Here is a 66,147-nt window from a genome sequence, read left to right on the forward strand (position 1 = left end):
TGTGGACCACTCAGCGTAGTGCATCCCCTGCTGGAGGGCAGCTCAGACAGTCGCTACTCCATGGAGTGGATTCCTGAATCAGTAAGCGAGCGAACAGGTGTCTTCTCCATTGACGTCACTTTCAGTGTTTAATTATGTTGGTGTTTATGACTGTGTCTGCATACATCAGTACATATTTGTAGGTGTGTGTATATGTGTACATCTGTTCACAGATATACCTGTGGGTTGTGTCTGGCATGTGCAGGCATGTGGGTAAGTGGGCTTGTCCCTCTGTGGGCCTTAGTGTGTACAGGTTTCTATGGAGGATACTGGTTTGTGTGTGAGTGTGGCTTATCTTAGGCCACTCTGTGCAGGGGTATGAGTGTGCCCATGGTGAGTGTGTGTGTGTGTGTCTGTGAGGTGTATGTATGTTTACCCACAGATGGAGGGACTCTAGTATGAAGGCTTTCGTTGAGGAAAACTCTTTGAGAGGCCTGAACCGGGTCACAGGCTAAATTCCCACCATCAGTGCAAGGTGCCTTTCTCAGATGGAATGAGATCTATCACCATGGGATTTCAAATTTACCACATGAATAGCAACCCTGAGACCGTCAGCCCAGCCTCAACATCCATCTCAGCAGCAGTCACAATCCAAACCAAGGTGAGGAGGATGTGCCTATATCAACATCATTTGTTCATTCACTCATTCATTCCACAAATACTTCTTAAGGGCTCATGATGTGGCAGATGCTGTCCTTGATGAACAGGACAAACAGGGTTCTGCCTTCATGAAAGGTTCAATCCATCAGAGGAGACAGATACTAAACAAGTGAACACAGAAGTAAACAAATAACAACAGAGTGTAAAAAGTGCCACAAAATATTCAGGAGGCTGCAATAGAGTTAACGGGGTGACCCATCATTAGATGGGGTGGTCAGGGTTGGCTCCTCTGTGCAGGTCACATTTGAGCCTCCGGATGAGGAGCCAGCCCTATGGAAAGAGAACAGTGCATGCAGAGGCCCGGGGGCATATCCTAGGTCCTGTCAGGAGAGAAGTCGGTGGAGAGGCGGGAGAGGAGGGTGGGGCCAGCACGCCTGGGTCTCTGAAACCAGAGTGAGGTGTTTAGGTTTTGTTTTCAGTGAGCTGTGGGGCCACTGGAGTGCTGAACCAAGAGACTGATACGATCATGTCCACATTTTTAAAAGAAATTGGAGGTATTGAGAATACAGCAGGAAACCTTTCAGGAGGTTCTGGTGTCAGCTTCAGGCCCAGGGTCCCTGTCCTCCCAGCACCACCAGCAGCCCCCCACACACATCATTAATACCAGCAGCAGCAGCACCAGCACCAGCTGGTACTCCATCGAGTCACCCCAGGCAGCATCTTGGGGCCTTAGGTTCCCTGTCCACACTCTCCCCCAGTCCTTCTGCTCCCACCCGCACTTCCATCCACCTCCCTCTCCATCCTATGGGGTCTCCTGGAAATGCTCATTTTCCAAGACCACCCGAGTCTTCCCAGCCCCGCTCTCTTCCGAAGAACCAGTCCTGAGCAAGCTAAGAGCTCCTATGAGGATAGGCGTGGAGGAGGGAGCTCACAGTGGTAGTGACACGCCCGGTCTAGGAAAGACCTTCTGTGCCCAGAGCAGCTCCAATTCTGAAGGGTGAGGCACAGCTCCCAGGGCAGCCCACTCGATTGTGGGAAGTCCTAACACCACCCCCTATCTGCAAGTGTCCCCACGGGGTCCTAGCATGTTGTAAAGCAGGGGGCTCACCTCCCAGTCCGTCTGCCCCCAGGCTGTGAGCTGCCGGAGAGACGAATGCCAGGTGTCCCATTCACCACTAGCACAGCACTGGCATGTGGAGGCCCCTGGGAAACATGAGTGGAGGGGAAGGATTTGCAACAAGTCCCAGGGTGGGGGCGGCAGGGCTGGGTGACCTGACTCCACCCCCAGACTCAGCACCACCCCCTCCTGCCCTGGTGCCTAGAGCCCCCTCCACAGGCAGGCTCCCTGTTGGTGGCAACTTTTGTATCTGGAGGAGGCAGGAAGAGGAGGCTGAGGCCTCTCTGGGGCCGCTTCTCTCTCCCTCTCTGCTTCAGTCTCTTCTCTTCTGCTCACTCGCCTTCTCTCTCAATCTCTCTTCGTGTCTCTCTGCTCCTTTCTCTCCCTCCTTCCCTGCCTCTCTCTCTCTGAGTCATTTGCGGAGCGGAGATGGCCTAGCCCATCTGGGAGCGAGAGCGCGGCCGGTGACGGAGGCGCAGGTAATAGCCGAGTGAAGGAGAGAGACGAGACGTAGAAATTTATGACATTGAAAATGACTGAGAGAGAGTGTGTGTGTGAGTGTGGGAGAGGAGAGAGCAGGGGGAGGCAGGAAGGGAGAGGGAGGGAGCTCGTGGGCTCTCTCTCAAATACACACACACTCCAGCCCCTACCCCTCCCTCCAACCTGGCAGAGAGGAGAGGACATGGGGGAGGGGGCTGCCAACCCAGAGAGAGACAGACAGACAGACAGTCAGTCAGTCGGGAGGACAGAGAGGGCAGACAGAAGGAGAGGAAGGAGCAGAGCAGGTGAGACAGGAGACAGAGCAAGGCTGAGAACACTGGGAGAAATGCCCAGAGTGTCTGGCTGTGCTGCCTGCTGGTCTCTGGCCTGGTCCCCACTTCAGGAGCTCTGGTCTGAGGGGAGGGGTGTCCCCATGGCACATGGTAGCAAGGAGTCTGGAGTCTGGGCTGGAGATTTTCTAAGGGATGAGGCTCAGAAAGGGCCAGAACATGCTCCAGGTTGCACAGCAGGTCTCCTTCCTAGCATGGCTGTGTCCCCACAGGTGCTGAAGTGTGAGGAGCCGGGAAGCAGATGGACTAGATATTGTAACCACCCACAACAGCTCCTCCCTCTGGACCTTGGGAGGCAAAAGGATGGCCAGAATAACCTGCCCGTATCCTCTTGAAGTCAGAGGAGAATCTGTTTCCTTGGGGTGTTAAGGCTATAATCCCCTCTGCCCTAGCCACCCCTAGACCACCCAGGATGGCTTTGCTGGAGACAGGAGTAATTAGACATCCTTCAGAGAGCTGGGCCCCCACCCCGACCCCACCGAGGCCACCCCAGATCCAGCAGGCTGTGCTCCACCTCCCTGCTCAGCGCCACTCTGCCACCTCTTGGCTCTAATGCTGCTGAGCGCCCTGCCAGTCACCATTCCTTAACCCAGCGCTCAGTTCTTTGATCAGATTCCTCCCCTCTCTGGGCCTAAGTTTCCTCATCTGTAAAATGGGGAGAGTAACACCCACCTATGCCCATCCTCCTTGGGCCAGAGAAGCAATGCCAGGGCTCAGGGTGGCCCTTGGTCTACCTAAGTCTGGAGATTCTCCTCCACTGGAGAGTGTGGGTCATCTTAACTCCAGGGGAGCTCTCAGCAGTTCTGACTGACTTTGTGGGTGAAGGAGAGGGGACAGGATTCCCAGGCATCCCACATACACAGAGCCACCTCCCAAGGAAGCTGACGTATCAGGTACTCAAAGGCCAGAACCCTCCATTCCCGGGTACAGGCACGAGGCTGAGGCCTAGAGAAGGCTGGGGCCTCACCTCAATCTCACAGCGGAGAAGAGCTGAGCCAAGCCCTGTCCACTAGCCCAGGCCATGTACCAGGCCCCTTGTCCTGCCAGACGTGGGCAGGACAGGTACCTTAGCGCTCTTAGAGACCTTGCTCCCCATCCCCAGCAGCATGGGGCCTGACTCTGAACAGGTGTGCAAGTTTCCTCAAACGGAAAGAAAAAGAGCTCACCCCCCACTCCACAACCCTGCCCCCTCTCCCTGCCAGCCTTCTGCCACAGAGGCCCCGCCCCCCCATCTCCCCCTGCCCTTTAGCCCTCTCTTCTGGAACTTTCTTGGATTAACCCCTCCTAGTCCAGGGCATCTGGAGAGGTGGTAGGATGCAATGGTTGAAAGCACAAGCTTTTGGGCCAGAAAGGCCCCAAATCACAGCTCTGCCCCTTGGCTAGGTGACTTTGGCCTCTTCATTTAATGTCCCGGAGCCTTATTTCCTCATCTGGCAAATGGAACTATAAATGTCTGGCTCTGGGATTGTGGGGAGGGCCACATGAGATCATGGGTATAAAGTGACTACACAGAAGAGTTGCTGAGCAAATGCCAGTTGGCATCTGGCCCCCTGGCGCCACGTTTAACTGTTTAACTGTGTCGTAGCTCTCTGCTGTGCTTAGAGGGACAAAGGTGAGAGCTGAGGGTGGGGAGAGGAGGAAGAGGAGCAGCTTGAGAAGACTCCTGCTTGCTTAGAAGAGATGAAGCCAGAGCTACAGTGAGAGAGACTCAGGTTAGCTCTAAGAGGGACTTCCCTATTCTGAGACGCAGGAGGAAGCCACATTTCAAAGGGCCCACCTGGTCCAGTCTGTTCCGTGGCCCACATCCTCATCCTAGAGGAAGCTGAGGTGGCAGCGGCTGCTCTGTGTGGGGAACAGTGGGGGAGGTGAAGAGTTCACTGGGCCCACAGGCTGCGCAGGCTGCCGGCCTCCCACCCAGCCCCCGTGCCCTGGCCCAGCCAGTTGTGGCCGCATAAAAGGTGACGGATGGTTAATGGGGGAGATAACGGGATTCATAAGGGAAATTTATCGGTCACTCTGGTGGTATAAACATGTTTATAGCGAACCAAGGGGAAATGAAGAAGCCCCAATAAATCACTGTGAAGCCACCAGCCACTAATAGGCGAGCGGCCTCGGGAACCCCAGCATTGGCGCTTGCAGACACCCCCTCTGGCTGCCTGCTAATGGCATGGAGGGGCTGCAGATCTGTCAGGCTGATGCCCGGCTCACATCGTGGTGGGAACAAGACCCCAGGGGCTGCCTCTGCTGGACCTGAGCTGTCGTGCCCACTGTGTAGCCACCCCCTCGGTAGATCCCGGCTCAGCCAGACTGGAAGGGCTGAGGGAACGGGGTAGGGGGAGACACCGGCCAAGTCTGGGAGGCCCCGCAATGCAGGTGCAGGCGTTAAGGAGGCTCCGGAGTCAGACCTGGCTTTAAAACATGATGCTGCACTTCCCAATCCTTGCCCGGTTAGGTTCCCTTGTCTGCAGAGCGACTTCAACCCTCGGAAAGCTGTCGGGGGAAGAGAGAGAGAATCCACTAGTCACAGCGCTTGGCACACTGTAAACCTCAGTGAACAGTAGCTGCTCTTATTCTTGCTTTCTGCAGGGTCTTTCCCTCTTGGGGAAAGTGCTCTGCAGATGTGAGAACAGTCACATAAAAGTGGACAGCATTGTCCCCATTTTATAGATAAGGAACCTGAGGCTGAGAAGTTGAGAGGCTTGCCGGAAGTCACACAGCCAGAAGAGGAAGGCTCTGATTCCCAAGCCCAGCCTCTTCCCTCCATGCCATTTCCACCCTGCTCTTCCCTCACAGTTCCTGGGGGTTCCCTGTCCCCACCCCCCAGAGAAGAGGCCTAGGATTCCAGGGGCCCTGAAGCACAGGGCAGAGCCCCGGGGGCCCTGGCAGCAACTTGCTGGTGCTGGTGAGCTAGGCCTCAGCTCCCTGCACTCCTACCCTCCCTGCCCTGCTGTTCCCCCCTCTGCCCCGCCCCCTGCATAGCAAGGGCTGTCCTCAGTCACTGTGACCTGATCCAAGCACTGAGCGTCTTGAAGCCTTCCGTGTGATCTGCACGGAGCGCTTCACACCCGACCTTTCCCTCCAAACTCTGGGCCTTGATCACAGCCTCAGTCCAGGCCGAGGTCGCTTCTAGCCCAGCTCACTCCTTCCTTCCTTCCTTCATTCAGCAAATACTTATGTAGCTCCCTCTGGAGGGCACAATACTGACCCAGCCAGCTCTGGCCCTGTGGTACTCACTGGCGGAGGAGTCAGGCCTGGATCATGGAATAGAATAGGGTGTCCGCTGAGGCTAAGGTAGGCACAGCAGCTGGAGAGGCCCCAAGTCAAAGAATGAGTAGGAGCCCAGCAGGAAAAGCATTTCTGTTGGAGGAAACAGCTTGGGTGAGAGCCTGGGGGCAGACAGGGCTTCCCCAGCCCACTGGGGTCGGTTTTAGCACTTCTCTCTCAGTGTGAGGGACTGCCCAGACACCCCACATCAGGCTCTATCCTCACTTTATGCGTGTTCCTCACCCCCACCTCCCTCTTCTCAAGGTCATGCTGCCCAGCTCACCTCACACTGGACAATGCTGCAGCCAGCTCCCGGGTTTCCAGCCAGGACAGGCGCCTCCCCCCCTTGTCTCTCCCTGAGCCCCGCATCTATTCCCCAGTGCCCCAGCCAGCAGTCCAGCCTCCCCCACGCTGGGGGAGGGGAACAGGGCCTTTGAGGTCCTGGGGGCTCCAAGTCTCCCCCCTGCCCTGGGGAGAAGAGGGACCCGAGCTACCTTTGCCTCGTCTGAGTCGCTGCGTGTCTCTCTCTGTCTCTCCTTCCTATCCAGTTTCTGTCTCTCCCAGTCTCTGCGGATCTCTGGCTCTCTTGCTCCCAGTCTCTCTCCCCACGGCTCTCTCCCTCCCGGTCTCGGGCTCCGTCTCTCCCCATCTCTCTCCCTCCCGAGGCCGGGCGGGGGAAACCGCTCCGTAAATAGGCGGATGGCCCCGGGCGCTCCGGGCGCAGACACTCGTTTTTAGAGCCGGTAATTGACTCCTTTCAGTTGATAATTCATGGCTTGCATATGCGCTTTAATGCGGGCGCCCGGGGAGACGCGGCGGGCGGGGTGGCCCGAGCGCGGCGCGAGCTGCTGAGCAGCCGGGGAGGGAGCCGGACTCTGGGCTGGTGGCGTCCGGGGCCGTCTGTCCGTCAGTGCCTGGGAGCGGAGGGGGCGCCACCGCCGGGGTCTGTCTGTCTCGCCCACTGGAGACCTGGCGGGGTGACGACATTCGAGTGCGGCGGGTAGGGTGAGGCCGGGACAGTTCCTGGGCCGTGGGGGGCGACGCGGGGGACTAGCAGAGCCTTCGAAATGAATGGGGGCCGCGCGGGGTGGGGGACACGCGGACACCCCTTCCCCATGCAGTCAATGGGGAAACAGGCCCAGAAAGGGAGTAGGTCTTACCTGCCTCCCACAGCGCAGAAACAAGGCCAGAACTCGAAGCGACCCTTCCCAAAGGCGCCTCAGAACCGCTCCCCCGCTTCTCCTGTTTCTGAGCTAAATTCTTTCCCTGGAGTGACCCACGCTTCTGCTCTCAGACAGGCTCCCCCGAGGAGCTGGCTCTTCCCTGTGAATTCCGGACACAGACTCCCAGACCTGCACCAGCCTCTCACCCACCTGCCCTTCACCTTCTGTGGTTGCCTCATCCTAAGGCTGTGGCAGACGTAGTCATTATTTCCATCTTACAAAAGAAATGGGCTTGGAGACTTGCCCAAGGCCCCGGAGGAGGCAGAGCCAGAAGCTGGATGTGTGTGGTGCCCAGATCAAGCCCTCGCGGGAAGGACTAGGAGTGGGAAGGGGAGGAAGAGGCGTGCCCTGTCCCCGAGGTCCCATATGCACCCTCCACACAACCACAGAGCAGCCCCTGTGGTGAGGGGCTCTGAGGAAGCCAGTGACCTGCCCACAGTCACACAGACCAGGGAGCGATTTCAGCTGAAGATGGTGCTGGCAGGCAGTGAGAGGTTAGAGGTCAGCGCATGAGCTGGAGCTGGCAACGGGGCAGAAGGCAGTTGTTGACCCCAAATGTCAGCTCAAGAGAAAGAGAGAAAGCCCAGCTTGGAGAGAGGTCTGGCCCCAGGATGGCGCTTCCCATTTACTCTGCCCCTTACTTCCCCAGGCTAATTTCAGCTAAAAATAGAATTCCACCCTCATCTCCTAAAATCTGCACATGTTTAACCCAAAGCCAAAGCACTCAGCTTATTCCTGGTCCCCCTGTCTCCATCTCCCCACCCTCTAGTTTCCCCATCTGCAGTGGAGTTTAGACTGGGAAAGTCCTGGTGACAGCAGGTCTGAGCTGACAGCAGGGTAATGTCTGGGCTGTGTGAAGCTCAATGCTGCCCCCTGGTGCCCAGACTGTTGCAGCCTTTGGGACGCAGGAGAGGAGGCAGGAGGCATAGAAACCTCTCTGTCCCCCACCTTCTCCCAGCCTCTTAGACCCCCTCTTATGGGGAAGGGAGGACAGAGCAGAAGCCCTCCTAACCCTGACTGAGGGGAAACCACGAGGCTCCTTTTCCAGCAGAGGTCTCAGACTCTGTGGTAGAGCCTGGAGAGAAGTGGAGGCCCCGGGTGAGGTCAACGATAGCCCTGTCCCGCCTACATCCAGACATCCTAAATAGTCCCTTCAATTGTAGGTTGAGTCAGGGCTGCCCTTCTAATGATTCCTGAGGTCTTTATCCTAGTTAAACTCAGGCCTTTTTTGGCCCAAAATTCCATCATTTATGTTCAGAGGAGGTAACAAACGTAGGATGGATGGATGGATGAATTCCACTCCTCTGCATTGAGATATTAGATCCAGAAGGTCTGTGCTATCAAGCACAGGGAGGAATGAGTTCATTAGTTTGCCTAGTTGACTGGAAGTAGGGCTATAAAGAGGAATGGAATAAGAGAAGGGTAAGTTTTGATGGGGGAGGACCTCAAGAGAGTTCAGATAAAGGGAAGGTCAAGGGGGAGTTGGAGGGATCAAAGAAGGCTTCCTGGAGGAAGTGGCATTTGACATAGGACCTGAAGGATAGAGAAGACGGTGATGATGTTCAGGTGGAGGGAACAGCATGAACAGAGGCACAGGGGCAGAAGCGCAAGGTGTGCTTGTGGCAGCAAGAAGGCTCCCGTTTGTGGGAGTAAAGGGAGGCTGTGCTGTGGTGGAGTCATGGCAGGAGACTGTGGAGGATCTCAGGAGGTGCTGTCAGGCCAAGAAATTAGCAGTTTGTGGGCAAAGCCCTGGACTGTGACCCAGGGTCTGGATCCCAACCCAGGGTCTGCTCTAACTGGGTTTCACTCCCTCGGCCTTGCTCTCTGAAACTTTCTGTGGACAGCAGTGGGAGGCATGGAAAGTTCTTGATCAGGGAACTGCCTAGGGATCACAGCTCATGGAATAGTCAAGATAGCAGGTACCGTGGACCTCATCAAATCTAACGCCTCAATTTGTAGATGAGAAAACTGAGGTCCAGAGAAGGAAAGTAACTTGCCCAGCATTGCACAGCAAACCAGTGACAGAGCTAGGACTTGGACCCAGGTCTCCAGACTCTCAGTTTGGGGCTTCTTTCCCTGTGCTGCAATCTGGGATAGCATCTGGGGGACTGAGCTGGAGGAGAGCAGCTGCAGGCAGAAGGCCACCAGGAGGCCATAGCCACACCTAGACCAGAGATCATGAGGCCAGCCAGTCAGAAAATGTTTATTGAGCCCTTCACCCTGCTCTCCATCTTGGACTGATCTGGGATGTCCATGTATTGTGCACTCACACAGAGGGACTACAAAGAAAAGGAATCTGGTGGGCTTCCAGGAGGAGGAGACATGAGTCAGATATGGTATTCATGAGAAGGAAGGAAGTAGACTTGCATGAGGATGTAGGAAGGCCGTCAGGAGAAGGAGTGGCCTGTCACTTGATCCTCTCTGGTTCTTGGCCAAGGTCTCCACCTCTTTCATGAACCAGAGATGCAGCTCTTCTTCTAACGGCGAAGCGATGCACTGCACAGACACCAGAAGTCCCACAGGTCCTCCCACGGCCTGCACTGAGAGAGGGTCTGTGGCCTCGGCCTGCTTCCTGCCCACAGGCCCCTTGCCCAGCCTTCCTCACCTCCTGCAGGGATGGATTAACAGACATCTCATCCCCCATCCATACTGAGGTAGAGAGATCCTGGGTCTCCAAATTCCAGGCTTTCTCAGCTCTCAGTGGAACTTGGAAAACTGTTCTGACTTTATTTACCTACAATTCTCCAGGGTTAAGATGTAAAACTTTCTCCCTGTGCAGAGAGCTGACTTTACGGTAAAATATAAAACCGAGTATCCACCCAATGCTCTCAGCAAAGGAAAGAAGAATGTGCAAATCCATGATCCAGAGCCTGTGATACTTCTGTAGTGAAAGAGGTGTCTTGACCCCAAACACAGGCCCAGGATCATGGGGCCCGAGCCTGAGTCCCTGCCGTGAAATCCAAACATACTTGTAGGAATTCAAACGTGTTTTCATTGCTTTCTGATGACATCATATAAACTCTTATCTGCCTTTGTCTCTGGAGCCAGGACACAGGGCTTCAAGTCCTGGCTCCTCCAATTCAACTGGCTGTGTGACTTTGGTCAAGCCCCTTAACCTGTCTGTGTCTCCATTTCCTCATTTGCAAAACCTCATGGGACGGTTATGGGATTTAATGATTTAATATATATACAGCACTTTTAAACAGCTCTTGGAACAGAGTAAGAGCTCAAAACACATTAGATGGTATCATGATTGTTATTTTCTCAGAATTCAGGTCAGCAGTTCCACTGGGTAACTCTAGCACTAAAATCAATTTCCAGAAAAAGTAAGTTACTTAATGTCTGACTCAGACACATGCATACTTTTGAGTCAATCTTTCTCTTTCTCCCTCTCTATTTCTCTTTCTCATCCTAGTCATGGTTGTTATTTTAGACCATGCATTAAGTAGAGTAGGCCCATGGAAATATTTGCTTTTGTGAAGCCACCTCTGAACCAGTAATAGTAGCATTTCTTGAAGATTTCCTTCATATAAGGCCTTATGCTAATTGCTTCACTCTGTTTCGATTTAACCTTTGGCACACCCTGCAAAGTAGACGTTTGAATTCCCATTTTCCTGGTGAAGAAACTGAGGCCCAGAGAGGGGCAGTGTCCAGTCTAGTTACAGGGCAAACTGCTAACCAGAGGCCTTTGCCCTGTTCCAACTTCCCTGCCTCTGGGATCGCCTCTCCCTAGCACAAGTGTCAAGGAGAGCACTGGTTTTGCAAAGCATTCTCCCCTGACAAGGACAGAGGCTGATTTGGAGGTCAAATGGTGGGTCTTCAGGGATGCGGTGAAACCACAGCAGAAGTGATAACGGGTAAACAGTAGGACTGGCCGGCCCCACCCACCCGCCCCAACTGGGATTGAGGCAAGAATCAGTCCTTGTTTGTGTCCCTGGGGGAGAGGTGCAGAGAGGGAAACTGACCTCCCGGAAATTTTTGTCATTACTATCTCTGTAGCATCTCTTGTAGAAGGCCAGTTCCTCCTCCTCCTGTAGCGTCACAGTGGTGACCAGCACCACGCCAACAGGGAAGTTCAGGATGTTGCACAAGTTCGTGTAGGAGAAGCTCTCTGTAGGAAGATCCAGGTAAGCCCAGGAAATAGGCTGGGAAAAAACTCAGGTGGGGAAGAATGTGGGTGAGCGCCCCCTGGGGGTCCTTCTCGAAACTGCAGCCCTTTGGGTTTGGAATAGCCCATCCAGTGCCAGAGGGCACCTGAATGGCCTCTGGCCCTCCCTATGGTGGAAGGAGGCAGAGTCAGCATCATCGAAGCCTTACTCCGTGCCAGGCACTGTGCTGGCCTCTCTGCATTGCTGATTCCTTGAATCCTCTCCACCCCTGTGAGGTTGGGATTACTATTCCCCGGGTACAAATGAGGAACCTGAGGCGGCAGACAGGTTGGGTGGCTTGTCACAGGCCGCACAGCTGGAGGGTGGCAGAGGATTCAGCCCATGCGCTCCAGTGCACTGGGCTCCAGGATGGCTGGAGTGTGCAGTGCGACCCTGAGTTGCAAAGGCAGCCACCTGTGCAGGGAGTGAGCATCAAAGAAGGTATAGTGATGTGAACAGAGGACATCAGAGCAGAGCCAGGTGTGGGACATGCCTTTGGGCAGCCACTGTGGGGGTCCCCAGGGGAGAGGAGTCCAGGCTTGAGGCAGGTTTTCATTCTGCTTTGACATCCCCTCTAAGACCCGCACCTGTGCTGGGCGTGGGACCCAGCGATGCCTCCAGCACCGCCCTTTGCTGAGGCCTGCATTTCAGGGGGGCTGGGCCGAAGACACTTTTAAAGGGTGGGGCAGCAGAAAGCCTGTTAAGAGTGAATGGATGTGCTGAGTGAAAGAAGCTCGACACAAAAGCCTCATACCTTATGATTCCATTTACATGAAATCCTAGAAAAGGCAAAACTATATGACAGAAAGCAGATCAGTGGTTGACGCGGGGAGGGAGAGGTGGACTTGCAAAGGGACATGAGGGAAACTTGGCGGGTGAAGGAAATATTCTATATCTTGATTATGTGATGCTGATATAACTATATACATTTGTAAAAACCTTCAAATTACACTCTGAAAATTGATGAATTTTATTGCATCTAAATTATACTTCAATAAAGTTCATTTTAAAAGTGAATGGGGGGCTGGCCCCGTGGCGGAGTGGTGAAGTTCGCGCGCTCCGCTGCAGGCGGCCCAGTGTTTCACTTGTTTGAATCCTGGGCGCAGACATGGCACTGCTCATCAAACCACGCTGAGGCGGCGTCCCACATGCCACAACTAGAAGGACCCACAATGAAGAATATACAACTATGTACTGGGGGGCTTTGGGGTGAAAAAGGAAAAAGATAAAATCTTTTAAAAAAAAGTGAATGAAAATTGGGAATGTCTGCTAACAGTCACAGAATTTCTTTTCCAGGTGATGGAAATGTCCTGGAATTAGGTGGTGGTGGTGGTGGTTGCACAACATTCTGAATATGCTAAACACCACTGAATTGTACCCTTTAAAAGGGTGAATTTATGTTATCTGAATTTTATCTCAATTTAAGAAAGTAAAAAAAAATAGTGAGGGGCCAACCCCGTGGCTGAGTGGTTAAGTTGGCATGCTCTGCTTTGGCGGACCAGGGTTTCGCTGGTTCAGATCCTGGGTGCAGACATGGCACCGCTCATTAGGCCACGCTGAGGCGGCGTCCCACATGCCACAACTAGAAGGACCCACAACTAAAATATACAACTATGTACTGGGGGTATTGGGAGAGAAAAAGCAGAAGAAAAAAAAAAGATTGGCAACAGTTGTTAGCTCAGGTGCCAATCTTAAAAAAAAAAAGTAGTAAATGGAGAAGAAGTAAGGCCACAGAGGTTGTGGCAGGACTCAGAAGTCCTGGGCCTCCAGTCTCAACCCCACCAGGACCCCGTGCCCTCTCACCTAATGCTTTGTCAGAACAGCCTATGTAGAAGGCAGGGTCCACAGCTGGTGCCAGCAGCACGTCCAGGTCGAGGGACCTCCGCTTGGCTATGAACTTTTGTTGATATTCCTATAGGGCCAGTGGGAGGCAGGAGATGTAAGACTGGCAGAGGTCACTGTTTGCAGGACAAGGTCAGGTGCTGCCAGGCCCAGTCCAGTTAGGCACTAGGAAGAATTCCCAGGCTGTGAGGTGCAGATTGAGATATCTGGGGAGGGTCAAGGTCTTCCCAGGGGCCAAGGTGAAGGGATAAGAAGGGGGGTCTCAGGCTGCAGTGATCTGGGGACAACATATCATCTTGGCCCTAGTGAGATGGACTAGATTAACCTCCTAGGTCACCAGGCCTCCCCATCCAGGTCCAGCCAGGCCTCCTCTGCAGGTCAGGACAGAACTACACACCCTGTCTGACTACTCATGTCACCACTCAGGTCTCTGCTGCCCCTGCTCCAGTAGTCCCTCGAGATCTCCTGAGGCTCACATCACCTCCACTACTGCGTGCTGCTCCCACAGTTTCTTGGGTGTCCTAGAGAATGAGGAGGACTCTGGGAAGTCCAAAGGTCAGCATGGGAGGACCCCCTTTTGTATAAATGGGGACATCACACCCAAGAGGCAAGGCCTGACCTCGATGCAAGCTGCAAGTCAACTGATGGGCTGGAAATGACCCGGTGTCTTGTGCCCTGGTCAAGCCACCTTGCCTGTCCAACGTTCCCAAGAGTATACGTTCTCTGGTCAATGCCCCACACCCCCTCGCCTGCCAGCGCAAGGACTCACAGGCTCCCCCTAGCATCACAGCTTCCTTCCCCTAACCTGTGAGGCCCCAGGTCAGCCCTCAGGCTGCCCCAGCCCCAGCCCCAACCAGCAGCTCAACTCCAAACCCTACCAGGCCAAGCCCAAGGGCAAACACAAGCCCAAACCAGAACCCTCCCCAACCACATCCCCACCCCAATTCCAACCTTAACCCAACCCCAACTCAAACCAACTCCAACCCCAGCCCCAGTCTTAAACTCAACCCCAGCCCAAATCTAACCTCAGCTCGGGCCCAACTTTTACCCCAACCTAACCCAATCCTAGCCTGAACTCAGAGCTTAACTCGAAATCAAACCCCAGCCCCAAATCAGCCCCAATCCCAGCCCCACTCAAAAGTCTACATTTAACCCAGTGTCAGACATGACCCTAAAACCCTAATTAGATCCCAAAGTCTAAATAGCCCTCACCCCCAGTGGATGCCAACTCTAGCCACACGCCCCTCACCCAATTCCCACCACCCCATGGGAAACTCTTGTGAGGCAGACCTAAGGAGACTTGGCCACCCACCCTACTCCACGAATCTCTTCCAAATTCTGGTTGGCTCGGGGCTCCTAGAGATGGGGAGACCAACTTCAGAAACCACAGGGCAATGCCAGCCTGCCCAGGACAGGGGTCCAGGAAGAGCGATTCTGCTCGGCACACTGACACGGAGCCCTCTGCTCCTCCCACAAGCCCCCCACCACCGCACCAAGCCCTGAGCCCCCTCTAGGCCTCCACTCCCTCTCTAGATCCCATTCCCCTTCTCTAAGATGCCCTCCCCGCTCAGGGCCTCTCTGAAGCCCCCTCCCCTCTCTGAGAGACTGCTCTCTTTTGGCCCCCCATCCTTCTCTTTCAGTTCCTTTTCCCCTTTCAGTTCTTGAACTCCTATCTGAGGCACCACCATTCTCTGGGCCTCCTTCTCCTCTCTGGCCCTACCCCACCCGCTGTGTGAGCCCCCCTCCCCTTTCTGAGCCCCTTCTTCTCTCTGGGCCCCTCCCCCTCTGAATCCCTCCCCACCCTGGGCCCACACTCACTATGTACTTGAGGATCCAGGCCAAGAAACACTTGAGTAGGTCTGGCAGGCGGAGCTGGCTGACCAACCCCTTTATGCGGAGGTCCACAATGTCCCCCTCACTGAGGAACTACAGTCATGTATCTGGCCAGTTACAGCGTTTCAGCCCTTGGCAACACCCACTCAACTCCCCCTCCTTAGATAAGCCACAGAGGCAGGTCAGACCCAAAGAAACACTTCCATTCCCACCACCACCATCCCTGGAACATGTACATCCCGAAGATGGGGCCTGATGGGTGACTTGCTGCTTAAGGTCACACAATTTGCCAGAAGCATCACACCAGCCCAGGCCCACAGGTACCCCACTAGGGCTAAGGTTGCTTCCAGCCCCCTCCCCCATCCCATTTCTACCATGTCGCACGTCTAAGTTCCCATAAACGTACAGCTTCTCCAGAAGGGTGGCCCCTCCATCTGCATACAGACCCCGAGTGAACAGGTGTTGTGTAGCATACTGGATGCGGGGAATGGAAAAGGGGGTGACCTGGGGGACAGAGGCTGAGTCAGGGCCTGGAGCTCCTCCCCTGCTACCCTGTTTTCTCTCGGCATCCCTCTCCCAGGATTTAAAGAGAGGATCCCACATCACACCTCGTCTCTGTCCACCTCAGCTCCTCAGCAGGGCAGGGGAGTCCTGTGTGGCTGGCCGTGTCCTACCATGCCCACTCCCTCACCCCCACAACTGAGATGCAGCAGAATTCCAGCAGTCCTGTTTCCTGCCTGCTTCACTGGGATCCAGCCCCAGGCACGCCAAGAGCTTACATAAGTGAGCTCATTTAGTCTTCATAGCCACCCATATGGTAGAAAACTGAGGCTCAGGGGGGTTAAGAGACTGGCCCAAGATCACATAGTACGTGTGTGGCCAAGCGGCAATTCTCAAAGAGGAGGAAGAGCCAGGACAAGCTACCAGGGCATGGGAGGCAGGGCATGAGGAGGAGGGCGATTTTGAGGACAGAAAGCTCCCGCAGCCATTTGATGGAGGCAACAGAAACCCAGGCTATAGGAACCAGAGGAGTGAGTACCTGAGTCCCCACGACTGAAGCAGGAAGGCACAAAATCTTAACGCCTTCCTCGCAGGCATCCATTCACTTCCACCCCTTCAGTCTTCTCCAGGAGGCTGAGGGGAAACACAATGATCTCAGCAGCCCAAACTCAGACGTAACTTCCTTTCTCTCCAAGAATGGTCCAGCTCAGCATCCTCACCAGTTGGACTCCGTCCCTTCCCAGAGTTAAGTAAACATTACCTGGTGTCCTGCATCCTGGAGCAGCCTGGAGGTGAGCCTCACAGATTGTCCATGCTTGGAGATGGCTGGGTGAAGCCATCTGATTCATAGCAGCCGATTCGAAGGGGCCAGTTACTAGAATATACCTGGGGGCAAGAGTGGCCGAGTGGGGTTCTGAGGGGAGATTAGGCTAGGGACAAGGTAGCCGCACTCTCTTCAGGAGACAGACTTATAGGCTGGGACCTTGGGCCACAGCTGTCCTCACCTGGAAGAATCCCCAGGGGCTCCCCAAGAGCCCCTTGGAGCCTCCCTATATACTTTCCAGGCTCTAGGTCCTCTGGAGAAGCCCCTGGAAGAACAATAAATGGATGAGGACTTGAGAAATTGGGTGGATGGAGTGGATAGGTAGATGGATGATAAATAGATTCATGAATGAGTGGGTGGGTGTATGGATAAGATGGTGATTGGGTGGGTGGGCAGAGGGTTGAACGAACAGATGGGTGAGCGGATGAATGCATGGTTGGAGTTGAGTTGGTGGGCAGGTAAGAAAATAGATGAATAGACATGAATATCTTTAAGCTAAAGAACTGTCAGGAGAGAATGTGGGTGGAGAGATCTATAGAGGCAAACAGTGGATGCCAGAAAATGATCACAGGTTGACTGTACTAGGATGTGTGTCAGAAACCAAATGAACAGACATTGGCTGAATGGTAGACAGACTCTCCCTGTGGAGAGGGTTCTGGAGCCAGATAGAGCTGGGTGCAAGGCCCAACCCTGTCAATTGCTAGCTATATGATCATAGGCAAGTCATTTCACTTCCCCTCAGTTCCTCACCAATAAATGGGAAGAGCAATGTTCATCCTATAGAGTGACTCTCAGGATGAACTACACAGAGTGTGCACATAGTAGTTCCAATAAATGTTGGCAAATGAATTAAAGAATAAGTGAAGACCGCCGGAGCTGGAAGGGCCTGGAGTAATTTTCCAGTCCAACTTCTTTATTGTCCCAATGGGGAGAGTGAGGCCTAGAGAAGAGCTGTGCCTTGGCTCCTCTAGAGTTACCTGGAGGACTAAAGCCCAGTTTAACTGGACATTAGGCTCTCTAAACCATTTCTGCTGAGTGCTCTGGCTGTGTGTGTTGGGTACGTGATGAGGGAGTCCCTCTTGGTGGGCAACATGGGCTATGGCTCCAGGTAGCTGAGAGGCCAAAGCAGCTGGCATCCAGCAGGGGTGGGAGATGAACATGACTGCGCATGTGAGCTTCTGGCTCACTGCACCTTGGACTGAGAAAGGAGGTCTTCACAAGGGATGGTCAGACTGCAGACAGGTCAACAAGGAATGAGGGGAGGGGAGGGGAAGGAGCCCTCCAGACCTGCTCCCCCACCCAGCTCACCTCCTCCCTGAAGGGCATGGGAGGCACCGTGGGGTCCAGTTGGTGCGTGTCTCTACTCAGCAGGGCTTGCAGGCACAGTACCAGGCTCTCCACATCCCAGGCCATGGGGCCAGCCACCGTGGTCACTGCACAAATCAAGGGGAGGAAGGCAGACACGTATCATCTTTTCTGCTCTGGGGACCCACACTGCCTGGCCTCAGAGGATGGGGCCCGGGGCCAAAGGAAGAGGCCCTGGGGCCATCCTGAGTCAGAGGGTGAGGACAGGTGGAACTGGTAGCCTGGCCAGAGCAGCTCTGGTGCTTGAAGGGAGACTCTCATCTGGGGCAGAACATCAAGAGACCAGTAGGAGAGATTAAAGCTAGATAGCAAGAAGCACTTCTCAGTGTGGCAAGAGTCACTGGACTAGGGGAGGCCAGGTGGGAGCCATGCAGGCCCTTTTCCCTTATGCCTTGATCACCAGTGGAGTTCATCTCTCTGAGACAGGGGCTGAGTGAAATGTCCTTGGGAGAAAGGCTGACAGTTTTGTCTTTGAATGGGTGTGGCCACAGGCACAGCCAGGAGCTTACCTGATTTCTTGCCCTTGGCAGCAGAGGCCATGCCAGAGTAGCTGCAAAACCCTACCCACAAAGCCAGTTCAGCACCTGAAAGGAAGGCCTGGGGTGCAAAGGAGGCTTGAGCACCCAGCCAATGCACTCCCCCCAGGGCCCAGCACACAGGAATAGGAGCTGCTTCAACCCTCCCATGACTCTCTACTGCCCATGGCATAAAGGCTGATCTCTTTGACTGCCCCTCAAGGCTCTAAAGTACCAACGCCTTCCATAGCTTCTCTTTCTAGCCCTTCTGCAAACACATATTGCTCCAGGCAAAGTAACCTGCTTAGTTACAGCCTTCTAGACTCCACATCATCTCTGCATGTTCATCCTTCAAAACTAAGCTCCAATGCTACCTCCTCTAGGAAGCCTTCCCTTCCCTGCCTCCGAAAGTTTAAAGTATAGGCTTTTAATAAATCTCTAGTGAAGACAAAGTTAGCTTCATCCTGTGAGTTCCCAGAAGCTTTGACCCTCTCTTGGAGACCCAGTCACTTTCTGACTAAGTCATTTGGATGTCTAAGAGCACAACAGGGGCAGGGGCTGGGTCCGAGATTGCTCTGTGTCCCCAGTACAGGGGCCATCACAGTGTAGGTACTCAGAGTGGCGTTGAAAGATGGGTGGATGAATGGATAGATGCATGGATGAATGCAAGATCAATGGGAAGATTAGTGGAAATATGGATGGGTGAATGGGTGGATGGATGAATGGAGGCAAATATGGATTGATAGATGGATGGCTAGATGAGTGAATGGATGGAGAGATGAATGAATGAATAAATGAATGGAAGGAAGGATGTGTCTAAATTTTTCAAGAGCTGGAATATTTGTCCATTTTGTTCACTGATGTATCCCAAGTACCTAGTACAGTGTCTGGCACAGAGTGAACACTCAATAAATACTTGTTAAATAAATTAAGTGGTGGATGAATGATGAAATTGTTTGACGGATAGAGACTGGGATGATGACTGCATGGGTAGATGAACAGATGAAGATGGATAGATGGATAGGTGGATAGATTGGTGAATGAATAAGGGAGAGGGTAGGTAGATGGATAGATGTACGGATGAACGAATTAATGAACTAATGAATTAATAAATGAGCAGAAGGTCTGTTCCACTGCCACCTGTACCAGGCATGGTATGTTTAGCTGTGGCTGAGGCAGGAGTTATTTGAAGCCCTCCTACCTTCGCCCACTTCCCTTAGGACTGAGCTGAGTGGATGAAAGTTGATGTGTGGAGCAGGCCCCTCTATTCCCAGACCCCTGGTTTCTCTAGGCTGGGCTGCGTCTACCCCATTACCACCAATGAGTGCCTGAGGAGATATACGGTGGCCCGGAGGCCACAGACACCACAAAAGCTGGCTGGTACGCAGATCCTGCCAGCTGTGTCAGTACCCTTGCCCAGGATGAAACCCCTGTCTGCCAGCAGAGCTCCCTCACCCCCTGAGGAACCCCCAGGGGTCTTCTTTAAGTTCAAATGGTTCAGAGTCTGTCCCTAGATGGGGTTGCTGCATTCAAAGCTGAGGGAAGCAGAAGATAAGGGGCCGAGAGGTGGAAGTTTAACTGAGGTAGACCCCCGTCTCCCCACATAGAGACCGACACCCTCAGCAGTCAATCCCAGGGCCGCTTCACTCATAAGCTCCTCATGCTCATAAGCTCCTCCCTGGGGCTAAGACCTCCTGGTCTCCCTTTCGGCTGAGGCGAGGGGCTGCTGCTGCAAGGCAAGACCAAGAGCAGACACCAACCACAACTCCTAAAATAAGGACTAAGGAGCCACAGCTCTGCTGTTAGAAGGGAACAGATTCCTCACCAAAACAGACACACTAAAGGCTGAGTGTGGAGGAGAGTGAATAGGCAGGGAGAAGAAAACTTAGAGAAGCAAGGACAGAAGCAGAGAGGTAACTTTTCAGAACCTCAGAGCCTGGGGTCCCTCAGAGACATGGGATCCACCCACACATTATCAGATGAGGAAACCGAGGCTCAGAATGCAGAAAAGACTTGCCCAAGATCCTTGGTCCTTGATGTCTGCGTGACCAGCCCCCACCTCACTCTCTGCCCTAAATTGGGACTCTCAGGTGCTGTTTCAGCCCCAGGCGCAGCTCCAGCCCTAGCCCCAGGCTGCCCGCTTCAGAACCCTGAACAGCGTCTGGGGGACATTGGTCTTAACAAAGGGAATAGCTCCATGGTCCTTGAGCACTTTCGCAATGACCCCATCCTTGGCCACCAGCTTCTCCAGGAACTGTGCGAGGCCACACGTAGAGTCATGGCCCTTTAGGGAAGTGACATTAACTCCAGCCCATGGGGGTCAGGGTGGATTCACCCAGTGGGCAGACTCTCACCCCCACTCCACTCCCATTCACATGCATTCTCACGCCCTCTGAGATTCAAGCACTGCACCCATAGGAGGATGCACGGTGGCAGAAGAACATGGTGGTTAAGAGTTTCGGTTTGGGAACCGGATTGCTGGGTTCAGATCCCCAGTGGCCACTTTCTAGTCATGCATCATTGATTGAGTAATTTGCCCAATGTCACACCCTCGGATGCTCACAGGATCAGTGGCATGTGTGTACACACACATACATGTGTACATGTGCCCACACCGCAGGGCTCACCATGCAGTCATAGGGGTCCTTCAGGCTGATAGGGACCCCATAAAGAAGGCCTCTCTCATTCTTCTTGAGCTTCTTCAGTGCTTGCAGTTGCTCCTCACGTTCCCCCAGGAAATCCGTCAAGCAGTTCACATCCTGGTGCACCTTCAGTGCCTGAGCAACATTGAGGGAGACCAGAAAAGGAGCCCAGGGTGAGGCCAGGGACAAGGCACTCGGTCACCCCAGCCCCTCGCATCACCCCAACCGAGAGCAGAATAGAAGTGATGGATGACCATGGCATGCACCCCCTCCCAAGCTAGCTGCAGCACCACAGGTTTACGCCTGCCCCCCAGCTCCTCTACGTGGAGCAACAACAGGTGACATCCCCCACTCCAGCCCAGAGCCCCAGGTTTGGGTCTTGCCCCCACCTCCTCTAAGTAGCTACAGAGGATGCACTCCAGCCTTGGCTCTTCAGCCTGCAGCTTCTGGGCCAACTTCACCAGGGGCAGCTCCAGGATGGGTTTGGGGTCTAGGTGTGGCTCCTGCAGAGATGGGGTGGGACAGGCAGATATCAGAGGCTGATCCTCTGAGGCCCACTCCCACACACACACACACTCCATTGGACACACAGTTGCATACATGTCCATGTGCTCAGTGCAGGTCCCTGTGCTCATCCTTAGCATTAAAAACATTTCCTGGGGGCTGGCCCCGTGGCCGAGTGGTTAAGTTCACACACTCTGCTTCAGCGGTCCAGGGTTTTGCCGACTCGGATCCTGGGCACGGACATGGCACCACTCATCAAGCCACGCTGAGGCGGCATCCCACATGCCATAACTAGAAGGACCCACAACTAAAAATACACAACTATGTACCGGGGGGCTTTGGGGAGAGAAAGGAAAAATAAAATCTTGAAAAACGTTTCCTCGTCTGTCTCCAGGTTGGTGTTAAAGCCCTACAGGGCACAGATGTTCCCTTCTGTCTCTGCCTCCCCAATGCCCAGCCCAGGGCCTGGCACAGAGGAGGGCCTGCCTCTCGTGTTGCTACCCAGATGAGGCACAGTTGGAGTGGGAGTGACTCTATATGCACATCTTAGGACTTAGGGGTCACGGAAGTGACTTTCAGCTCCATGTGGTTTGCCTTCAAGGGGGGCACCCTGGCATCCCAGCTTTCCTCCCTATCCAGTCCCCCCATGCCTGCTGATCTGCCCTTGGGGAAAGACAAGAGTCTAACCTGGGCGGCAGGAGAGCTGGGACCCAGCCTTGACCACACCACTAGTTAGCTGGGAACCTGGAGGGGATCCCTTCCTCTCCCATGGCCCAGGTCTCCTCAGAGAGGAAAGGACTGGAAGTCAATCATGAGTCAGCCATTTGAGGTAACCACAGACAAGGCCCTCAGCTGCTCTGAGCCCAGCCCCTCAGGACTCCTGTCAGGGACAAGCATGACGTGACAAGGACCTAGCAACAGCAGGCATTCAGGAAGGTGAAATGGTCTTCCCTTCGTCTGCCTCAGCCCTATTTGAGACCCTGATGCCTGCAAGCTAGAGTGAAGATTGGGTAAGAAGAAAGCATGGTGGGCTTTTCTTGGTCTTGGACCGGAGGCATGGGAGACAAAGAGTTTCCCCTGGGAGGTTGGGGGCTCCAAGACTTCTTTGTTGTTAAATCCCTTGGATTCTTCTTTGTCCTCATCTTACTCTCCTTCTCAGCAGCCTCTGACTCTTAGACACTTTCCTTCTGGAAACTCTCTGTGCCCTCAACTCTCCTGGTTTCCTCCTGTCCCTCGGTGGCTCCTTCTCAATCTCCCCTGCCCCTCTTCCCTCCTGTAAATGTTGGTCTTGCCCTCCTCTCTCCCCATCTGCCCACTTCCTGGGGTGACCTCAGTGGCCAGATGTGCCCTGAGGATGCCCAGATCACCCTGTTTCTCCAGCCCAGGCCTCAGACCCATTTACCCACCCACATATCCACAAACACCCCAGAATTATCATTTTTCTGTCAAATCTGTTTTTCTTCATGAAATTCCCAATTGGTGATATTCGTGTCACCAAAGCAATAAATCTCAGAATCATCCTGGATCCCTCCCTCACATCCAAGTTCCAATAATGCTCATGATAGCTAATACTTAATCACATGGAAGATGTGTAACACTGAATATGTTTCAGGCCCCGTTCCAAGCATTTTACATGTAACAGCGCATATTACTCCTCACATTAACGCTAGGAGGTAGATCATATTGTTTTCTCATTTCAGAGAAGGACACAGTGAGGCACAGAGAGCTATCTGCCCAAGGACACACAGCCCGTCAGTGGCAGAGCCTGGATCCACACCAGGCAGTCCGGCCCAGTGACCATGCTGTTACCCACACACACTGCCGATAAGTGGTCCTGCCTCCTTCATAATTTCCACTTCTCTCTCTCCAGCCTCCTTCCTGCCTAGAACCTTCTTTATCTCTCAGTTTTCTCAACAGCAACCTCACCAGCCTCCCTGCCTCTAGTCTCTACCCCTCCAGCTCAATCTCTTCCCTACCGCCTGGGTGATCCTTTTAAGATCTTATAAAACCCAAACCTGGCCACAGGTCCCGATTGCCCCAAGAATAAAGTGACAACACCACTCTCCTCAAGATGGTTTACAAGGCTTTCACCATAAACGTGTAACATGTGTTCATGTGTAGATACACCAATAGTCACATTTCTTGAGTACTTACTGTGAGGCTGGGAACTATGTCAAGTACTTTGCCTGCACCATTTCATCAAATCCTCACCAAAACCCTTGGATAAATGTTCTTATGATCATACCCATTTCACCAGGGAGGGCCGCTGAGTCACAGAGAGGTTAATTCTCCTGCCCAAGGTCATAAATGTAAGAAGATCTAAACCCAGGTCATCCATACCTTCACTGCCACCTTCTAATGACTCTCGGGGAGGGACACTTCTTTGACGAAGCACTTCCTGGGGGCCAGGCCCTCACTAGGCCCTTCCCTTGCCTGGGTCACAGTGGGCTCATCTCACCAGCTTCCTCTTCCTCTGCCCCCCTCCCACATCCTGCTGCTTTAGTCACACAGCCCGATCTCTCTATTCGCTGTGCCATTTTGCCATCTTGGTGCCTCGGCTCAGAACTCCCAGCCTGTGTGCCACAAGGACTTTCAGGAGGGCCCAGACATAGAGCCCCTAGGACAGGGCAGGCCTTCAGCTAGAATGCGTCTCAGCAGCTCCACCATGGCTAAAATAGTGAAATCCTTCTGAATCACTTAGCGAAAAGCCACTCCCCTGAGCGCCGCACCACCCCAGCTGCCCCAGCCCCTCCTCTGGGACTCCACCTGCTCCTCACAGTCCAGCCAGTAAAGGGTTAATGCTCAGCCCAGCAGGGACCCTTCACACACAGCCTTTGATTCCCTCAGGGACTGTGAAAGGCCAGCCTGTGCTGTCCCTGCCCTACTCCCCCCAGCCCTAAGGATCCCCAGTAGGCCTTGCCAGGGACCATCCCAGCACTCATCGGGCCACAGGCACACCACCAAGACTGCACCCCAGTCCCAATTCCTACACATCTACCTGGAGAGATGACACCCTGGTGGCATTCCTGTGGGCAAGTGCCCAGCGTCCCTCTGAACCCCTGAGGCTGGCGCTCCCCCATAGTTGTCCTTGCATGGCCCCTTGTGAAAATGGCAGCCTCTCTGGGAGCTGAGGAGAGGAGGCCAGGGGAAGCTCTTGGGACAGCTTTGAAAGATAGAGACATCTTCAAAAGATGATAGCCACATCGAAAGCTCCCCACAGGCTTTTTAAAAATCAGCAAATTGTTTGAAAATTATTAGAATAATTTGATGAAAGAATTGAGCCTCAACTTATATTGCTTTTAAGCCATTTTAATATACAGTATAATTTAAAACAAATAACCCCCTCCTGCCGAGTCCATAGTTCCAGGGACATCTGGTCTTCTCCATACTCAGTGGGGCTGCCTCTTATCGTGGTTTGAAAATCAAAGAAGACGTCTTTTAAAGTTTTTAGTAAATTGATGTATTATTATTATTTCCAAGGTGGTTGTTAAATATGCTTTATATCATAAAAGCCCTCACCTCTCATGATGGCCAATATCCATCTGAGGTGACCAGAGCCTTGTGGCCAGCAGCCTTCAGCCCTGAGCGGCTTGTCTGCTCTCCCCAGTGGACCCTATGAATATTGTTTTCTATGTGTTCTATGGAAATACTGCCTTTCCTCAGGCTTTTCTCTGTCTGGTACTGCCTTTCCTCTTCCTTCCTCATTTTGGAAAACTCCCACAAATCCTGCTCAGCTCCCACATCAGCTCTCCGTGAAGCCTTCCCCACATACCCCTCTCCAGACAGAACAAATCAGCCCTCCTGCCAAGTCCCCCAGTTCCATGGGCATCTGGCCTTCGTGACAGTCCACTGAGCTGCCTCTCGCCATGGTCTGCACAGCTCTGTTTCCACTGCACCCCACTCAGATTGGGAGCATCTTTAAGGCAAGTTTGGGTCAGATGTCAGATTCATCCTTACAATGAATTTGTTCTCGGGGTCTGGCAGAAGGCGAGACCCAGAGGAGCTCTCTGTGAGATTTTGCTAAACTGAACTGAATTGGATTTGTTTGAACCCTGCAAGGGTTTGACCTATGTCTCAGCCTCACACGTTCCTGGGACATAAAGCTGGACACGTGAGGCCTTGCAGGTATTGCTGGTGGAGAAATGACCTGACTGGGAAGGTGCCCAGGACAGACCTGGATAATTTTGTTGTGGAGAAAATAAGGTGCTGAGAGCCAAGAGGCCTATAGCCTTGAGAGGAGGGTGGAGACACCATGGGTGACCTTACTCCAAACGCTTTCCAGTCCTCCAGCCAACCAGACACACACATTCCCCACCCACCCCACCCCCCGCCCAGGAACCCAGCCCAATAGCTACATATCCCAGACACCTCCACGTGTACTAAGCAGGTGCCCAGACACACACAGGACCAGATGTCCCCGCACACCAGACACACGACCATACACATACACACTCAACCAAACATTCAGACCCAAACCAGCCACACGTCTGGCTGTGTACGCTTCAACCAGTAACGCAACACATACACACCCAGCCAGGTGTACACACCACAGGCACATAACCAAACGCACACTCAACCAGCACGCAGTGAAACGCCAGCGGGAGGCACACACAAGCAGCCCTGGTGTCTGCAGGAAAGGAAACTCAACCCACCACGGCACACAGATGGGGCCTGCACACGCACGCAGGAGTCCTCTCCATCACAGTGATTCTCCACGGCAACCCCATTAGCCCAGATTTCCTCCTCACCAGCCAGGGAGGGCCAGCTGCTCTCTGGGGGCAGATTGATTTATCCAACTAATTAGCCTCAATTAATATTAATACACATTCTCAGGAACCGCAGCAGTGTGGGCAGAGAAGCTGCCCACTGGGGCCATCAATCACCATCCAGGGGACGGCAGAGGACACTCAGGAACTCCAGAGCATGGGCACAGCACCTCAGGCACTATCCCCTCCCCCACCCCAAGGGCTGCCAGAGGGAGCCTGCCACCATCAACCAAAGTTGGGGACCCTAAGATACTGTGAGGCCATCCCTCCTTGGGCAGTCCAGGTCACACAGCAACCCCCAGGGACAGTGTCAGTTAGCCTCCATGCCCCTCCTTCCCACCCTTCTCTCTGCCACCCTAAGTAGGCTTTGCCGACATACCATGGCTCAGTCACTTCACCTGCGAATCCCAGCCAAGCCACAATGACTGTCTCAATGCCTTGAAATATCCCCATCCAAGCTGTCAAAGTCCCCTTTGACACATAGCCCCTGGGAAGACCTCCACCTCCAGTGATCCCCTGTGCTTTGCATCTGTCAGGTGCTTAGCAAACGTCTGCGGAACCGAATGGGGTGGGGGATGGGAGAGAGAATAGACCAGGGTTCCTGTCTCAGTGGGGTTTGGGGGTGCTCAGGCGCTGAAAGAGGCCTGGCCTCCTGCCTCCAATTGCCTCCATCAGTTTATTTTATTTCAATGAATAGCCCAAATGAACACCCATCACATTACTGAGCCATGTGCCAGGAACTGGGTGAACAGAGAAAACACACTGCCCCAGACCTCAAGGGGCTCAAAGGACATAGATGGAGGAGGAATTGACAGCGACACAAAGAGTCAGCATAGGCAGAGCTGGGGTTCAGGGACTGCCCACCTGGGTTCCCTGTCTTCTGAAGTGGATGGGGCAACGGGAGGGGCACTGTCCTGCAGTGGGATCCACCTTTTGTGATTGAGATTGGGGGCCTCAGTGGTCGATGTCCACTCACCTGCTGCCAGAGACACTGTGCCAGGGCCTTCATCTGCTGCAGGGCCACCTCCCTACACTTCTGTGCCCTGGGGATCTTGTTCCATGCTGGAGCATGCTGCCAGAAGGGCAGGGCGTCCCTCAGCAGGGCAGCCCCCAGCAGGGCCAGCAGGAGTAGCACCACCAGAGAGTAAGACAGCCAAGCCACCCCAGGCATTGTGGGGCCTGCGTGGAGGCATCAACTGACTCCTCAAGAATACTTACTCAAGAATGGCTGCTTATTTGTCACCTGCACTAGTGACAAGTAAGTCCCTCTCACATCTGGAAACTTATAACTGAAAAACAAAGTTTAACTGAGTTAATTTGAAGATCTAACTGCTTTATTTAATGATTCACGAATTGGGCAGCATCCCATCTTAACAGATAGAAAGGATCTCCAAGGAGCTATACAAAATAGAAGGTTTTTATAGGCAGAAGGGGGCAGAAAAAGAAAGGTTCTAGAAAAGAGTGGATTGCTTCTTGCAAGGTCACATTCTTTTGGCAGGAGGCGAAGATCTATCAGGCAGGTTACCTCACTTGACTGGTTAGAGGTCACATTCCTGGGAGAGGCTGAGACTGCAATTAGGTTAGGTGTTAAGTGTTGGTTTCCTGACATGGGGCTTAGCGCAAATGACTCCATTTTGGATCTCTTGTTTCCTTTTTTAACGATCCCTTCCCCCCCACCTTTTGATCAGAATCCCAGCTTAACTGAGAGAGGTGATCAAAATTTAAGGCATTAGCACCCCTTCCAGCTACTGCTCTGTAGCTCTTGCAGGCTTGCTGATCCTCTGTGTGGGATTCACAGGTCATGATGGGTTTTTTCACTGCTGAATCTCTATGGTATTCACAGGTTACAACTTAGGGTTCACGTTTTTTAAGGTGGTCATCCTCTTCATTTCTTGTCTGATGTTCCAGTCTTAGGGAGATCATTTGCTTGGTTGTTAGGGGCTACGAACATGCATGTAGAACTTTTGAGAGAATACAGCATGCCGAGGAGACTACTATGATTATTATAAGCAGGATAATTCTCAATGTGTGGAGTGCGCTCTAGAGCCATGGTCCCCAAGACCTAACCCAACCTAAATCAAATAAGCCAAAGAAAGACCCTGTCGAAAGAGTCACTTTCTTAAGCCAAGTGGTTTGTTCAGTAGTCCTACGTAGTTGAGTTTCAACATCCCCAGAAGTGTTAATGCAGGTGCAGCAGGTGGTGTTGGTCACAGCACAGTCATCTCTTTGTTCAGCAAAAAGATAATCAAGGGCTATCCTATCATCAAGAACAACTTTGACCAGAGAGTCCAAGGATTTTTGATGGGCAGCGATCACTTTGGCAGTGGAAGCTGCAATATCTTCAAGAGTTAAGGAGAGATTTCTGATCACAGCCTCATTTGTACTCACTCCTAACCAGGGAAATAGGGACCTGCCAAAGGAAGTGAATTCTGAATCATGAGTGCCTCTTGGTAGGTCCTTTCTAACTCAATGATGTGAATTCAGGGGAGCTGACTAATGACGTGTCTCAGTTCATTTGTTAACAGTTACAGGCACAGTTAGATAACCTAAGAGGCATTACCCGGTTATACACCAGCCATCTAAGCATTCATAGGCCCACGGAGAATGATAACCACCACAAAGATAAACCCCGTCAGGGCACAAACCACTTCTGCTAAGGTGTCACTGTTAATGGACAGATCAGAGTTTTTGATGACAAATCCAGCAGTCTGAAAGGTTACCCCCCTTAGCAATGGCCTGGGAGATATGGATGATGGCATTATCTTTCCAGGCCAATCCAGAGTAAAGGGAAGAAAGAAAGGAAGCAAGGGTTTCATGTTTAGTTAAAGTAGGAAGTCTTGATCTGGCATCTTGGGTGGAAAAAGTCTGCATCGATGTCAGCTATATTCTCCTCCTTGTCAGTTTGATTTGGAGGTCTCTAGCATCTGTACAGGACCAGACGTCAGCTGCCACCTTCTTTAGCTGTGAGATGTGTACCCAAGGTTCAAGTTTGGCTGCCATCTGGGTAGTGAGGAGGACCTGGTATAGTGCTTTCCAAGGAGACTCAGGGCATCCTTTATTCTCAGATTCCAAATCAGAAGGGCAGGAGAAACTTGGAAAATTAGTTTGGAGAGTTTTAGCCAAATATTTGAGGAAACTAGAAGAATTCAAGATCTAGTCCAGTTTACAGGCATATAACAAAACCTCAAAGACAATTAATAGGATTAGAGAACCAGTCCTGATGGCCTAGTGGTTAAAGTTCAGCATGCTCTGCTTTGGCAGCCCAGGTTCAGTCCCCAGGTGCAGAACCACACCACTGGTCTGTCAGTAGCCATGCTGTGACAGTGGCTCACACAGAAGAACTAGAAGTACTTACAACTAGAATATACAACTGTGTACTGAGGCTTTGGGGAGGAAGAAACAGAGAGAGGAAGATCAGCAACAGATGTTAGCTCAGGGTGAATCTTTCCCAGCAAAAAAAAAAAAAAAAACGGATTAGAATCTAATATCTACAAAGGGGCAAACATAATTTTCCTCTCTACAATTGCCCCCACTTTTTACCAAAGATAATCACAGCAAAACTAATTTGTTTGCGTTAAACTTGGCCTGATTAGTTACATAAGTGGACTAAGAATACTGATTAACCAGTTAAGCTCTTTTTAAGACTACTTTGCTGGATCTTTTCATAAAGAATCTCAGATTGAACTCTTAAAAGCTTCTGAGGCCAGGAAGCCAAGTCAAGGACTCGCTATGGGACTTTACCTGGCAAGGCTGCCAGGAACCCTATAAGCAAGATACCAAGCCAATTTTTCCGAGGGGCTTCATTAAGTCAAGCTTAGTTCCTTAAAGCTGTCTGGTCATATCTGAGCCTATGCACATCTCTCAAATATGACATTCCAGTCAAAGCCTTGGTAATATAGCCAATGTTTCCAATTGTGTCCTGTTACAAGGTGAACAGATTCTTATTGAACTTACGCAACTAACTATGTTGCCATGAAAAAATTACTCGAAAGTTCCCAAATTCTGGAGGGATTAGGTAGGGAGAAAAAGTAAACGTTTTATCCCTGTTTACAAATGTATACTTTACCGAATTGCTGTAAGTCATAGATAGCTTAAGAGAAAAGGTTTCCTTAAATCTGGAAAAACAAAACATTAAGGAACCCAGCAATGTTTCAAACAAGAAGTTATAAAAATTATAATCATCCTCCTCAGCTCATTTAGTCCCATGTAATTAATACTTGTTCTGCTTGAATCCAGTTTTCCATTAGTTCCGGAAATTCTTACCCAGTTCAGTTTTATGATCTTAAAGTTATCATAAACCTATACTCATCAAAGTTGTTTCCATGAATCTCTTTGAAGATGGAGTACTTTACAGGAACACTTTTGCAAAAGCATCAGTGTAAAACAATAACTCCTTATAAATGACAAAGAGTTAAAAATGGCCATAGTTAAGTTTCAGGTGAGAGTTCATTATAACAGAATTGACAAGGAAATTTGGGGGGTTTTTTGTGACAGACAACATTTTAAGGTAATAACTTGAATTATGACTGATAACATTAAAACAGGACATATCAAATTTCCAAGAATTTCATACAATTTCTGGAACCCTTATAACATATACCTATAAAAATACAACACAAAGAATACTTCTTATTTGGCAGTGCTTCCCACGTAATTTAACATATAGAATAAGGCTAATTAGTTTAACATTTCTCTATTTATAAGAAGAGAGAACAACTCTTTAGAGATGTTCCAGGGACCCTCTGGAAAATTCCAAAGTTACTTCCAGGTCAAAAAGACTTCATTTAGAATTTGATTTTGGGGAGAAGTTTGTCTAAGATATCAAAAGGTTTTAAAAACAGTTGGTCTAATAGGATCATAGGTCACTGTGAAACAACATCCAGTTATCTATTTAACCGGAGTGACAATTAAAGACTTCCAGGCAAATACAAAATTACATAGCTGTAAAAATCTTAGCTCTTTTAATAAAGAAAAGTCTCAGTTTTCCTAAGTACTCAAAGACCTAATAAAGAAGACAGGAAGCACAGGAAACTACAGATCCTCCTCAACTTACAATGGGGTTACGTCCTGATAAACCCATTGTAAGCCAAACTATTATAAGTAGCAAGTACATTTAATACACCTGACCTATCGAATATCATAGCTTTGCCTAGCTCACCTTAAATATGCTTGGAACACTTAGCCTATAATTGTGCAAAATCATCTACACAAAGCCTATTTATAATAAGGTGTTGAATATCTCATGTAATTTATTGAATACTACGCTGAGTGAAAAACAGAATGATTGTAAGTGTGTTGGTTGTTTCCCTCTTGACTGCATGGCTGGGTGGGAGCTGTGGCTCACCGCTACTGCCCAGCACCACAAGAGAGTGTCATACCACATATCTAGCCCAGGAAAACATCAAAATTCAAAAAAGTATGGTTTCGGCTGAACACGTATCACTTTCACACCATCCTCAAGTTGAAAAATCATAAGTGGAAACATGGTAAGTCAGGGACTGTCTGCATTTTGACAAAACAGAATCTTTGTTCTCTAGGCTGATTACTTAAAAGGTAAAGAAAAACCTTTCACAATCTGTTATCAAAAGCAGACCAAAAATCCAAGAAAACTTTGTCCTTTTAACAGAGAGAAAATGAATTTTTAATTTTTCACTAGCATACTTTTGATATCAAAACTTATATTTTTCTTACTCAAGTAAATTCATTTTAATTTTAGACAGCTGGACCACACATAAAATTCCTTTCCCAAGATTCATTTTTCACAAACCTTCTTCAACTTTCTTTTTTACTTTCAGATTTTGTCCTGTTTTTCCTCTTTCTCATTCTGAAATAACCAGCCTCACTTTAGGACAAAATTACATCCTTTTCCCTCAACAAAATGGAGCTCCATTCCTCAACCTTCTCTTACCAAAAACACACATCCTATTTTCCTTGCATACAGAGATGTTTCTTTCCTCGTTGTTTCTTGTAGCTTTAAACAATTGTGAACGGTCTGTTACTGACAAATTGATGAATACATTTCATAATTCCTAACAGCATATTTTCCCTACAGTAAATTGTCCAATGTGGCACAAAACATGTTTGCCAATAGACCCAAATATCTTTAGTTCCTCTAAAAGGAAGCCAAAAGTGGATAAACTTATTTTTAGTAACGTTTCAGTATTTTATTTTATTCGGAGATGATCTAGATACTCAATGAATTTGACTTAACTCATCATTTGACTTAACTTAGCAAAACTTTAAGATTTCAGGTAAGCAAAAGATCTTGCAAACTATTTGCTGAAAAGTTCGCCTAGAAACTGTTATGCCATTTACATCTATTTAAATCATTTGTTCATAACAATTATGTTTAGATGGTCTACAAAAATTTCACTAAACATTAGACAAAGTCAGTTGTCATCCTAAGTTATTTTTCTGGCTGACAAATTTTGTAGCAGACGTAACATGACTAATTTGATTAGCAAACACAGGTAGAATAAAAGCATTATATTTAATGCTGATAACTCTAATGACATGCCTGTTTTAATTAAATCAACAATCTTAAACTAGCTTTCATTTACTAAAGATGAATCCTAGATCATGTGAACTTGAAAAACATTTGTGTTAACCTTTTATATTAACTAAGTTTTCTTTAGCCAATTAAATAGATCTCTTTACAAATTAATTTTGGCAATACCATCCAGAGGTAGAAAATATCACACATCTATAACACATACATATAGACACACATAAACATACAGACAAACAAAGACCTTATGGCTTCTGTTTTAAAATTTTAGCCATGAGTCAGATACAATAAAAGAAGCTGGATCCAGATTTTGTTTCTGAAAGTTGGAATAATCAAGGTTACTCCTCAGGTGGTTAAAGCTTTTTACTAATATTTGTGGAGAAGACTTTTAAGATTTGTATTTGTCCTTGACAACTAATCTCGTAGAGACGTGGACTAGATTTTGGCAAGAGAGCTTCTATAGCAGTTTGTATTTTTAAAATCCTCTTTTCTCTTTTTTTTCTTTGTGTTAAGAATTACCTCCCTGAAGTTTGCATTTCAAGGAGATGGCCTAGATAAGAAGATAAGACTTTCCCCGGAGAAGACCAGGTAGAACATTTACATCTCAAAGGCACAGGGAAATAATGCAAGCTCCTTCAAGAAGGACTTTTGTTCTCTAAGGCCATAAATTTTATAATACCTACAAGCCTTTTGAGATAAATAGGGGAGGTTTGGGGATTGCTAAAAAGAATAAATGGACTTTGAGTTGTTTGAGCTGTTTCTGGAGCCACACTTCTGGTCCTATAAAGACTCAATTGATAAGACAAGGACAGTTGTTTTTAATTTCTCCAAGAATTGGGTTGCGACTTGAATGACATCATAGGTTGATCCACCCATCCCATCACATTATCTTCAATTTGCTTTTTTATATCAGGGAGATTACCAACTAAGATATAAATCAAAAGATTTTTACGTTCTGTATTTAGAGCTGTTTGTCTTTGGAAAGCTTTAGTAAATACTTTCAAATATCTTGTCACTTTTCAGTAAATATTTCTGGCAGTATTGAACAACCCCTTGGATTTAAGAGGCATCCCAATGAGGATGAAAAAGATATTTTATTTCCTCTCTCTACCAGATACTAAGAGAGAGATGTGGGGGAGCTGACTTTGGTAAGATTTCTTACCCTGAGCTAACTTCTGCCAGTTTTCCCAGGATCCCACCTACAGGCTCCAAGTGAAGTTTAAAGAAGAGAGTGTCGCTCTGGTATTTACCAAAATTTGGCAACATTTTCTATTAATTTTAATTTTAGTTTCCCTTGGCTATTTAAGGGAATAACATAGCAATTGACCAGGAAATCTCTCAGAGTCCTATCAACTCTGGGAGGGGCCTATATGAGGGGGGCCCTCCTTTATAGGTAGATATAAGGCCACTAACTTCACAACTTCATTCACAGTTTTGTTCCAAAGTCTTGACAAAGTGCTGAGAATGGTGGACTCCTATCCTATTTTCTGCCTTTTTATCAATCCATTAGTCTCAGGAGATGGTCCATTTACAAAAACTTTTGAGGATCTTCCCCAGGTTTAGGAGATTCTTTAACTATGGCCCTTAGTTTAGCCTTTGACCAAGGAGTGAAAGATACCTAAGAAAGATCACCTGCAGCCTCAGGTGGTCTTATTTCAAGAGGTAACTGGTTAATAATCTCTTTAGAGTACAAAGGCAATTCAGACAAAGGACTACTAGAATGAGTACTCAAATAAAGGAGGATAGAGGGGGAGCAGTAGGAGTTTTATCAGCCTTACAGTCTTTTGTTTTAGGTGCCTTATATAGAATTAATTTTTCATTAGCTTTATGCAATGGATCTTTCAATGAAGCTATTTTGGAATTTTGAAACCTTTTGGAGACTTCATCATGCCAATGAAAATAGGTATCCCACTCTGTTTGTTTGAATTGGGAACCCTTGCTTTCAAGTGCACTTCTTAAATGATCTAATTAGAATGTTCCTCATGATGGCCATTGTAATTCTAGGTTGTTTTTAGTAAGATTTTGCCATTTTTATAGACATTTATAGCTTCCAGGTCTGTAGTTCTTAGACATAAAATAAGCTCATATGCCAAAAGGTCATGTGCTCAACTCCTTGGAATTTAAGGGTCCCATTCTTTTTTAATTAAGCTTCTGGGTCTCTTGGAGTCAAACTAACGCCTCAAGCAGATGTGCTGCTGGGTTGGAGATTGTGTGGTGTTTTACAGTGTACCTCATTGCATGGAAATTTTCTTGAGGTTAGTGGGTGACCAAGTGTCAATCTAACCCATTCTGTGACTAACTTATCCTAACATGGGAGTTTTGGGGTTAGGTGGTGAGCACTTTAATAGCTATTAAATGCTCAACCCATGCCCACCAATTTTTGCGGCTTTTAACTTCCGAGATCCCTGTTAACAATAGCCCTTAGCTCGTGTGCACAATCACATCAGTGGTAACAAACAAGATGTTACTGTGGACCGGCCAGTAGAAGACCTTGTGCATACCACCAGCAGTTCCCAATGGGGAGCTGAGGATTGGGGAAAGGATTCAACCAGAAGACCCCAAAGAATGGAGACTTAGGACTGACTCCAAACAAATAGAGAACTGTAGCTGCCATCAGCAGTTCCCAACGCAGAACGTGGGGACAGAACCAAGGGCCAGGTTTTTTCCCTCAAAAATGGGGAATTGCAAACTAAACTACCAGCAGCTCCCATCATGGAACTGGGGACTGAACCAGCAGACCCAACAAATGGAACTATGGACCGAACCAATGACTAAGGGCTTAGGTTCCAGGTGGAACCGTCTGCTAGCTCAAACTGACCTGCCCTAGACTTGAAAGGCAATTAGATCAGGCTTCTGTGACAATGCAGTTCTTGGTTTAAATGTCACTTCCTCCAGGAAGCATTCCCTGACACGCATACCCCCCAGGCCAGATCAGGTCCCACCTGATTTACTCTCATAAAAGAAATGAAGCAGTGTTTCTGTTTTATTGCACTTTTAACAAGTGTTTTTGTATAACTAGGCATTTGATGTCTGCTTGCTAGCAGAGTGAAAGCTCCATTTAGCCAGAGACGCTCTCTGATTGGTTACCCTGAGCATACTGTGGGAGGAATTCAATGTATTTATTGGAGCGAGGAGGGATGGAGGAGTAGGCAGATGGGGGAAGTGGATGAGGACTTGCAGAACAGCAGAAAGCTACAGGTTGAATATAAACTGCAATATATTTGACCTAATGGGCACTAATTAAGATCATGGCAGTAGATGAGATAAATGTTAAGAGAAAAAGGCAGGGACTGACTGGGGGATTTCCTGTTGGGGACAAGAGAAGTGATCAGGAGGGCCAAAATGGGTTCACTGGTAACAAGTCGCCCATTCCTCCATTCCACAAGCCTTCGCTGGGTACTCACCGAGTACCAGGCACCACACTGGACATACAAGGGCAAACTCCACACAGCCCTGCCTCCAAGTGACCTCAACTGCCTAAGGCACCCAGGTTCGCCACTCCTAATCTATGTATGGAAAACTTGGGAGGGTCCAGCCAGGGCTAGTTGGGAGGCTCAGGACTTGATTTCAAGGGTCCTGAGTACAGTAGATCAGATTGCTCTGGCAGGTGGTCTGGAGTGACACATGCCAGGGCTCCTTCCTTGGCCCTGATCTGATCAATATGTATATCAATATATTTATTGGTGACTCGGATGAAGTTGGAAAGTTCTAGCGCTCAGACTTGTGGATGGACAAGCTGGGAGGAGGAGAAAGAGTTGGCAAGAGAGCCAGGATCCCAAAGGCTCTCAATAGGCTGGAGCCCTGGGATGACCCTAAAAGATGTCTAACAGGGACAAATGGCATGTTCTCTGGCTGTGTCCTAAACCCTAATATCACAACCCCGTGGAGAGGAAGGGAGGGTGGACAGAGACATGACAGACACTCCCTGTAAACAGACATCAGCAGAGGAGCAGTGCATGGACATTGCTTCTGTCCCCAGTGATTGTGGTCACCTGGCACAGAACCTGACACTCAGAGGGTGTTTAGTGCACGTTCTTAGGATGATTGTGCAAACAAGGAAAGTACACTAAGTCTAGAGTCGGGCATGTGGCTTCAAATCTTCAGCCTTGGACAAATCAGCAACCTCCTCTGAACTTCAGTTTCCTCATCTATAAAATGGAGGCAACAACGCCCATTGTTTCTAAGACAATGGATTATCATCTCCACAGCCTAGGAGAAGCTGGATTCTATTAAGTCACAGTCCCTGCTTTTGAGCATGACCAGAAGCACAAAGAAGCCCTTTCAACACAGTCTGAGAGTTGTAAGAGGACGACAACCCTTGCCTTGGATAGGTGGGAGGTGTTTAGGTGAAGACATGAGAAAGAGCATTCCAAGAAAAGCAAGCATAGTCAGCAGACAGCATGGTGGTGGGAGGTGTGCACAATGTCTAGAGCACTGCCTGAGGGCCACGTGCCCACAATGTGGGCACTTAGGAAGGGAGGAGACCAGAGTGGTTAGCAGCATGGTCAGGTCAAGCATGGCCTTGTAGGTTATATCCAGAGTCTGAACTGAGCACAGTGATACTAAAGGTTTTAGGCGTGATCAGCTTTGCACTTAGAAAGGTCATCCAACACCCATATGAAGCACAATTGGAGAGCAGTCCGGAGGCAGGGGAGGCTGGGCAAGAAGCTGTGGCAGTGGACACGGGGAGCGGGGTATAGGCTGAGAACAGTCACATGACTTAGAGGGTCTTGAGGCCACTGGACTGGTGGTGGGAAGAGGTGGTTGGCTTATGCTATCACTCCTCTGTGCCTCAGCACCATGGGACACCAAGAAGAGCTGGCTGCATAGGCTATAACGCTGAGTGACCAAGGTTTCTATTCTAATTCCCTTGCTTCTAGCTGCTAGACCTTGGGCAAGGTATATAACCTTTTTGTACAAATGGGGACAAAAATGCCTACAACAGGGTTAACAGGAGAATGACATAATAACTATAAAGTGCCAGAAGGTAGATGGCTCACAGTAAGTACTTGATAGATATCATTCAGAATACCCTTCCCCTTTTTTCTGATCAAAAGTCACCTTAGCACTCCAAGTATGAAATGATTAGGGTCTTCACTAACACACCTGTCTGCCTCCTTGCCTCCTTTCACTCAACAAACATCCTCCAGAACGAAAGCTCCAGGAAGACAAGAACCTTGTCTGCCTCCTTCATCACTGCAGCTCCAGCACCAGCACGGAGCCTGGTCCCTAGCAGATGCTCACTAACGTTTGCGGAATTAACTGAGTGTCTCACAGGCACCACTCCACATGCCAAGAATACAGTGATGAGCAAGACAAATCACAGCTCTCAGGAAGCTTGTTTGAGCAGAGGAGACAAAAAAAAAACCCCGTATGATTCCAGATAGTGATAATGCTACAGAGTACAAAGGGTGACATGTTAGAAAGTGTCAGGGAAGCTGCTTTACAAGTGATCAGGGAAGGGGACACTGGAGCCGAGTGTTCCAAGCAGCGGGGACAGCTAACAAAAGCTCTGAAGCAGGGACCAGCTTGAAACAATCAAGAAACCACAAGGTGTTCATATGGCTGGAGCACAATGCATGAAAGGAAGAGACACCCAAGATGAGGCTGGAGAACTGGGCAACGGCCACGTCCCACGAGGACACAAGGAGGAGACTGGCTTTTATCCTCAGCAGGATGGGAAGCCATTGGAAGGTCTTAAGGAGAGAAGTGACTCAATCTGATCTATACTTTGTATGGAGAATGGATTGGGGGACAGGCGAGGATGGAAGCAGGGAACCCAGCTGGGTTTTTGCAGTGTCCAGATGAGAGGCAGCAGCTTGAACTAGAGCACAACGGTGGAAGTGAACGCAGTGGATACTTACTTGCTGCAGTGACCACCTCCCCTGCTCCTCAGCAGCATCTGACCCCCTCGTCCACCCTCGCCCCCAGCCCTGACCACCTGGAGAGTAGATGTGTTTGTGTCAGTGTCCACCACCCACAAGCCCAGGAAGCTCTCAAGGATGGGAGTCAGGCCTGGTCGAGCTCCAGCACCGCTCAGCACAGGGCTGGGATGGCCATGCTGGAGCTCCAAGGGTGAATCAATGACCCAGTGAAGGAATGAAAGAGATGCACCCCCACTCTGCAGCCTCATGTCTCAAAGCACAAGAACATCAGTAACCAAAGAGAGAAATGGGGCAGTAGAGGGAGGAAGGTGAGACAGATGGCAGGCAGTTCTATAAAAGGGCACAGCAGTTACGAGGAATCACAGCAAGGTGCAGCAACCACCTGGTCATCCCAATCTGGGTGTCCACGTGGGTTGGGCCCTCTAGTCAGCCCTGAGGTGTGGGGCCTTGTGTCTGCCCTAAGACTGGCCCCACCAAGACAGGGATGCCATTGGCAGAGAACGCAGGTGCCACTGGGCATGCAACCATAAAGAAAGCCCCTCCGGAGTAGGAAAATCAGGATGCAGGAGGCCTGGGGAAGGCAACTTGCCCTGATAAGAATTTGAAGTAGGCCAGGTAGAAGCTGGGGACCTACCCTGCCTGAGCACTCAGGCTCAGAAACATTTCCAGCAAGCAGGGGTGTCAGGGCTGGGGCCAGGACAAGCAAGGGAGCTCTTCTAGCAGGGCCAAGAAGCCCCCAGGGTCTGTCACAGACCAGCCACCCTTCCACCCGCCAGGCAACACAGTCCAGTAAGAGGCGAGCTGGCAGACTGGGCAGAGGTGACACTGAGGTGAGACAGCTCACTCCCATCCCAACTGTCAATTCCCAGACCACCTCCCTCTCCACCCCTGGGCCACAGCTGTAGCGCAGGCCTCAGGCCCGCTTCCCCAGATTGGGATCATGCAGCAGCCTATCCCTGTCCAGGCTCTGCCCTTCCAGTCTACTCTCCTTGCTGCACCTGTGTGATCCTTCAAGAGCTGCCCTTTGCCCTTAAGACAGGATTCAAGTTCCTGAACTGGGCCCCCAAGTCCACCTTGATCTGGCTCCCACCTATATCTCTGCTGCTTCTCCTGTGCCCATTTCCTCCATCTACCAAATTCATCTTGGTCTTTCAGTGTACTGTCCCTCCTCCCTGAGATGTCCTCGTCCCCTAGCTCAGTCACTGGGAAACTTGTAGATTCAACACAGGTCCTCCTCCTTCCCAGAACAATCCAGTCCTTGGTCAGGCCTGTCAGGGCTCTCTAGCAGATCTCTTTGTCTCGTGCTTGCCTCCCAGGCCTGTGGGTTCCTCTCACCAATGGCACCAGCTCAGGGCCAGTACGCCAGACTTCCTGCTGCGCTGCGCTGGCCACTGAGGACAAAGATGTAGCAACAGGGTCCCTGCTGTCAAGGAGAGCCAGTGTGCTACGGGAGGCAGACCCACCCACAGATGCCCACCACACAGGAGAGACTGGGAGGAAACAGCCCACCTACTCCAGGGCTCAGAGAAGGGAGGGGAGGCCTTCTGGAGAAAGAGGGATCTGAGCTGGGCTGAAAAGAATTTAATGGTAGAGGAGCAGAAAGGGCATCCTCGGCTGAGGGAAGGAGGCAAGGAAGGAAGAGGGCAATGTCTAGCAAAGCAGGGCTTCGTCTACTGTGGGGAGTGCCGCGGCTGCACTCTGAGAAGCCTGTGTCCGCTCAGCAGGTGATGGAAACCAGGGGAGCTTTTGGAGGAGACTGACATACTAGAATCGGGCTCTAGAAGGTCAAGTCTCCAACCCCCAGTACCCTAAAATGATGGCCAGAAAGGACACAGACCAGGAACCTTTCTTGATTGTTAGTGGGCCTTTGCCCATGTCATACCCACTAGCTGCCACATGGGAGGTCAGGGCAGAGAGAAGGGACCAGAGGGGGAAGCAAGGTCCAGACTCAAGGGGTCTGCACTTCCTGTAGGGGACGGGGAGAGGGGGATGTGGAAAGCTCTGCCCTAGGCTGAACATCTCCTCGCAGGGTGGCAGCTGTGCCCTGACTAGGCCGGGTACAGATCGAGTGGGTCTCAGGTCCTCCGGAGCCAGGCAGGCAGGCAGAAGTCAGGCTGGCCGTTTTGCAGGGGTCATCAGTCTCTCCACCTCCCGCATGAACCGCAGACACAACTCTTCCTGCCAGGGCAGAGCCACACACTGCACGGCCACAGGCAGCCCCACACTCTTCTTCATGGCCTGCAGGGGACACAGGCATCAGGATGGGAGGGAGCGAGGCAGGACCCCACCCCAGGCCCAGGCAGCACCCCAGCCGGAAAGGAGGGCAGCACAGTGGGCCAAGCACAGTCGTTAGGGGTCTTGGTTAAGAAAGACAGGCAAGGACTACACACGCTTACACTGCTTCCTCCACGGCAGCTAGAGTTGGGGCGCAGGTGTAAGTACAGGGGAAGGGGGTACCCACAGGGGCCTGGCCAGGACCCATGGCCTCACCTTCTGCAGCACCTTGTCCCAGATGTCCCCAAAGTAGCCCCTGTAGTGTTCCATCTGGGCCTCGTCCTCGGCGGTCACCGTGGTGACGGGCACCACCCCCGCTGGGAAGTTCAGGCAGTTGTAGAGCAGAGTATAGCTGACAGCCCCTGAGACACAGCACAGGTGGCTGGAGCTGGCAGTGACCTTCAGTGCCAACTGTCCTCTCTACGCCTCAGTCTTCCACCTGTGAAATGGCAGCCTGCCTCCACAGACAGGGAGAGGCTCTCTCCCAGGATGGAGTCTTAAGTGAGTGACAAAGCCCAGGAATGCAGATCAGGGCAGGTGGAGAGCCCGCTGATGCGTCCCTGTGCCTGTGCCTGTGCCCAGGCAGCTTCCCCCACCGGGGACACTGCTCCTATTTTCTCACCTGGACTTCAAACTCCACCTCCCCAAACCACAGACTCCAACTTGAATAGTGCTGAGGACAGGGAGCTCATTCCCTCCGAGGGCATTCTACATGATATCTGTCTCTCCAGTCAGCCAGACTGTGAGCCCCAGGGGTGCGTCCCTCCCCCAAGGCTCTTCTTCTACTTCCCAGCTGCCCTGCAGGGCACAAGGCTGAACTCAGGGAAGAGAAGAGACAAGTGGGCGTGTCAGGGGTGTGGCGAGGCAGCAGGCCTCACCTGTGGCCCTCCCTGGGGCATTCAAGTCCATAGCAGGGCCCAGCATGGGTGTAAGCAGCACATCCAGGTCCAGCGCTCTCCACTGTGCAATCACGGAGTTGCGGTACACCTGGGGAAGACACCAGCACACCAGGTGGAGCACTCAGATCCAGCCCATCACATGCACTCTCAATACAGGGACTGTGGCAGGGGTGGCTCTGGCCCCAGCATCTGCCCCAGGATCTGAACTGAGCCACACTGGAATGCAGTTACTTGGGACATGCAGGCCTGGCTGCTTTCAGGGGGCATCAATTGCTGTACCTCCCACGTGAACCATGAACATCATTCGTCCTGCGAGGGCAGCACCAGAGGTGTGAAGAGGCATCCAGGACAGGACCCCCAGGATGACCCAGCCCCCAAGGACAGGCACCCAGGCACGTGAGGGTCAGAGAGCAAGGCCCAAGCAGACCAGGCCAGGGAGCGGAAGGCGGAATGACAGGCTGCTCCAGAGGATCAGCAGGACCAGTGGCCCAAGAGACCCCACCGACAGGTGGCCTGTCCAATTCCACCCCAACCCTGCCCTACCCTAGTCTAGGGGCTCTGGCCTCACCTCAATCTCGTGTTGCAGTTCCCAGAGCTTTCCAGCCGACCTGGGCAGAGGGAGTGAAGTCACAGCTATAATGGTCGCAGCCGTGAGGATGAGCAACGTCAGACCCCTGCGTGTAACACCTCCCAGATCGCATTCCTCCATGGACCCTTCTCAACTCTATGGGAGCTCTGAGGGAAGTCGTGCAGGCCAGAAGTTCAAACCCCTAAGTTCATGTCCCATTGAGTCCCCAGGAGGGACTTAGGCTGTGTCACTTAGTGACTCCACAGCAGAGCCAGGACCAGACCAACCTGATTCCTATCTACTCTTAGGACACAGGGAAGGCCAGAGCTGTCACAGGTGCTAAATGGCGAGAGAAGGAGCAAGTTCACAAGACGTCAGGGTCTGAAAACGAGTGTTCAGTCCCTGATTTTCCCGATCCAGCCACCAAGGGGCAGGTCAGACCCAGTGCAGCTCAGTTCAGTTCCGATCTCTAAGAGAAGCATCTCTCACGGTTCCCCAGCATCCCCCTCTCCCCTGCTCCACACCAACTCTCCCTGGTCCTTTCCACCCATGCCCTAGCCAGTACGTCTTCTCCTCTCCACCCTCTCCCATCCTGTTCTCTCCCTCAGGCCCTTGCTGCCCAGCCAGACCTGGACCTTGCTAAGACAACTTCAAGGTCCAACCTGAAGGCCGACGAGGTTGCTACTCTGCTTGAGCCACTGCCAGCCTCCGAAGCGACTTCCCTCATCTTTTCCTGTCAGAAACCACTTGGACCCAGGTCAGCGAAAAAAGGGGCGGGCATCTGGGCATAGGAGATATTCTTACCGAGACTTCATGCTGCTGAGAAAGGCTGCCAACCTTGGGAGCTGCAGAAGGACACAGAGTCAGTGACTCAGCTTTGAGCCAAGTGCTAATAACAATCCTCTTCAGGACAAGCCACCCATGCCTCCTCCCTCTGTCCCTCCCCCCAGGTCCCAGGCAGGCACTCTTTCAGCATGGGAGCTGGCTGAAGATTGAGGGCAGCGGGGAGGAGAGGAGTCTGGGTGGGAGCTGGAGAGAGGAGGCCATGCCTGCCCAAACTGAGAGAGGCTAATGGGAGGGGGAAGAGCCCCAGAGGCCCCCTCCCAGACCAGCCCACCCCTTCCACACCCTGTGCCCTCACCAGAGGCTTCAGCAGGAAGGCCAGCAGTCCTCTAAGCCATCTGGGCAGCTTCAGAATTGACACCAGGTCCCCCAAGCAGGGGTCCACGAAATCACCTTTGCTGGGAGACAAAGGGTCCAAGTCCAGGTACTCCCACCCCGGCATCCCTCCCAGCTTACCCCCACCCACTGTACCCCACATTCTCTACAGTGACCCATCCACCTCCCTGTTCATCAGACTCCAGTCACCACTGGTCTCCAATCCCTTCATCTGCCTCCTTTCAAACAAGTGACTTGTTCCTGCTGCTCTTGCTTTTGCTGCTCCCTGAAGATGGACTTGTTTCTGCCTGGGCTCCACCCCACACCAACCAGAGCTCCCCAAGGCAGGACTCCGTCTCTCCCTCCCCAGCAAACTCAGCTCAGAGCAATAAGGACTGAGGGCAACACCTCCCTGGCCCAAGCTGGATACCGAGAGCATCCCCTATCAGTGCTGACACCAGCCTGGAGGGACATGCGGTGCAGTCCAGAGTGGGCCGCCACAACACTTATCTTTGAAACTGTCTCCAGCTCTAGATCTCAGGGAAAGGTCTCAGGTGGCCGACCCTGGGGCCTCATTCCCAGGGCCAGAGTGAGCGGTAGCCCCTTTGGAAGTCCAGGCACATGACCAGGAGGTACCTTCACAGGCCTGTCCTCTGCCCCTGTCACCTTTTAAGGACTGAAAACATCCAAGTGGAAGCAGCTTCTCTAAACCGGAGCTCTGCAAAGTCCCTTAAAGTAGGTCTGGTCCAACCCACCCACTTTACAGAAGTGAAAACTGAGGATCTGCTCAAAAGGCAAAGACGTGGCTCAAGTCAGAAAAGCCTGGAGTCACAGCAGGATGTCTAGACCCCTCCCCTCCTGCTAGATCCTGCCCTTGTCTCTCAGTCTTTCCCACATAGGCAACTCCCTGCCCACCTCCTACCTCCCAACAAGCTCAGCTCAGGGCCAATCCACGGATGCTCACTCCAGCCTCCCCTCATGCAAGGTACCTCCAGGCCAAACCTGTAGTTGGAGAGGCTGCGAGGTGCCTGCCCAGGATGCTCAGAACTTCATGTTCAGCAGAGCCCTGGCCCTCATCTTCCCCTAGACTGCCCTGTCCTGAGGGTCATAGCACCCAGCTGCTCTCCCTGGGTCCACCCATGTCCTGATTCCACTGCAGACCCCGAAGCCCAGCATCACTCACAAATTCTGTAGGAAGCTACTGCCACCGTCACTGAACAGTCCACCAGTCGACAGGTTCTCCAGAGCGTGGGGGATGTTGCTCGGCAGGAAGGGAACCAGCTGCGGGGATTGAGGGGTGTAAGGCCCCCAGACCTATAAACTCTTGGTCCCACCATCCCCATACTGCCCAGGCAGCCCTGAGGATGGACTGGACCAACTCTGCCTGCACAGAAGCCCTCACTGGAGCCACAAAGGCAGCCTTATCGGCCCATGAAAACTCCCAGTAAAATGCACACCATGAGAGAAGTCTGGAGCCACACATAAACTTGTCTCAGATGAGCAGACCAAAACCCACTGGCCCACCACCTCAGGGCCTGGGAACCTCCGGACACTGTGCACCACTGCTTGTGGTTGACGAGGCCCTCTCGATGCAGCGCTCACACATCCCCAGCGCCAGGCTGGGTTCACCAACAATCACTTACCCCAATACTCCCAATCAGCTCCCTAAATACTGGTCCCACAGCGACACAGTTCCCATCTCCAACCACAAAACAATCAGAGTGTGAGGATGCCAGGGAGGAGTGGCAGCCATGGGTAGCAGATAGGCTTCCCTGAACGAGGGGCCCTGCCAGGACTTCCGGGCTCCCACCACCATACCGTGTGGCCAGCAGCCTCAAGGCTCTGCTTGGTCTCCAGCAGGGCCCGCCTCATGGCCGGGGTGGGCATGGTGTAATTGTCAGTTTCATAATACCCCACACGCAGGGGCTGAGAGCTTGTGTAGACCTGGGGGAAGAACATGGGAGTCACGGTCAGGTCAGGGGAGTGCAGCCCAAGGCAGGGCTCCCAGAGATCAGAGAAGCTACTCAGCCCCAGAAACAGCTGTGAGGGCGCAGCCTAGATCCCCTGAAAACCAGCCCCTTCTGACCTGACCCTTTCATAAAACCCCTTCACGATGACTCCGCAGGTGGGCAGAGCAAAGAGGGGGATTTCAATTCGTCATAAGAGGAAACTGAGGCATCAGGTCTAGATAGGGAGATAGGCCCAGAGTGGGGCTGGGACTTGCCCAAGGCCACCCAATGCAGAGTGACAACGCTAGGTCCAGAACCCAGGCACCCTGTCTCTCAAGCCAAGGCTCTTCACTGCCTGTTCCAAGATATAAGTCCTGGCTCCCACAATAAACTATTCCAAAGCTCATGACAGGGAGCTCACCGCCTCCTCTCCTCCCTCTCAGGAAGGGCTTCATGAACCACTAGGTTCAGTTAGAACATCCTCCTCCGCTGGGGAGGGGGCACTCACCCCGCCCAGCCCAGATCTCCCGCCTGCCAAGGAACACTAAGGCCCACTCGCCTGTCCAGGGGCCCTCGGCCCTTCCAAGACAACTGGGCTGGGTAGGGACAAGAGGTCTGTAGAGGAGAGAGACCTGCCTGACTGCTGAGAGGTGGAGCTTACTCACACAGCCTACTGTCTACATTGCCATGACTTTCCCGTTCCACTGTCTGCATCCATCTAACTTGATGACTCCTGAATGCATTGTACATAAAGTATAAAGCACTTTACTGTCGATTCTTGAAAGACCCATCAACTCTTCAACAAAAGTATCAAGTGACAGTTTATAGCTCAACATTCGTTGAAACCCTCACCTCAAAATCCGCACCCTGCTGTGTCCACCGATCCCAAAGTATTACATCATGACCCTTACAAACCCCCAAGTTGAAAACCCAAAATCAAAATCTCAACCAACATCCCAACTTTGCCCCTCCCCCCGACCCCTCACCCCCGACCCTGGTGCTAAGGCTCTGTTGAGGCAGCACTCTCCCTCACCACAGAAAGTAATAAACTCAGCCTTGTCTGATCAGTAGTCTGTTTTGGTGACATTTTGGAAAGCCGGCATTCGACACTGCCCACAGATCCCAGCTTTCTCTGGGAGGAAGACAGCTCCTCTTTTAACTGTCCTTAACTCACTCAGCCTACATGCCGAGCATCCTACCGGAGGCTGGGGATAGGGACATGAATACAGTCATGCATCGCTTAAATAACAGGGACATAGTCTGAGAAATGCGTCGTTAGGCGATTTCATCGTGCAAACATCAACAAGCGTATTTACACAAACCTATACTACACACCTAGGCTATATGGTACACTGTCGTATATGCGGTCCAGACAGAAACATCGTTATGTGGCACATGACTGTACTGTAAGAAAGGCTCCTTTTTGCTGAGGGTCAAACACAGATGAGGGACAAGAGTTCTCCCTCAAGATGTTCTCGGGCTGGCAAGTGGTTTCTCAGACAGCGGCAGAGGCTAGGGCCAGAACGTGGGGCCTTTCCTCAGAAGAGGTTCCCCACCCGCCAGTTTCTGAGTTTCTAAATGCTGGCAAGGGTTCCCCCTGGTGGCCGTCTGCAGAGCAGCAGCTGATCCTGGTCTCAGGCCCCGGTGCAGGGGTTTTCCTCGAAGGCCTGCCCACACTGCCTGGGGGCTGCTCTCGGTGCTCAGAAGCACGAGGGATAACCGAATCCGCCCCTACCCATGCTCACCTCCTCCTTGAAGGGCAGGGGGGGCACGGTGGGGTCCAAGCGGAACATGTCTTCGCACAGCAGCGCTCGCAGGCACAGCGCCAGGCTCTCCACATCTCGGGCCATGGGGCCAACTGAGAGCTGTACTGTGGGGTGTGGAGGGGAGGGAAGAGAGATCACCCAGCCCCAGTGGGCTCTGGAGCTGGGCCCAAGCAAGGGCTGGGCCATGGCCCAGGAGTGTGAGCAGAGACAAGGAAGGAGGAACTCAGACCTAGAGCACCCCAAGGAGAGGCAGGGGCAGAATTGGATCAGGCAGACCCCCTCCTCCAGGCACTGAGGGAACAACAGATCTCACCTGCCACCTGTCCATAGACACAGCCCTTCAGGCCACTCTTGCTGAATAAGAAACACAAAATGTCGGCAACAGGAAACAGCCACCCACAGCTCAACCCCACACCCATATGGCAGCTCCCAACTCACCCCACTTTGAAAACAAGGAACCAAGGCCAGTGGTACTGTGACAGTCCCTCCCAGCAAAACCCCAGTGAGGGAATCCCTGCCTGGAGCCCAAAGAGGTGGGACGCTAGGCCAAGCTCACACAGCCAGAGGCCCAGAAGCTCCCTTCACCTTACCTGAGGCGGTTCCCCGTGGGCTTGAGGCCACAGATGCCACAGAAGGCGGAGGGAAAACGGATGCTGCCCCCGATGTCGGTGCCTAAGCCCAGAGGGGAGCCTCCAGCCCCAATGAGGGCCCCCTCGCCCCCCGAGGAGCCACCTGGGCTCTTGGAGGACTTCCATGGATTGATGGTCTGGCCGAAGAGGGGGTTACTGCAGTCATAGCTGGAGGAAGCAGGAATGGGTCAGCCCATGTCACGCTGGCATGGGTGCCCCGGCCCCCGCCCTGCAGCCCTGAGGCCCAACCTGAACATGGACTGGGGGATGTTGGTGTGCACGAAGGGCACAGCGCCCTGCAGCTTCAGCACCTGCACCACCACGCTGTCACACTCTGCTGGTACCCCCTCATTCAGGCTCAAGCCCAAGGTCGAGTCCTGGCCCTAGAAGGCAGGATGGGCACCGAGAGGGACATGGCTGATGAGTCAGGGGCCTGTCAGCAGCCCCTCCCACCACCATCTCCCTGGCCAAGGCAAGGCACATCATGGTCCCCTCTCAAGACCTGTGGGCCTAATACTTCCTCTGAGGGCCCAGGGGGACCCAGGACACAGGGCTGGCTGGCAGGGGTGGAGGGTGGGGGCCTGAGACGACGGCAGCACATACCTTGTAGCTGAAGCACTCCTTGAGGCTCACAGGAACACCATAGAGCAGGCCCTGCCTTGGGGCCTGGGACAGCTGAGTCTCACAGTCTGCCAGGTAGGTGGTCACACAGTTAGTCCCTTTGTTCACTTCCCAGGCCTGGGAGAGGGAGAAATGGACACAGGTAGAGTGAGGCTGGCCTTTTGGATTGTGGTAAAACATACATAACATTAACTAGGCCTTTTCCAGAATACCCAGGGAAAGGTAGCCAGCCACCAGAGCCAGGAGCACAGGGGATAACCGAGGGCGAGAACCGCGTCCAGCTCACTGGGGACATCTGGCCCCAGCCTCACCCTGGTTGTCTCTGGCCTCCAACCCAAGACGGAGAGAAAGTACTCCCAGGACCAGGACACGACAGTCAAAGGAGCAAGATCCTAGCCTCAGATGCCCCCCAAGGGATGAGCTGGGAGGAAGATAACCCTTGGCCACTGCCCCCTCCTCCTCCGAACCGCATCCCTGCCCAGTGAGGCAGAGGGGTACTAGACAGGAGCAGATCCCCATCTCAGGTCACACTGGAAGGCGGCGCAGAGCAGGGCTAGCCCCAGGCTCCAGCCTCCCAGAGCCCAGCAGCGTCTCTGCCCCATGCCTAGCCTGCCTCTGCCCCAGCTAAACCTCCCCTCTCCCAGGAACTCTCTCTGATGCTCAAGCCACGTGGAGGAGGGACTGACTGATCCCAATTGCAGTAAGGGGTGGGAGCTTGACTAAAGGGAAGGATGCACTAACAGTGGCCATCTGCCGCGGGGTCTTTCCAGAGCCCTCAAATCACTCAACACGGCCCTACGAGAGGGAAAGGTCAGGGCAGAATGGGGTGCAGCCTTCGGTAAACACTCCTGTTCCTGTGAAACACCGGAGGAAAAGGGGTGTGGGCCCTGTTGCCACACTCGGGCACACCAAATGTGCCCATGCAAGAAGGAAGGAGGCCAATCTCTAGCCAGAATGCTCTCTTCTGGATGATAAAAGAACGGTGGGAACTTTTTCAGGGAGTTGGGGCAGGAGCAACATGTCTGCTGAGACTGTCTGTCCTCTCAGCGCACTCCGCCCAGGGGCTTCCAGGCCTTACTCCACAGGCAGTCTCTCACCCTCTGCCAGCTGCCGTCACTCACACCACTGGCATACACACCCATCAGTCACCAGACACTCATGTCCACCTGCTTAGTGGTCACACTCACTATCACACACTCTCTTTCAAGAAATCATACAGAAGTCACACTCATAAAGCACAATTCTTTCTTTGCTTCATTTCCAACATTTCTTGAGCACTAACTATATGAAAGAGCTAGTGTTCAGCACTGAGGTGCAAAGACAAACAAGACAATCTCTATCCACAAAAAGCCCACATTCAACATGGAACAAAGAAAGACAAGGCAAGCCCTGTGACGCGATGAGAAATGCGCCGTTAGAAAGTGAACACTGAAGAGGAAATCCTAACTTGGGCTGGGAGGGAAGGAGAGTCAGGGGAGGCTTCCTGGAGGAGGTGACTCCTCTCTGAGCCCTGACTCAGCGCAGGGAGCCTGCTGCACCAAGCAGGGCAGGAAGAGGGAGAAGAGCCTTCCAGGTAAAGGGAACCTCATGCAAGCCACTGCAGAGCATGGCAGGCCCCAGGTGCCCGGGAACTGCCAGCAGCTGAGCTGCTGAGGCCCCAAGTTCCAGAAGGCCTGAGCCAGGGAGGATGCTGGAGGTGGGGGAGCAGCAGAAGAGCAGAACCTGAAGAACTAGAGACCTGAGAGGGCATCTGGCCAGGAGGCTGGCACTTGGTCATGGAGGTAAATGGTGGTGGAGGACCAGGGTGGCTGAAGCGGGGTGAGGACAAGAGAGTGAACTAGTGAACTAGAGAGAGCTATAAGAAGAGAACAGACCAGACTTGGTGACCGACAGGGTGGGGGCGGGAGAGACAGAAGTCTGGGCTGAAAGCCAGGTTTCTAGCTAAGACAACATGCTCAGTGTCCCCACCACCACACACAGAGTCAGCCTCTCTTCCCTCTCACTCCCACCACACACACACACACACATACACAGTGCTGTCTCCTTCCCTTCCTGGCAGGCCCTGGCACTATGGTCCCACCATGGCCCTCAGCAGGACAAATCCAGGCCAGGTTTCCCCTACAGCCTGTGCAGAGAGGGAGGGAGGAGCCAGAGGATTACCAGCAGGCCTTACCTTTCCCACATAGGTAAAGAGCGCAGCTTCTGGGGACAGCTCCCCACCGTGTAACTTCTGCACCAGCTGAGGCAGTGGCAGGGCCAGCAGCGCCTCTGAGTCCAGGTCGGGATTCTGGGGAGACACCTCAGGTCAGCCCTCCACTCCCCACACGCACTGTGTGCCAGCAGCAGACACCTGTGGCCCAAGGCCCAAAGTCCCCACACCCACCAAGCAGACGCTCACTGTCACATGCCAGTCCATGACAGACAGGCCCGCCCCCTGCTCTGACACCAGAAATGTGGCCCAGCCTGGGTAGGCCCTTGCCACCTGTAAACCGTACAGATACATGTCTTGGAGAAGCTTCCTGGAGGGGGTACCCAGGAGAAGCTACATCAGGCTGATTATTACACGGTTACAAACAAGGACCAACGATGGCTGCCTACTGTGTGCCAGGCACCATGGTGGTGCGCTCTGTTTTGATTAAATCTTACTACCATTCCCATTGCACGGATAAAGAAACTGAGGCTCAAAGAGGGAAGTGCGCTGCTTAGGACCATACAGATAAACTACAGTTCTCTGTCCACTCAGCACAGGCTGCCCGCTGGCTGTCCACCTGCACCTGACCACCCAACCCTGGCAGGGGAGGGGGAAAACAAGATCTCGTCCTGAGTGGTTGGGGCTGTGGCTGGAGGTCACACTCAAGAGAGAGGATTTTTCATTCATCCACAGGATTAGGTGTCTACTCCCTACCAGGTACCACAATAAGCTGGGGATACAGCCATGAACTGTATATAATAAGGCATGTAAAATAAGTGAACTGTATCATAAGGTGCATCCGTGCGCTGTGGAGCTTATAGAAGGAGCAAAGTTGGGGGTGAGCAGATAATTAATAAGTAAACAAATAAGAATTTTAATAGTAGGGGCCGGCCCAGTGGTGCAGCGGTTAAGTGCACATGTTCCGCTTTGGTGGCCCGAGGTTCGCCAGTTGGGATCCCAGGTGCAGACCTACGCATCACTTATCAAGCCATGCTGTGGCAGGTGTCCCACATATAAAGTAGAAGAAGATAGGCATGGATGTTAGCTCAGGGCCAGTGCTCCTCAAGAAAAAAGAGCAGGATTGGTGGCAGATGTTAGCTCAGGGCCAATCTTCCTCAAAAAAAAAAAAGAGAATGTTAATAGTTAGACATAGCTTTAAAAAAATAAAACCATGTACAATGAGTGGGCAGCATGCAGGTAGAGGTTGATCAGGACAGAGCTCGCTGAAGGAGGAGGGACATCTGATCCGATGCTTGACTGCCAGGCCTCGAAGTCTCCCAGAGTCATCGCATTAACCCACTTGCTTCCTCCTCAAGGGTATTGGACTAATTAGTAAACACGGCTAGACGAGGACATCTGAGTCACAGCCACCTCTACCCTCCTCTGCTCTTGCCATAGTCCCTAGGGGTCTCCTTGTTGCCAAATCCAACAGATACTTGACTCTCTTTATTCTGCTCTGTGTCTCACTGAGGCACTCAAAGGTGCTGAGACCACACAGCAGCTCTCTTCAGTTTCCGCTTGGGCATGGACATTCTATCCTCCTTGCGGTTCCTCCTGCCTCTCTGCTACTTCTGTCATCCACTTATTCAGTCAGTCAACAAACATGTTCTCAACCTCTATTATGTGCCAAGGACCTTGTGAGAGGCTATGAATTTAGAGGCAACCGAGACAGATGAGTCCTGCTCTCAGAGAACTTACATTCAAGAAAATAAACAGGTTTACCAACAATGGACAGATCGTGATAAGTGTGAGAAAGCAAACAAGCAGAGCACTATGATGGAAATAGAGGGCTGACTAAGATGGAATGGGCAGGGTCTCTGAGGAGGCGATATTTCAGCTGTGATATGAAGAATGAGAAGGAGCCAGACGTGGGGAGAAACAGAGGCTCCTTGAGGTTCCCCTTCCCTCTCCGATGCTGGAAGAAGTCATTCTTTCTTGTGGCTTCCACTCCACGCTCTCTAGGTATCCCAGAGCCTCTAGATCCTCCACCCAGCCTGACCCAGCTGAGCCCCAGCTGCTCCCATGCCCCGATGTGCTTCCCCCCGACTCCCCCACTTTCCACGGGGAGGCTCCTCCTCCATGTCCCCTCACTCAGGAAGGGCGCTGCCGTCCATCCAGATGTTAAAGTAAGAAAAGAGGATCATCCTGGATTCCTCCGTCTCCCTCCCACCCACATCCGGTCAGTCACCAGGCCCCCCAAGTAGCTCTGGGAAACGGCCACCTCTCCATCTGCTGTACCCAGACCCTCAGCGGTGCTCCTCCCTCGCCCCCTCGGTCACACAGGGGCCACCTAACTGGCTACCCTGCCCAAGGCTTGCCGCTCCCACCCACGCTTCCTGTGAGGCAGACAGTGCAAAGCCCAACCACGCCTTACCTCTCCCCTAAAAACCCCCATTGCACCACCAGCTCCAGAGCATGCTCCAAGAGGCGCCTCCAGGCCGCGGCCCTGTCAAACTCCTCTGCACCCCTCAGTGCAACACCACCCACTCACATCCGCCACATGCCCAGAGCCAAGCACCCACCACACAGACCATCACACAACCTTTGTACCCCGGCCTCACTATTAGGACACTCTACCCCCCACTGAATTTGTTAAATGGATACAATACTTACTTGGGGTTTTTTTTATAATGCAGGGAGCTACAATGAAGAAAAATGGATCCCTGGTCTCTCCCCCACCCCAACACACTAGGTAACCCCTGGTGATATATTTTTTTTAAAGATATACAAAATGAAAAGTGAACATTCCCCTCACCTCTAAATGGGACCACCTTGTCCAGTCCCTCTGCTGAAAAGGGAACTACAGTTAACAGTTCCTTTTTTTTTTTTTTTTAGATTTTTTTTTATTTTTTCCTTTTTCTCCCCCAAAGCCCCCTGGTACATAGTTGTATATTCTTCGTTGTGGGTCCTTCTAGTTGTGGCATGTGGGACGCTGCCTCAGCGTGGTTTGATGAGCAGTGCCATGTCCGCGCCCAGGATTCGAAGGAACGAAACACTGGGCCGCCTGCAGCGGAGCGCGTGAACTTAACCACTCGGCCACGGGGCCAGCCCCATCACCTAACAGTTTCTAATGAAACCTCACAGGAAAAAAAAATGTTTATGAGAAACCCACAATGTACGTAATTGCCTGTATAGATTCTATTTTTGCACAAAGGGGTCATTCTACACACACACTACTATATCTTGCCTTTCTCACCTCACAGTGAAAATAGCAAGATTGCTTTATGTTTTTTCTGATTGTATACATATGTGCACACTGTTAAAAAAGAAACCTGCCTGACAGTATGGGGAAGAAAGTGAAGATCACCAGAGAGCCCACCACACTGGTAACTACCACCGACAGTCTGGTCACCACCATTTTCCATCTCGCTACAAGGTGCCCACTGAGTCCCTGTGCACCTCAGCTAGAAGCCACCAGCAAGCTCCCCTCCGTTCTCAGCACACATTTTAATTCTTTCCTATGTTCTTCTGTGGTGACAGTGGATGACATCATTGCTAACAGCTATTTTTAAGTCTTCAACTAGTTATCAGGCAGCTAAGACATTTTTTTCTTTCACAAGACACCAAAAGAAGTCTGCACCTCCAGGAGGCCGATCTGCGAGCAGGATGGAAATTCGCTTTGTGTGGAGAATGCAGGGGAGTGTACACATAACTTCACCTAAGCGTGTGGCTATGTTGTATGTACTCTCTTTCAAGGGAGGGACACCAGAGCTGTCATGGAATCACTGCCCCTCCTCCCTCTGTTTTTCTCCCTCCGAAGCACCTACTGTCCTAATTTCAGGCATCCTAGATTGTCCTCCCTGTCTTTCTCATTCTCCCTCACGGTTTTGATCACTTCTGTCCTATTTCAAGAGATCTCTTCCATTTGATCATGTAGGCCACTGATCCTGGTCTCAAGGAAAACCACACTGACCTTCAATTCATCTACTGAATCACTTTGTTCTAAGGTCAAGTTCAGGATGGGCTTGGAGAAGGCCAGGAGATGGAACTACAGGTCAGATCCAGTTGAGGGAAGTGGCATTTGGAAGCCCAGTGGGATTTTGACAAAAGGGGTTGCAAGAGACATAGGAAAAAGGCATTGTGGATAAAACCACAAGTGCACTGGCACAGCTGTTGTGTCCTATCTCTTTCGGCCAGAATATCCTATGAACGGTGCTCCCTCTCCTCAGTCTAGAGAATATTGAAACTCTTTCAGGGGGCAGGGTGGGAAAAAACGGGCCAAGGGGTGTTACAGGCAAAGCCTCACCTGGTCAACAGAGAGCTTCCAAAAACATGCCTCACTCCAGAACTGCTCTAGAGTCTAGAGAGAGGTGGGCCAGCTTGTGATGGTTGAGGAAGTGCTGAGGATTCCCGTGCCCCAGCACTGTCTTAGAACACAGGAGGGAGCTGGGCTCCCAGCTAGCTTTGCCCAGAGTCTCTCAGGCAGGAGCTGCTGGATTCTCTCAGGGCCTGCCCAGTGCCCTGCTCACCTCAGTGCCCCCTGCTAATCGGGGCTGAGCTGAGAAAGCTCCAGAAGAAAGGCTGCTGAGACAGCCTCAAAACCCGCCTCTCAGTCATCCAGCAACCCCAGAGCCAAGCAAAAAGGTGCCTTTCCGCCAGGCAGGGAGGAGGAAGGAGCTGGTCCCAAGGCTGGGGCTGAGTTCAGCTAAAAGCCCACCTCCTACCTGCCCCCAAGGCCTACAAAGCTATTGTCATCAGGATCCCACTCCTTTACTGACTGCTCAAAACCATGGGGCTCCTGAAATTACTCTCCCTTTGTTCTCCACAGTCACTGGAACACTAAAAGGTAAATTTCTCTACCGAGAAGGGTCAAGCCTTGGTGTTCTGAGGCCAGGCTCTCTTGCCTCATGGAGGGTATGTAAACAGCTTTTTGTATTTCAGGGTCGAAACTTCTACCCTGGACGATTCAGCTCTCAAAAATAATGAAAGGTGGTCGCTCCAGGGGGACGCTGTGTAGACGCTGATGTTTGGAGGTGAAGTGAGGAAGATTTCTACCACCTTCTACCCTTCTGCCATCCCACACCCCTGCCAGCCCGTGGGTTCCTTGTGAAAAGGAGGGGAGTTCTGTAGGCAGGAACTGTGGGCACATCCCTGCAGCTGCCTCCACACAGCTCCTGGAGCTGACAGAACTCAGCTAGCTGCACAAAACGACTTGGGGCCTCCAGAGCAGCCGAGGGGCTCCATGCTGAGCTGGGGGTCATTGCAAGGATCCCTGAGCACCGCACCTGGGAGCTCAGCCGGAGAAGGAGAACTAGACAGTGAAGAACCTGTGCTCAAGTAGGGAAGTGGCCAGTTTGCATTGAACACCTGAAAACTGAGTGATGGAATTTTCAGCCAGCTTGAGGAGAAGAGGCTGGAGCCAAATACATTTTGATTGGCACCCAAGGCCCGGTCTCCCTTCCTAATCTCTCTCCCCTGCTCCTCTTCACTGGAATGAGGCTGGATAGTCCCACTGGGCCTCTCGATTCTAGTTACATCTCTGCCTCAACTCAAAAATCACTTGCTACAGCTGAGCACCTGCTAAGTGTGATTTTCTGTGACTCCCTCTCTGTCTCCCACCTAGGCACATCCTCCTGACTCCTGCTGTCCCCATCACCTGGAATGTCTTCCCACCATCAGATCCAAATTCTTTCAAACACTCCCAGCAAGTCTCTCCTCCTTCAGCAGGTAAGAACATCTCCCAGAGTTCAGCATTTTGACTTCTACCTGGGTTCAGTGTCTCACACACCTGGAGGAAAAGCTCCCTCTTCTGGGCCCCCTCTTCCACCGACACACACAGTGAACTGATCCAGAGGACAAAAAGCTTGCTCGGCAGATCACCCAGCGAAGGGCTGGAACTACCCCTGCTCATGGAAGGGGCTTGTCGGGGTTGGACACCACAGCCTGGGCGGCAGGTGCTGGGGAGACGTTCATTCCAGCCCGGCTCTGCCAGTAACTGCCTGTGCACTTAGGCAAGTCTCCTTCGGGCTCCCTCTTTGAGTCCTGAGGCACAAATCAATGAGTTTGAACTGTAAACTCCCCGGCTTTCCTCGGCCATCACTCAGTGATTCCAAAGTCCTAAACTCTAACCTCCCGTTGGTTCTCACCCTCGCGTTTTAGCGTTCTAATAGTGATCTTGAGATTCTTTGGCACGGAGCAAAGCTCCTCTTTGACCCAGTGCAGCGAGGGCCTCCACAACCTGCCCTACCCCTTTGGATTCCCTTCCTCCCCTTAGCCCCACCTGGCTCAGGAAGAGTACAGAACTCATCAGGGCGAGGAGGGGCTCCGAAAGTTACAAACCTGCGCTGCCCGCCACCTGCCCCTCCGAGCGCGCCGCGCGGCTTAAAGTGCCGCTGTGGATGCCCCCCTTCCCCCCGTACCCCAACCCCGACTGTCACCTGGAGCCGGAAGCGCTGCGCAGCCTTGTCCATGTTCTCCAGGGCCGCTTGCTGCCGCTGTCGCGCCCGGGCCGCCGCGCCCCGGGCGGTCCGGCGACCGCGCCAGCGCAGGACCACGGTCGTCGCCACCAAGCAGCAGGCCAGGGCAACCCCGGAGGCGCCGGAGAGCGCGGCCCACAGTTCGTCCAGCATCATGGTCTCCCGCCGCCGACCGCTGCCGAGAGCGACAGCTGAAGGATCAGCACGCGCCGATTCCGCCGCAAAACTCGGCCTGGAACGCCGGGATCCCGGGCCCGCCTGCGTGGGAGGGGCGGAGCGGCGGAGGGGCGGGGGAGCGCGCCGTTGCCAGGCAGCGGGCGGGAGGCCGGCGGCGCGCAATGGTCAAGGTCAGGCCCTGCGGCCCGGCTGGGGTCGCTCCCCGCGTCTTCCCACCCTGAGCCAGGCGGAGCAGGAGGGACATCCGCTTCCCGGGGGGCGCCCTCGGAAGTATGAGCGTAGCAGCCTCCGCCCCGCGCACCCCAGAATCCCAGAGCCCCAACTCCCGGAAGATGCAGCTCAGCCCCAGCCCTCCGCAGCGACAACTGGGCTCGCGAACCTGATTAGTCCCTGCAAACAGTCTAGCGGCATCTTTCCTGGAGAGTCTTGCGTGGGGGCCGTGCACCGAAGGGCGCCCACCTCTCCCCTGCGCGGGGCTTCCAGGGCGCCAGCCCCCCCAACGGACACAGGAATTTTATCTCAGTGCTCCCACCTGCTGCCCCCTCCCCTTTCCCCAACGCTGGGGGGAAGCCCGTGTCTCTCGCCCTGGGCTCTTCTTTATGGCCAAAGCACTCATCACTTGACCTTTTGCTCAGCCACCTCCCGCAGACTGGCCTTCCCAGGGTCACCCTCTTCCGGTCCTGGGCCCTACTGGACTTCACCCCCGGAAGTAGGAAGAACTCTTGACCAGGAGGAATCTGGGACCTGGCACCGTTCATTAGCGGGGTGGGGGGATTGTATACAAACACAAAATACTTCTCCCGTCTAGGCTCTCTCACAGGACTTTATGTGCTTTATTTCATTTGTCCTCCCAACAGACCTATGAGGAGGGCCCTGTTTTATCCTCATTTTACCCATCACTTCCGAGGGTCACACAGGTGACTGAGTGGGGATTCAAACTCGGGTCTAATCCTCAACCATTGCTCTGAACCATCAAGCAGAACTCCAACTACGGCCCCCGGAAGTGAAGCTCTGTGGGCTGGGGTATAGCAAAGTGCTTTGTGACTGGAAACACTGCTGAAACTCTCTGCTGTCGCTGCAGTTCTGTCCTTACCTCTGAATCTCTGCCTTTACCTGTATAGGGGGAGGGTTACAATGCCCACCTCACAGGATTGGGAGGAGGAGTCTGTGAGGTCCTCTATGTGTGGTGCCTGGCACATAGCAGGCCCTCCATAAATGTTTAGTGACTGAATGAAAGGGCTAGCTCTGAAGACCCTTGAATGTTGCTGGAAGAATCCGGACCTGAGGGCATTGCAAGTCACTGTCAGGCTCTCAGCATATTTGGGAGGGGCCAAGGACTAGGTCATTAGTCATGGTTGAATGCTGCTGAGTTGCTACTTGCTGTTGCTGGCCCTTTGTAAGTTTCAAATCCCTGGAGCTCAGTTTCTCTAGAAGAGGAGAGCTGACAGATGCAGGGGGATGGAAAGCCCAATCTGAAGTAGGTCTTGCAAGGTCACCTCTCCCCATCTCCTGAGAGAATAAAGGGATTCTAGCCCTTGATTCACCCATCACTGGCTGGGGTACCTTGGGTAACTCAATTTTTCCTTTTGTAAAATGAGAAACATTCTTCCTGACCCCCTCTCTCTCTCAAGAAGGAGAAAATCAGATTATAGTTATGGGGAAACTCTGGCCATTCCTGAGGCTTAATCATAAAGTTTGTAACGTGTTGTGAGTTGGGCCAAGATTTGTTAGTTTAGGAACGCCATTAACAAAATATTCACTTAACGTTTGTTTGCTGTAATGGTAGTTTTTCTAAGTAGTAGCTTCCTGGGGGCATATTAGACAGGATGTAATTTCCAGAAAGGATCTGGGGGATCTCGGTGGGGTATGGAGGCCAAGGCCCCAAGTGCTGGACTGAGACTAATGTTCAGGTCGCTGTGGGCGGCCACGTCGGTTCTCTGAGAGACTCCGGGGACTCTTGCCCTCTGACAGTCTGTGGTTCAGTTCGGCAGACACCCACTGAGCCCTGCTACTGTAGGCCCCTTGCTGTGAGCTAGGGGAGCCAAGGCAAGTACCAGATCTCAAATCCGGCCTTGTGGAGCTCTGATTGGGAAGGAAAAACCGTGCAGAGACCAAAAACGAAAAGGCATGCTTTGCTGCAAAGGCAGAGATCATCCTGCATGAACCCAAAGGGCCTTGGATGCCTGGCCCTTGGGCTGAACAGCCCTCAGGTAAGCCAGATAGCACAGTGGTTCAGAGGTTGGCTCTGGAGCTGGAGCGTCCAGTACCCCATTTGTTGTGTGACTGTGCCCCAGTTTCCTTCCCTGTAAAATGAGGATAATAATAGTGTCCCCCTCCCCCAATTCTTCAGTACTATTGTAGAATCAAGTGAGATAATAGAGGTAACACAGCCTGAACAGGGCCTGGCTTATAGTAAGTGATGCAGGGTCGGTGAGCCGAGGAGTCGAAAGAAAGATTTCTTGGACTCTCAAGATCTGGCAGTAGTGCTCTTTTTATTTAGAGAATAGTGTGGAATAGCATGGGGACAGGACCCATGGGCAGTGAAGAGCTCCTGCTGCTGCTGCATGGGGACAGGACCCATGGGCAGTCAGAGCTCCTGCTGCTGCCCTGAGTTGAGGGTTAGGGCTAATTTTATAAGGCATGGATATGTGACTTATTTTTACTGGAAAAAGAAAAGATGATGTAAAAAGTCATTAAATGATTTCAGTGCAGATGGGGTCTGGTTATTGTGCGGTCATATAACTTTTAGATACGAATCTGGCCATATAGATCGGCATGTAGGTGAGGATGCCCTGGGCTTCTCTCCCTGGGGCAGCCCTAATTCATACCATAAAAAAATCCACTGGGTCATATAGTTTGGCATGTAGGCCAGGTCACCTTGGGCTTCTCTAGCTGGGGCAGCCTTAATCCACATCAGTAAGCAATCTATGCACATTAATCATTATATTATTATTGTTATTATTTATTATTAGAGAAATAGAGAGCTACAGAGAAAATAATCCATAACCAATCTATAAATGAAAATTTGGGTGAGTTTATTCTGAGCTGAAATCTGAGGACCATGGCCCGGGGCCTTTCTTCCCGAAGGGAGAAAGGGCACCAAAGAAGTGGGGTGCACAGAGTGGTTATATATCCCCAGAGAGGATGTTCCACATAGGATTGAAATGTCCCTTTTACAATAGTTTCGAGACTGCTCTGTCGGCACAGCAATTGATGGAAATAGCAGGTAGGTCTTCTGTCTCAGTGAACACAGCAGGGTGGAAGTCTGTTGTCTCCAGCTGAGTGGTCAAAGGTGAGTGCAGCAATCAGTTCCTAGCCTAAGGAAAGATGCTTATCCCTAAGAAAATGCCAATGTGGGGGGAAGTTGCACCTTTATCTCAAGGGCCTTTGTTCTGGCCATAGGAAAAGTCTAAGCAGATATACGGTGTGTGCTCAATTGCCACAGTCAGGCCCTTTTGGAAAAAACAAAGTCAGGCCGAATTAGGTTTATACCAAATGGCTTCCTCATATACTCCAATATATCCTATTGCTTGCCATTTTTATTTGTCACTTTGCTGTAAAATGAGGATAATAATAGTGTCCCCCTTCCCAATTCTTCAGTACTATGGTAGAATCATGTCAGTTAATAGATGTAACACAGCCTGAACAGGGCCTGGCATATAGTAAGCAATCTATGCAAGTTAATCATTATATTATTATTGTTATTATTTATTCTTAGAGAAATAGAGAGCTACAGAGAGGTGTTTTCTGGCCTGAGAAGCCCAAGCTCGGGAACCAGACTGCCTGAGTTCAAATCCTACCTCTGCCACTTAATATGCTATGTAACCTTGAGTAAGCCACTTTAACTTCTTGTGCCTCAGGTTCCTTACCTGCAAAATGGAGGATAATAATAGTGACTACCTCACAGAATTGTGAAGATTCAACGAGTTGATTCAAGGAAAGAGCTTAGAACAGAACCTTGCCTGTTGAAAGGGCTCAATAAACATTAGCTCACTATTTTAAGCAGAGATGTGATGCAATCCTACCAGTGTTTTGGGAAGGCAATGTAGAGGAGAGTTAGGAGAGGCGAAGGCCATGGAATGGAAGAGCAGGGGGTCGCGAGGATCTGAAACCGGCAAACAGCCATTGATGATTAAGTATCTAGGTACTAAAGTTTTTCCTTTCTGCAACTACTGATTATAGCTTTTAGCTGTTTTTTTTTGTTTGTTTAAAGATTTTATTTTCTTTTTCCTTTTTCTCCCCAAAGCACCCCAGTACATAGTTGTATATTCTTCGTTGATGGGTCCTTCTAGTTGTGGCATGTGGGACGCCGCCTCAGCATGGCCCGACAAGCAGCACCATGTCCGGGCCCAGGATTCGAACCAACGAAACACTGGGCCGCCTGCAGTGGAGCGCACGAACTTAACCACCCGGCCACAGGGCCAGCCCCTGCTTTTAGGTGTTTAACCTGCCCATGTTAACTGTGCTGCTTAGGCAACATGCTCTCTGACTCCCACTAGGCTCCTATAGATAACATCTCCCTGGAGCCTGGGTCCCCATGGTAATGGGTGTGTGAGCTGTTTTTCAGGAATTAGAACTCCTTGTCCATTTCAGGCTGGTAGAAACCACCAACTCATCAACTGGGCCCATGCAGATGTCCGATAGGTGACATTTTGACGTCAAGAGGCTAAAAACTTCACCCTCAGATCATGCTAACGCCACCATTTTGTGAACATGGGTCCTGTGAAGAGGCATGGTCTGACTACGCTTGTGCAGATCATCAATTACCTCACCTCTCCTCACCTCCAATCACGTCTCTCCACATCTCTGACTATCTTGCCCCTATCCCATAAATATCCCTGAGTCCCTATTTTCAGGGAAGCGAATTTGAGGCTCTTGCTCTCGCTTCCTCACGTGGCTGCCTTGTGAGTAAACTCTGTCTCTGCTGCAATCTTGCTGTCTCGGTGTTTGGCTTTCTGGGCAGCGGGCAAAAACGAACCTGTTCCCTAACAAATGGCGAGGCAGCTAGGAGCTAAGTCCAGATGGACCTTTTTGCCTGAGATTCGTCAGCCCCTTGCCAGTGTGGAGAACCTGTGGGCGAGTCCAGCAGCTGCTGGAAGCATTTCTCCTGGGACTGTTCCGGGATTCTTTCCTGGTTTGGCGCTGCCGGCTCCTTGGCGCATATTTTCACTTTGCAGTAGAGAGACGGTTTCTTGGTGACATCTTTTTGGTGAGTAACTTTGGTACAAGTGACAACATTCTTTCTTTTTCTTTTTTTTTTTTTGAGGAAGATTAGCTCTGAGCTAACATCTGCTGCCAATCCTCCTCTTTGTTTTGCTGAGGAAGACTGGCCCTGAGCTAACATCTGTGCCCATCTTCTTCTACTTTATATGTGGGATGCCTACCACAGCATGGCTTCTGCCAAGCGGTGCCATGTCTGCACCCGGGATCTGAACCAGCGAACCCCAGGCCGCTGAAGTGGAACATGCGAACTTAACCACTGCACCACTGAGGCGGTGCCGACCGCATTCTTATTTCTCCTTTCTTTAAGTCTGACTTCCAAGAGGAAGCCTTGGTTTGGCAGGGGACGCCCCCTGCGACTTCCGACAAAGGAAGCCTTGGTCTGGCCTTCATTGTGAGGGTCGTTTTCGAGAACGCTTGATAATAGGGAAGAATTAGGGGATCCACTCACAGAAGTGCGCTTGGCTTGGCTTGGCTTGGCTTGGCTTGGCTTGGTTTTGAGATCTGGTTCTAGCTGCAGCATAAGTATACTTTGACTGGCCGTGTCTAAATTACGCTAATTTGATTCCCACCTGCAGCCCCCTAAGCTGCATTCTTCAAAATTGGACAACTTTCAGTTATGAGTCCATGAAAAAGAAGAAGATGGTATTTTTCTGTAACACCACGTGGCCACAGAGAGCTCTTACAATAACTAATCTTAAGAACTTAATCAAATTAAGAATCGCAGCTTCCATGTTGATCTTACAGATGCTAATAAAAGCCCCACCCCCCAGCCCCACCCCACCTCTGCCTGGCTTCAGTCCACGCTCCACCCCGGGAGCTCTCCTCTGCCTGGCTTCAGTCCATGTTCCACCCCAGGAGCTCTCCTCTGGTTTTTGGGCACCTGGAATGATTCCAGGTGCCCAAAATCCTGCTTTGTCTCCTGTCAAGAGCTTGTTGAGGATTTTAGGCACCTACTAAGTCAGTTGTGGGGACAGGAGACCAGTAATCTATTCTGTAAACTGTCTTGCCTGGGAACTGTTGTTTGTGTGACCTTTATCTTGATAACTCTTGGGAAGAGGCTGGGAGGGCAAGGCCTGATCACCTCTTTCCCTTCCTTATCTGTCTCATTCATCACCTCCTCTGTTGTCATCAAGTCGGGGGTTCAGTTCAGGCTGGACCTGAGCAGAACCTAGACCTGTAAAATCAAAACTTGAAAAACTTTCTGCTAGGGACTTAACTCTCAGCCCTAGCATTGGGAGCCCACCCTGGCCAGCTCCAGGCCTTTGCCTCCTGCTTCCTTGGCTTACCTTATGCAGGCTCAGGGACTAAGTGCCTGGGCTGAATGGGACTTGGCTAAATCTTATAACTATGTTGACACCTGCACTCAGGCTCTGCACCCTTCTCCGGCCCACTGTCAGCGAGACACTGATGGTGCTTTACCACCATGGGGAATGCCCTAAGCATCCCCGGAGACTCACCCATTGGGTGCATTTTAATTAATTGGAAACACTGTCAACTTTGGATGGGTTATGCCTCAGAAATTCCATCTTGGAGAAAACTTCAGGGGTTTCTCTGTACCTTTATGATGTAATTGGACAGGTAGATCAACTCATAATGTCATTTGAGTTATAACCCAATATCTGAGAAATCAAGAGCACCTGTCCTAGGAAAATCCTTGTAAGACTGGAAATACAGCTTTAGGGGCAGTTCCACCCATTTCCCTTGTCTCAGAGAGCTTGCAGATCCTCTGGGGACTATCTAGCCCATCACTAATTCCTCAAACTGAAGAAAAAAAAAAAGGAAAACAGCCAGAAAAGCACCCTTGCCAAAAATCGAGCATCTGGAGTGTCTTCTCCACAAATATTAGTAGAAAGGCTAAAAACAAAATTTGGATTCATTACTAGGGAGCCTTGTACCTGATTCATGGCAGTAATTTTAAAACAATAGCTGTGAAGTCTCTGTGTATGTGTGTCTATACATATGTTACATGTGTGTGATATTTTTACCTTGGGATGGTATGGCCAGAAATTAAGAGCTCTGTTTAATTGGCTTAAAGTAAGCACCTCTAAATGGAAAAGAAATTAACCCAAATGTCTTTTAAGTTAACATGATATAAAATCAATCTTTGGTAAATGAAAGCTTATTTAAAGTTGCTGGTTTGATTAAAATGGACATGTCCTCCAGAGTTAGCACTGGGTATGATGCAGACATGCAGCCTTTATTCTACATTTATTGGTCAAATAAGCTGATGTTATCTCTATTACAAAACTGGCTCCAAAAATAAGAATTTAAAATGATGGCTAATTTTGTCTAAGGTCTCATGAAGTTTTATAGGCCATGTAAATAATTATTGGGAACGACTAAACTAAATAGATGTGAAAAAGATAAAAGTGTCGGGTGAACTTTTAAAAATAATTTTGTCTTATGATATGTATATTTAAAATAACTTCAAAAATCTTTCTGGTAACTTGAAACTTTGAAGTGTTGCTAGGTAAAATAGAATGATAAAAAACTCACTGAATATCTGGGTCATTTTTCTTTTTTCTTTTTTTTTTAGGAAGATTAGCCCTGAGCTAACATCTGTTGCCAATCCTCCTCTTTTTGCTGAGGAAGACTGGCCCTGAGCTAACATCCATGCCCATCTTCCTCTGCTTTATATGTGGGACACCTACCACAGCATGGCTTGCCAAGCAGTGCCATGTCAGCACCCGGGATCCGAACCGGTGAACCCCGGGCTGCCGAAGCGGAACGTGCAAACTTAACTGCTGTGCCACCAGGCCAGCCCCTGGGTCATTTTTCAAATAAGATAAAATACTGAAACATCATTAGACATGTCTAGATTATCTACTTTTGGCTTCTTATTACAAAGAAACTAAAAGGTGTTTGGGTCCAATAGTAAACATGTCTTGTATTTTATTTATTTTTTAATTTTTTTTAAAGATTTTATTTTTTTCCTTTTTTCTCCCCAACGCCCCCCGGTACATAGTTGTATATTCTTCATTGTGGGTCCTTCTAGTTGTGGCCTGTCTTGTATTTTATTAAGATTATACCATAAAGTAGCATGTTACTAGAAATTATAAAACATATTTATAAATTTGCCAAGCCACAGGATGCTAATGTAAAGAATAGTTCATAATTGGTTAGTTTTTAGTTTTTACTAGGGTCTGTAAGGGTTAAAAATTCTAATTAATATATGTAATTAAAGCTACTAAAAATTAATAAGGCAAACAGCTCTGTATACTTGGTATTAAATTAAATTGTATGTTTTCAGTAAAGAAGGTATAAAGAATGAAAGTATTTTTGTTTGTTGGGTTAAGAACGATAAATTTGTCCTCAAGTACTAGAAGGGAAGAAAGCAAGCATGGGACAAATTCTGAATGTAAAAAGAAAGTTATAGAAGGTTTGTGAAAGAGAAATTCTGAAAGGAGTTTTATGCCTGGTCAAGTTGGCTAAGATTGAAGTAAATCCAATTAAGAAAATGAGTTTTAATGTTAAAAAAATATACATATGAGCTGGTGCAAAAATTAAAATTTAGTTTCTCTCTCAGGATAATTTTCTTGAACTTTTGGTCTGCTCTTGATAAAGAGGTTATAAAAGATTTTTTTTCTTTATTTTTGAGAAAGTGTACCTAAAAGACAGAGAATCTGTTTTCTTAGAATAATTTCCTATGTTCAGAAAGACTAAGGTCTCTCTGTTAAGATTTTTTGATTGTTTTAACTGTTTGCCCTTGACTGTTTCTATTGTCACTTTGAATAGATAACTGAGCATTGTTTCCTATCTGAGCAAGAGTTTTAAAACCTTTTCATATTTTTGACAAGCTCCCCCCTCCCCCCGCCAAAACATTCAAATCCTGAATAAAGGCTTTCTTTTGGCCTGGAAGAAGGAAGAGAAT

General features: G+C 51.1%; 1 protein-coding gene and 1 long non-coding RNA gene across 2 annotated transcripts; both read right to left on the bottom strand.

The window, feature by feature from the left end:
- Positions 1-4,879: 4,879 nt before the first annotated feature.
- Positions 4,880-7,180, bottom strand: LOC124239025 (uncharacterized). The gene is made up of 3 exons (XR_006888489.1): positions 7,011-7,180; positions 5,821-5,943; positions 4,880-5,076 (listed from the first exon to the last, which is right to left on the bottom strand). It is a non-coding gene; the product is annotated as an uncharacterized LOC124239025 (long non-coding RNA).
- Positions 7,181-35,502: 28,322 nt separating this feature from the next.
- On the bottom strand, positions 35,503-57,653 carry FAAH (fatty acid amide hydrolase). The gene is made up of 15 exons (XM_046662542.1): positions 56,838-57,653; positions 50,443-50,556; positions 48,252-48,386; positions 47,898-48,031; positions 47,610-47,816; positions 47,333-47,373; positions 46,999-47,123; positions 45,123-45,248; positions 44,488-44,585; positions 43,288-43,387; positions 42,951-42,991; positions 42,147-42,186; positions 41,558-41,666; positions 40,896-41,041; positions 35,503-40,643 (listed from the first exon to the last, which is right to left on the bottom strand). The coding sequence occupies exons 1-15, from the start codon at positions 57,030-57,032 to the stop codon at positions 40,515-40,517; spliced, it is 1,740 nt and encodes a 579-aa protein (XP_046518498.1). The 5' UTR covers positions 57,033-57,653; the 3' UTR covers positions 35,503-40,514.
- Between the last annotated feature and the right edge of the window lie 8,494 nt (positions 57,654-66,147).

This window comes from Equus quagga, chromosome 5, assembly GCF_021613505.1.
Source record: "Equus quagga isolate Etosha38 chromosome 5, UCLA_HA_Equagga_1.0, whole genome shotgun sequence".
Classification (NCBI taxonomy): Eukaryota; Metazoa; Chordata; class Mammalia; order Perissodactyla; family Equidae; genus Equus; species Equus quagga.

Bases quoted from the DNA above. Each gene is read 5' to 3' on its own strand.
- FAAH (XM_046662542.1), bottom strand. From the start codon at position 57,032: ATGATGCTGGACGAACTGTGGGCCGCGCTCTCCGGCGCCTCCGGGGTT. The intron at 48,032-48,251 runs GTATGTGCTGCC...CCTGCCTTCTAG, and splicing joins AGGAGTGCTTCAGCTACAAG to GGCCAGGACTCGACCTTGGG. The intron at 47,124-47,332 runs GTGAGATCTGTT...CACACCCCACAG, and splicing joins TGTCTATGGACAGGTGGCAG to TACAGCTCTCAGTTGGCCCC.